This window comes from Equus caballus, chromosome 12, assembly GCF_041296265.1.
Source record: "Equus caballus isolate H_3958 breed thoroughbred chromosome 12, TB-T2T, whole genome shotgun sequence".
Lineage (NCBI taxonomy): Eukaryota > Metazoa > Chordata > Mammalia > Perissodactyla > Equidae > Equus > Equus caballus.
The window spans coordinates 36,521,258-36,586,895 of record NC_091695.1 but is presented as its reverse complement, the minus strand read 5'-3'; the positions used below and the strand labels follow the sequence as shown (position 1 = coordinate 36,586,895).

The 65,638-nt window shown below is 43.5% G+C and overlaps 2 protein-coding genes, 2 long non-coding RNA genes and 7 other non-coding genes across 11 annotated transcripts; 5 read left to right on the top strand and 6 right to left on the bottom strand.

Moving 5' to 3' along the window:
• The first annotated feature begins 5,177 nt into the window (after positions 1-5,177).
• Positions 5,178-37,807, top strand: OSBP (oxysterol binding protein). The gene is made up of 14 exons (XM_070228746.1): positions 5,178-5,794; positions 10,164-10,372; positions 12,440-12,690; positions 17,899-18,097; positions 18,348-18,450; positions 18,778-18,832; positions 19,014-19,145; positions 24,026-24,271; positions 24,539-24,659; positions 32,279-32,382; positions 33,377-33,472; positions 34,179-34,360; positions 35,147-35,367; positions 35,463-37,807. Exons 1-14 carry the CDS (start codon positions 5,439-5,441, stop codon positions 35,603-35,605), a joined length of 2,418 nt encoding a protein of 805 aa, XP_070084847.1. The 5' UTR covers positions 5,178-5,438; the 3' UTR covers positions 35,606-37,807.
• Positions 37,808-40,776: 2,969 nt separating this feature from the next.
• On the bottom strand, positions 40,777-44,179 carry LOC138916419 (uncharacterized). The gene is made up of 2 exons (XR_011423657.1): positions 43,735-44,179; positions 40,777-42,569 (listed from the first exon to the last, which is right to left on the bottom strand). It is a non-coding gene; the product is annotated as an uncharacterized lncRNA (long non-coding RNA).
• On the top strand, positions 41,310-41,382 carry TRNAF-GAA (transfer RNA phenylalanine (anticodon GAA)). The gene has a single exon. It is a non-coding gene; the product is annotated as a tRNA-Phe (tRNA).
• A 617-nt stretch (positions 44,180-44,796) lies between the features above and the next one.
• Positions 44,797-44,869, top strand: TRNAK-UUU (transfer RNA lysine (anticodon UUU)). The gene has a single exon. It is a non-coding gene; the product is annotated as a tRNA-Lys (tRNA).
• A 2,278-nt stretch (positions 44,870-47,147) lies between these two features.
• TRNAF-GAA (transfer RNA phenylalanine (anticodon GAA)) lies at positions 47,148-47,220 on the top strand. Its single transcript has one exon. It is a non-coding gene; the product is annotated as a tRNA-Phe (tRNA).
• Positions 47,221-48,071: 851 nt separating this feature from the next.
• On the bottom strand, positions 48,072-50,549 carry LOC138916420 (uncharacterized). The gene is made up of 2 exons (XR_011423658.1): positions 50,337-50,549; positions 48,072-48,949 (listed from the first exon to the last, which is right to left on the bottom strand). It is a non-coding gene; the product is annotated as an uncharacterized lncRNA (long non-coding RNA).
• Positions 48,185-48,257, bottom strand: TRNAK-UUU (transfer RNA lysine (anticodon UUU)). Its single transcript has one exon. It is a non-coding gene; the product is annotated as a tRNA-Lys (tRNA).
• Positions 50,550-51,286: 737 nt separating the features above from the next.
• TRNAL-UAA (transfer RNA leucine (anticodon UAA)) lies at positions 51,287-51,369 on the bottom strand. Its single transcript has one exon. It is a non-coding gene; the product is annotated as a tRNA-Leu (tRNA).
• Positions 51,370-51,719: 350 nt separating this feature from the next.
• On the bottom strand, positions 51,720-51,805 carry TRNAR-UCU (transfer RNA arginine (anticodon UCU)). The gene is given in 2 exon segments: positions 51,720-51,755; positions 51,769-51,805. It is a non-coding gene; the product is annotated as a tRNA-Arg (tRNA).
• Positions 51,806-52,094: 289 nt separating this feature from the next.
• TRNAV-UAC (transfer RNA valine (anticodon UAC)) lies at positions 52,095-52,167 on the top strand. Its single transcript has one exon. It is a non-coding gene; the product is annotated as a tRNA-Val (tRNA).
• Positions 52,168-59,055: 6,888 nt separating this feature from the next.
• Positions 59,056-59,991, bottom strand: OR4D9K (olfactory receptor family 4 subfamily D member 9K). Its single transcript, NM_001391115.1, is given in 1 exon segment — positions 59,056-59,991. A coding segment is annotated over 1 exon segment (936 nt).
• Positions 59,992-65,638: the final 5,647 nt, after the last annotated feature.

Here is a 65,638-nt window from a genome sequence, read left to right as displayed (position 1 = left end):
CTATGCACGTCAGTATTTGAATGCCGGCTTTGCCTTGCCCAGTTACTTTGTTTGGGTCTCAGTTTCCCCATCTGTAAAAGGAGTAGTAAAACAACTGGGATTGTGACCAAAAAATAATGAAATTACATTTGTGAAAGTGCTTAACACTCAGTAAAAGCTGATATCCTTTCACTATTAATCCATTTCTACCTCAGATTAAGTCCCAGTATTTCTAGGCTTTACCATGGCAGGTCTAATAGCCCCAAGGAAGACATGTGTATCCCACTTGGGTTCGTTATGTTGTGCTTCAAAGATAGTCTTGCATAATTAATAATTACGGTTAGCCTCTATTGATTATTTACTATATGCCAGGCACATTTCATGTGTTTTCATTTAATCCTTCCCCCAAACCTTGAGAGATAGATGCTATTAATATAGTCATAAGGAAACCGGTGAGAGGTTCGGTAAATAGCCCAAGATTGCATTTACTTAGCAAAAGCAGGATTTGGATCTCAATGGTCAGGGTCCTGAGAAATAATAATTAATCATGATACTATGTTGCCTCAACAGCCAATAGTGCCTCCCCCAGGGGGTTAGAGAAGTGAGTCCTCAGTTAGTATGCAGCTCCCCTTTTTGAAATTTATAATTACTTCCTGTATGATTGTCTAGAAAATACACACAGAATGTGGTTCTTGCTCTCCAGGAGTGACCATTCCCCTTGTTACCCAAAAGTAGAGGGTTGAATTACCTCCCCTGAGACTGTCGATGAACCTGTTCTGATATACTGGCAGTTCCCACCTCACTTTTGTGTCTTCCTGGTTTCAGTGAATTTCATCATCCTGCTCCACAAACTCGAACAAAAGAAGACCAGAGGGCTAGAATGCAGCCCTTGCTTCAGGAAAAATAACACAGCAAGCAAGGGACACCGGGCAGACCACTCCTTGATAACCTTAGAGACAGAATCATTCCCCAAGCTCTTTTCCACTGCTCAGAGCAGTACCTGGAACTAGTAGTCATTAAGAATCATTTGGGGAAAGCAGGTAAGAGTGACGCTAACCACAGTGCCTCTGTGGCAAGCACAATAACAGGCTTACCACCAAGTACAGTATCTGTCAGGTGTCCAATTTGCTTTTTCTTTCATGTAGGTTAAGGGAACCACAAAATGTAAGTCCTGACTTATAAGGAAAGATGGTTTAATGTTGTAGTGGATGTTCTGGAATGCTGCCAAGATCTTCTCTTTAAAACCAGGTACTCATACCCACAGCTGCTGAAAGTGCTGGTGGCTGATGGCTCACAGCTGAGCCTATCTCCCTCTGTAAATTGCCTTCTCCCAAAGGGAAATCCTTTAGGTTATGCCCCCTTCTTGCATGCAGCCTGCATGCAAAGACTGATCATTGCTGTGATAGAAGCGCCCGCCATCTTGTCTCAAGGTGGGACATCTGGGATAGGCCAATCCAACTCCAGATTTCCCTATAGCTGAGGCCTCTGTTGCAGGTGCAACCCAGTTCAACTTCTCCCTCTAACCCTGTTTCTTCACCCCCTCACAGGTGTTCTGTTCCCAAATATATCTGAAATTTGTCCATTCTCTCCATCTCTGTTGCCACCACATTCAATCAAGTCGTCAGTACTTCTCTTCTAAAAGGCTGCAGAATCTTCCTAATTGCTGTCTCCTCCACACTCATGTACTGCACACATCTGCCAGTGACCATTTTAAACAAAAATTGGAGTCACTTACCCTAATTCCTCCAACTGCTTCCCACCACACTTAGAATAAAACCCAAACTCCTTATAAGGGCTTGTAGGTCTTTCCAGTCTGTGCTCTCCATCCCTTATCCCTCCACCTTAGTTATTGCCTCTCTTCTCCTCAGGCCTTCACACAAGAATGACTGTCTCCAGCCTTTCCTTTTCCAACTTCTCCCCACCCCCCAGATTACTTAAAGGGAGTTTATCCCTATCTGAAACAGGTTACACTTGTTATTCTCCTTCAAAGCACCTTGGCTGTCCTCCATGTTACTGTACATATGTATATAATTACTGTACATATTTTCTCTATGCAAATACTGTATATATTCACTTGTGTGTCTCTTGTTAAAAATCTATCTATCCCCAAGATCCTTTATGTTCCATGAGAAACGAGAGCCTATCTGTACATTCACTACTCTGTCCCCAACACTTGGCTCAACCCTGGATATTATATAGTAGACGCTTAATAAATATTTGTTAAATGGATGAATATACTAGGCTGTGTGCTAACTGTCATGAGGGAACTGAAGATGAAACAGATACGGATCACGCATAAGAGGAACTTACCCTCTAGTAGGGGTGATATATTAGGAACATAAGTAACTACAAGGCAAGACAACTAACGTCACGGACATTCCACGAGTGCTGAGGAAGGGACATTACTTCTAGGCAGGGAAATCAGAAGAGACTCTGTGGAGGGAGAGTATTGTGCTGGGCGTTAGAAGGAGGGAGAACATACACAAAGGCACCAATCAGGGCAAGTGTAGGGCAAATGTGGATGAAGATGTGTTGATCCATTTAATCAGAGCTTGGATACATCAAGACAAAAGAGTAAGAGACAGGCTGGAAAAGAGAAGTGACACCAGATTGTCAAGGGCCTCATTTGCCAGGCTAGGAAATCTGGCTGTATTCTGGAGGCAGTGGTGGGAACAGCAATAACTCAAGTCAGCCTTTTATTTTCCTTTCATTTTTTTTTAACTCAGCCTTTTAAAACCTTAAAAAAATTTCAGATATACAGTAAAAGTAGAAATAATAGTAAAATAAACACCCATATATTTCTTACTGACATTCAATTAACATTTTGCCATATTTGCTTTATATATAGATACACAGATATACATAGTTATATAGATATAAATATGTGTGTGTGTGCATTTCAATGCATTACTTTTTCTTGGCTGGCTGTCTTTCATTCTTCCTTTCCTTTTCTGAGCCATTTTCAAGGAAATTACAGACATCATGACTCTTCACTCCTAAGCATTTCCCCAAATTTTAAAGATCTTTTCCTTCATATCCATCATCCTAATATTAAATTGAACAAATGTAATAACTGCCTAACAACATCATCTAATACTAGCCCATTTTCAAATTTCTCCATTTTGCCAAAAAATGTCTAGAAAGCTGGTTATTTTCTTTCAGAACCAGACTCCAATCAAGCATTTGGTTGTGTCTTTTAAAGTTTTGAAAAACTTAGATCACCCCCTGGCCCTTTTTTATGACATCAATTTTCCTTAATCTTTATGTCTTACCTGCTATAAGATCAATTGTCTTATAGAATGCCTTACATTCTTGATTTATCTGCTTGTCTCATGGGGATGTCGTTTAACTGGTTCCTCCAGCCCCTGTAAACTGGATGTTAGAGCTAGAGGCTTGATTGGATTCAGGTTCAACATTTTTGGTATGAAAACTTTGTAAACACTGCTGTATACTTGATCCTGCAGCACACCAGAGACCTGGTAAGAATGTTGGCCCAGGGTTAATGACCCTAAGTTGGATAACTGAGTGAAGGTGGGTTCAGCCAGATTGCCCCATTGTAAAAGCGTGTGTTTCTCCTTTGTGACTGGCAAATAATCTGAGGGATGGGTTTGGCAACACAATTTACATTTTTGTAGCTGTTTACAGTTTATCAAACACGTTCAAACGCATTTAATCACAACAGCATTCCTGTAAGGTTTTATTCCTATTTAACAGAAGTGAAAACTTAGGTTTGGAGTACTTAAATGACTTTCCCAAAGTCATAGAGCCCGTAAGTTGCAAAGGTAGGACTGAAGCATAAATGGATTCACTTTAGTTCAGCTTTAAAAAAAAGAAAAATCCCAAATAGCATCCATCTAACTACAGATTTTCAAAGTATATTCTCTCTCCAGAATTTAATAAGTATTTCTCTCCTTTTAAAAACGTTTTCTAAAAAAGGCTATTTTTCTTTATTTTCTTGATACTGGGAAGCACACTGCTAGGGAAAAGCAATTTGTTTTACACCAACAGCTATTTCTGTTGCCCGTCTAAACTGGCAAAATATAACAGGTGCCAGATTCCCCAAAGCTCTATTTGTAACAGCAGTTTACAACATCTAAATGTTAAATGAGTTACTGAATTTGTGATTTTCACAAATGTGTGAATAACGTCATTTACCAAAAATAACTGTTTTCTGCGCAAAGTAAAGCATACACATGTGCGCTTATGATGCTAAAACCAACAAGGGCCGTTAGGTGTGGAAGAGACACCGGTCGGAAGCACACATAAGTCAGGTCCTTGCGAATCTATTTTTTCCTCAAAATCAGGTCAGCAACTCGTGGAACAGAATTAGGAAAAGCATATGACAGTCTCGAATCAAGAGATATGGGATGTGGTGCGATGATCAGCAAACCAGGGAAGGGAATTAGGAGAATCCTAGATCCAGGAGGGAACTGGGGAAGCTATTTCTAGGGTCCCCAGGAATCCGGGCCTCTAGCTCAGAGCCAGCTGCCACAAGGAGGGGACTCAGGCAGGCGCTGACTGCTGAAAGTCACTCTTCCTAACAAGAAACTATGGAGGTCCTAACTCAGAAGAAGCGACTCCAACTCAGCGCCTACATCAAAAAACGTTCTTGAGAAGTCGACCAGCTTTTGCCTACCACCAAGCTCCCCCAAGCAGGAAGCAGGTAGGCATGCCCCCCCAAGCGCTGTTCTCGGATTTTATTGGCTGCCCCGGCCTGCCCCTCTCTCAAAACGTTTCTTTCACTGGTCAGCATTGCCAAGTTCCTTCTTCCACAGACGATGTCTGGAACCAATCATCTCCAAGCACCGCCCTGTCTCTCCGCCGACATGTGAGTGACATGCATGTCAGCCAATAAGAAATAAAAGTGGGGCTGTGCAACAAGACTCCTCCCCTTTTTCCTCAACTCGTTCGGTAAATGGTGGAAAAGGTTGAGCAGCTGATACCAACCACCAATCCGTCAGGGCGGAAGAGGAAGGATGCGAAGGGAGCTGGGAGGGGGTGACGTGGCAGTGACGGGATCATAAACTGAAATGAATGGCGGAAATACTAGCCAATCGGCGACCAAACTGGCCGGGCACTCTGCATTCTCGAGTCTTCCCTGAGCGCGGGGACCTTCGGGAAAGTACCAATGGGCTTGTACGTGAGTCTGATTGGCCTTCATCTGAACCAATCGACGGCATGGCTGGCAGACGCGTCCCACCCCGGACTCTCACTGGGCGGTGTGGAATGACAGGCCCGAGAGAAATGCCAATGTCCTAGGGGTCTCCTGCAAGTGACACTCCACGGCGCCAATTGACTCCTTTCTTCCTGGCCGCCGAGCCCTCCTCCCCGCGGCGGGCCTGGCGGGGCGGGGACGCTGCGCGGCCGCGGCTGATGCGCTAGCCGTGTGGGGCTCTCCAGGCGGCGACGGCGGCCCTCGTAGGCGGTTTCGGTCCTGTATCTCGGGGCGGCGGCGACTCATGGCGGCGACGGAGCTGAGAGGAGTGGTGGGGCCGGGCCCGGCAGCCATTGGAGCTCCGGGCGGCGGCGGCACCGGTCCCCCAGTGGGGGGAGGCGGCGGTGGCGGCCGCGGAGACTCGGGGCCAGGCTCTGGGGGCGCGCCCGGCACGGTGGCCGCGGTGGCTGCGGGCGGCCCGGGCCCCGGGGCCGGAGGAGTGGCGGCTGCGGGCCAGGCCCCTGCGCCGCCGGCGGGGGGCTCGGGCGCCGGGGGTTCGGGCTCGGCTCGAGAGGGCTGGCTCTTCAAATGGACCAATTACATCAAAGGCTACCAGCGGCGGTGGTTCGTGCTGAGCAACGGGCTCCTGAGCTACTACAGGTAACTGCTTCCGGGGCGCCGTCCCCCACCGCAGCCCACAGTCCCCGCGCCGTCACCCTCTGGAGCCGGCAGCGCAGCCAAGGTCGCCCCAGGCCCCTTTTCGTCACCCGCGCGCACTGACAGCCCGCGACACCAGCCCACCATCACGAAAGTGAACGCTCCAGACCTACCCCTCCACCTGCGTTACCCACCCCCGGTGCCATGCCTTCCCCTCGGTCCCTGGCCTTTCCGATTGTTTGGAGAGCATCTACTCTTCCATTGTGTTCCCACCAGCACATCGGTGCAATGATTAGTTCTGCAAGGAAGGCGCTGTCGTAGGTGTTAAGGGGCACATGGAAGAGAGCAAAGCCCAGGCATTGCTCCCAAGGAACTTAGAGGAAAAGTCCCACGGCTTAGCTGTCTTTTGTGCCCGGTCTCCAAAATTCAAGGTTATTAGCAGCCCTTGATATACCCGCCTTTGCTGTCTCCACATTCAGGCACAAGGACACCACGCACACAGTGGCCTCGGTGTCTGTCCCCTGTCTTCCTTATCTCCCCAAGACTTGCTCTGCTTTCGCCTTCTGGACAGCCCAGAATGGAGATGTGCCCTCCAGGGCTGCTTTTATTTTTGCTTGCCCCACCTCCTCCCGTGGGAATGGTGAAGTGTTCTCTCCGATATTTCTGGGGTCTCTCGGGTTAGTTAGGTGTAAGTTTTATTAAAAGAAGAATCCACGTGTTGGGTATGATTACTTCTGTTCCGCACTGTTTGCTTTGGAATGTGTAATATATGTTTATGGTGACTCACAGTCTTGCCATAACATAGCATGCTTTTGGCTACTTATGTTGCGATAGGTAGAGGGGTGAGGATATGGATTTGGGGACGGGACATAAACGTTTTCTGAGGGCTGGAACAGCTTAGATAGATACTTTACATACAGTAAATCAACCCTGTGATTTAGGAGCTAATCCCATCTTACTGATGGGGAAACAGACTTAGCTTGGGCAACTTTCCCAACGTCTTGAGAAGTCAGGATTTAAAACTAGTTCTGTGCACACCAACATAACCTACAACCCAGGTAAGTGTTACATGAATCAGTCAGATGCAGAGATAATTACTTAATCTCTAGCACGTAAGTTTATAGATCATGGTTACTATGTGTATTTTATACACAATGTATAAAAGTCTTGTTTAAGGGAGACTTTGCTTAATATAATGGCATTTCTAATTGAAATCTTTTTATAAAGACCATCCTATTTCGAACTCAAAACAATGTTGTTAAGAGCAGCTCCCTCTGTATTTCTTTTCCTCTGCCAGTAGTCACTCTGCCACTCGGGAGTTAGGGTGAACAAGCCTCTTTTCCATCAACTCCATTGTATTGGCTCTTAGAGAATTTTGAGGGAAGTTGGAGGTTGTTGAAATAGCAACATTCTTATCTGGGTCTCTAACAGTGGCAAATGGCCTTAGATAGTGTGTCCTCACTGCTTGAGTGACATTAATTGCCAACACTTGTGTATATCATTTGCATTATATTCAGAATTAGTTTTAATTTTAACCCTTTCTAATTACTCAGCCAGGGCTATCAGTTTAAGGTTAGATGACAAACCTAAAATTTTAGTTTGCCTCAGATTTTTTCCCCTGCTCAGGTTCATGTTTTCCTGTTACATTGACCATCATTCTAATGTTCGGTTGACTCATATCCTAACTCGACTTGTAAATCACTATTAACACTGATTCCCCATTTTCAAAAGTTGTGTATCAGCCGCAGGCCTTAATGTGTGGTCGTTTTTCCTCATCCAAGTTCTTATCATATCTACTTTCCGGGCCAGTTGATTCTTTGATGAGTACCAGTCTTGATCAATATTGATCTTGGTTGAACATTAATAACTTATATGTCGCTGTGTCTTCAAGTACTTGTAACCACTTTTGACTTCTGTCTTACAAGAGCTAGTGTTACCTGTCCGACTACAGATAAAACTCTTTCCAAAACATACTAAACCACATATTGGGAAATATGCCATAGGCCTGGCCTTGCCAGCTAAGATGGTCCCACCCACAAACCAACCAACAGGATCCAGAGTTATCAATTCTATGCACATCCCTCAAAATTACTTTGAAGTACTGCCTACCAACTGTCTTGGTAGTTTTTCTTGCCAACAGGGTTCTTCAGGTCCCCGTCTCCCTAGAGTTAATTAGCCAAGTTGTTATTCCTCCTGCTTTTCATGCCTCCAAAACCTGTCATCTCCTATATATGACCTTTTTTTACAAAGCACTGTTTTCTTTTTAACTGACATCATGTACTTCCTAGACCCACCCGCTGATGAACTGTCCTAATAGACTTTGGCAAGCTGCTTCTGTCTTTTTACCTATCCTGTTCTTCCTTTCATTCACACTTACACAGATGTCCTGATACTTAAAACCGTATGTAGAATGCCAGCTCTCCCAGACACATCGTGACAGGCCCATAGTATTAGTTTTCCTGGCTAGCTTCTAGAGATTGAGTTACTATTTTGGCTGGCCTTTTTAGGGACGAACTTTCTAGCCAGAAAATACCACCTAATACTGTAGTGCCTCAAGAACTTATCTTGCACCCTGAAAACCAAGTCTTTCCAGCTTCTGCACTAATCATTTATAACCATCGGTGTAGCTGCTCGAACCCAAGAGCTCTGAGGTCAAGCCTGCCTTGCTCCAAAGTTCTTTGGTATTTTTAAAACTGCTATAGACTTTATGTGATTTGAGAAACTTCTGTAGTTCATGAAGATGACGCAGGCAGAAGAGATTCCTAGGAAGTGGTTTGTTAAAAGGACCAACACATTGTGAGGAATGTGGTAGAAGGTCCAAGTGGCACCTTTGGAGTCGAAAGGAGGGGTGAGTCGGCCTGTCAGCTGTGAGTCTGTAATTCTGCCTGCATTATTCATAATGTAAGCTGAAGCTTGGGGGCAGGGGAGGGGAGGTAAGAATAGAAAAAAACAGGGATTCACGTTACAGTGTGGCAGGTGCAGGGGATGGAAAATGGCCCAGTCCACTGAGACCCCCTGGCCATCCCATACTGCTCATTCGTGCATTTGAGGAAGAAAAACTAGTTTCATGTGACAGACTGAACAATAGCAAATCTGTCTTCCTAAGCACAGTAAACAGACTTTCTGAAACATACCAAATCTTAGTTTCTGGAGATGGAGTATGTGTCACTTCTGGCATGCAGGAATTCTGGACGTGCCAGGTGCATTTGGCTGCTTGGCTCCAGCAAAAGGGAAATGGCTCTGCTTTGCACTGTGGCAGTTGGCAAGGGACTTTGACCTCTTTATGTTCCAAGTTGGTCATGGAGAACTGTGGTCTCAACACACAGGTCCCTGGGCATAACCAGCGGGTGGCAGGGAAATTAGCACGACTTGTGCTGCACACTCAGTTGTGCAAGCAGCTTGATATTTTTTGTGAAGTCTCTTGTAGCTTGTTGTCATCAAGAAGTGCTATAAAGTTCAAAAGTTAGTCTATTAATAGAACTGTCAGTCAGTAGAGATGGGGAAAATTTTTACACGCAGTCCTCTGAGAACAGATTTGCTGAATCTTTCCTAGCTATTAATAGGATGGCTTAGGAGTTCCCACCAATAGAGGTCTGTGGACCTTAGGAAAGAACATATTCCAGCAAGATTATACCACCTTTTTCTTTTATGATTATTCTTTCTTTACTCCCACAGAAAGTTAGTTATTCCTATTTCATATCATTTGAGCTGTACTCAATATTTAATGGTCTAAATATCTACGTGTGCCTTAAACTTCTGCAGTATAATTCTATGCATAATGCGACACTTCTCATTTGGGCTGAGTTACAGTTAGGGGGTGGGTTGTGCAGTATATGTAAAATGGAACTATTTTTTCTCTTACAGAATGAGATTGTTTTACGAAATTCTGTTGCATGAATTTATAAAGCACTATTTTACAATTACAACTTGCAAAATACAGAGTAATTCCTGACTGCAAAGGGGCACGAGGGAACTTGTTGGGGCGATGGAAATGTTCTATATCTCGATTGTGGAGGTAGTTCCACAGTTGTATACCTTTATCTCAACTCATTGAATTGTACTCTTAAAATTGCTGAATTAATATTGTATGTAGTTATGCTTCAGTGAAGCCTATTTTGAAAAAGCTGAGAGTGAGAGGAACAGCAGAGCAATAATTCTGACTCGGAAACAACACTTAGATGCTGTGAAAGGAAATCCCTACCGATTGTTTCTTGAATTTTAGGAAACCATTTGAGGGAAATATTAGAACTTGCTGATTCCTAAGACGACTGTATTTTCAAAAGGCTTAGAGTTTTGAAAAGAAATGGAATGTGGTGAAGGAGAAACCACTCATAAGCTTTCTACTTAGCTTGTCTTTGTCTCATTGTTGCAGGTCAAAGGCAGAAATGAGACACACCTGCCGTGGTACCATCAACCTCGCCACAGCTAACATCACCGTGGAGGACTCCTGCAACTTCATCATTTCCAATGGAGGTGCTCAGACCTACCATCTGAAGGCGAGCTCAGAAGTGGAGCGGCAGCGCTGGGTGACGGCCCTGGAGCTGGCCAAGGCCAAGGCTGTGAAGATGCTGGCAGAATCGGGTAGGGAGCAAAGAACACCATGCCTGGGGAACTTTTTCTCTTCCTCTCTTATGCACAAATCTTATTTTATGCCTCATTGTCATTCGATTATCAGGTCTCTCCTGGATGTCTCAGGCTTCTCCTCATCATGCAGTATTTCTCCTAGAGTGGCGGTTCTCAACTGGGGGCATTTCTGCCCCACAGTCCCATTTGGCAATGTCTGGAGACGTTTTTGTTGTCACAGCTGAGGTGTAGTGGTGCTACTGGCATCTAGTGAGTAGAGGCCAGGGATGCTGCTAAACTTCCTACAGTGCACAGGAGAGTCCACAACAAAGAATTATCTGACCCCAATGTCAGTAGTGCTGAGGTTGAGAAACTTTATCCTAGAGGCATAACGATTGTCCTTCTGGCATTTAATGCCAATTGACTACATTAAAAATTTGAGAAGTAGCTATTTTAATGCTAGGTCAGTCTTAGGATTATTACAACTCACAGTTTGGACCTATCCTTTTTTCTTTTCTGCTGGCATCATCTTACTTAAGTATTTGTTAGTTGAGTTGAAACAAAATTCTCATAGACTGCCGAAAACGTTATATGTGATGTTTTCTAATATTTTCATTTTACTATATTTTAAATCTTATTTCACTTTTAGTTTCATTAAAAGAGAAATCAATATTGTTTTGATTTTTCTTCAAGGAAAATGGTAGGGTTTCCCCCGACAGGTGTTGATCGTTGAGTTACACTGAGCTTGTTCACTGAGAGCTGACCGAGGTGGGCACCTGCTGACTTCTTTTCATCTCTGATTTTCTTATCCCCTGTCACTTCTCATGCTGTATTTAGTATGTATTAAGCAATGTAAGGAAAATTCAGTGCTTTATAAGGTTTTTTGGGAACAGATTATAAGGGCATGTCTTTCCTTATTTCTCCTGTAGTAGTGCTGATGTTAGCTCCCCCAAAGGAAGTGACACTGCTAGAAAAACACTCTGCAGTTACAAAGTGTTAAGTACAAAACTGGTGGCAAGAGCTACAAGATAGCTCTCTACTTGACTTGTTATTGGAGAATCTTTTAACAGAAGACCTTGCATGACTTTCACTGCAGTAGTGGCTTTAGTGTTAGATGAGCTCATCATGAAGTCCCTGAGCTCTCCTCCAGAAAAGATGAATGAACGAGTCTTTTGGTGACGTAGACTTTGTTTACAGAGAGCTGGACTATGATTCTCAACCCATTTCATACAGGGCCTGCCAATCTTCCAACAGATGATAATGGATTTGTGGTAATAATCCACTTGAACTGGATTGGAACCCTCAAGCTAGAGTTAAAAGGCTCATTAATTCATTCCCAATCCCAAGAGCCACGAGCTTCTCCATCCTGTCCTCTAGGTCATTGGTTCTTAAATTTCAGCATACATCGGAATTTCCTGGGCAGCTTCTTTGAAATCCAGATTCCTGCACCTTGCCTCACATCAGCCAAATCAAAGTTTCTGAGATGGGGCAGACACTTTGCACCTTTAAGAAGAACCCCAGGGTCAGAGGTGGTCAAAAGGTTCAAAACTTCCAGTTATAAGATAAATACATCCTGAGGATGTAATGTACAACATGATAACTATAGTTAACACCGCTGTATGATATATTTGAAAGTTGCTAAGAGAGTAGATTGTAAAAGTTCTCATTACAAGGGAAGAAAGTGGGGTTTTTTGGTATCTATATGAGATGATGGATGTTAACTAAACTTACTGTGGTAGTCATTTCACAATATGTGTAAGTAAAGTCGCTATCCTATACACCTTAAACTTACACAGTGCTGTATGTCAATTATAGCTCAATAAAACTGGAAGGGAAAAAATCATGAGCAAAAGAAATGCTTATTATTGTATGCCTCAGGAAAAAAAACAGAAGAACCACCACCCCAGGTTGTTATGATACAGGTGGGCCATGGACCACACTGTAGACAGATCCTCTGGTGCTGGCAAGCTCTCGGTCAGAGTGCGCAGCGTGAGGAGTGTTGTTTTGGCTGTGAGCAGAGGCACTTGGGTTCTGATTCTCGGTCCTGGGCCTAGAGGCATATAACTCACCTTTTCACCCCTGTAGATGAGTCAGGAGATGAAGAATCTGTCTCACAAACTGACAAGACTGAGCTGCAGAATACCCTCCGGACCCTTTCCAGCAAAGTGGAGGACCTGAGCACGTGCAACGACCTGATAGCCAAGCACGGCACAGCGCTGCAGCGCTCCCTCAGTGAGCTGGAGTCCCTGAGGTTGCCTGCTGAGAGCAACGAGAAGATCAAACAGGTCAACGAACGGGCCACGCTCTTTCGGATAACATCCAATGCCATGATCAATGTAAGTGCAGATGGTGTCCAAGTTGCTTTTTGGTTCTTTTCCCTCTTCAAAATGTAATTCTCCCCAAATGCTGGAAAACTGTAATTGATAAAGCACAGAACATTAGGTCCTGCTTCACTGCTCAAGAGATTTAAGTTACGTTGTTACATGAAATAGAACAGGCTGCACAGATGGAATGACTTTCATGCCCTGCTCAAGTGGTCAGGAGGACACTGCTCCAGCTTGGGAATGAGTTGGGGGTCCAGAGTTCAGCCCTGCGTCTTCTGCAATCAGCAGGACATCTGTTGGTGATGTTAATTGCGTCCCTTAAACTCTCTGGGTTGTGGTTTTATTTATTTATTTTATATATATATAAATAACTTTATCTGTTGGAACTAGAAGGTCTCCGTGGGTCCTTTCCACTGTCATGATCTTTGAGCTTTAAATCGGAGTCTTACCCCTGCTTTGCTAGTGCATTCTAGCGTACAGTGTGGTAAGTGGGGCTGGATCAAGTACTAGTTAGAACCTTATAATACTAGTTCTTCCTGTCTTTAGTTCTTGATTTCAGAGGTGATTCTGGATGATAAGACAAAATACTCAGTTATGGGCATTTTTCTTTTAAAAAGAAGGGGCCAGTGCTTCTGCCTCCTACCTCAGGTGGCTGTTTTTGGTTTGTGGCATACTTCAGCTGTGTGGGTACAAGGCTGTAGGTAAGCCCAAGGCACCAGTGGTGTTACTGATGTATTTCAGATACTGGGTGATACGTATGAAATGAACACGTGCTTTAAACAATGCTGGTTTTCTTCTACTGGTGACTGATTCTCACCTGGCAGATTGTTTTAATTAGCTTCCACCTAAGAACACTAGAGGATGTTTCACAAGGCAAGTGACAAGAGTGCTCTGAAAAAAGGCTTATGCAGGGTTTTTCTCCTGTCTAATTCAATGGGATGAAATTACTTCTCTGGAGCCAGATTTTCCCTTGTTTAGGGAGTGATAATAAGATGTCTGCTTAGAACCAGTTTCGTTCACTTGGCTGCTTGGGGATCAAAGGTCTTTTCCTGTAACCAAGGGAAATTTGGTTTTTCTCATTCAAAACTTCCTTGTTACTTAATAGAAAGTTGTGATAACCTTCTTTTCACATCATTTTCTGAAGTGTTGTACTCTTTCTTCAGTGCTCTGATTCACACAAGGTTTTGTGTTAGTGCCACGGAGGGGATTCTGACTCCTAGTGACCCTGTGTACAGCAGAGTGGAACTCTGCCTGGTCTTTTTGCGCCATCCTCTCACCTTCTGGTGCTCTATAAGACAGTGCTCTGCTGCTGTTCACATGGTTTTCATGGCCAGTTTTTCCAGAACTGGGTGACCCTACTGATATTTGAAATCAATATCAATATGCTTTCAGTATCAGAGCACCTTGCAGCTACCACAGTATGACAACTGACAGACGGGTGGTGTGGTTCCCTGCGCTGGGAAGCGAACCCGGGCTGCGACAGTGAGAGCGCTGAATCTTAACCACTAGGCCACCAGGGCAGGCTTCACACAAGGTAGAAGAGACAAAGTATTTTGTCCTCTTAAGGACTGCAAGAAGATCAGCTGTCTCCCGGGACCATTCTGCAAGTCAGCACTGATGCTTGTGTTTCTGATATCTAGTCATGTGCTCTTTTTCCAAACTGTCTCACTTCTTAGTGACCATGTGCTTGTTTTTCTGGTTCTCTTGAGATAATGAAAACCTCATAAATCTTACAGGTCGATTAATCAGTAGTATATATGTTTTTTTAATTATTTTTTTCATTTTATAAGATTGGCACCTGAGCTAATATCTGTTGCTAATCTTTTTTTTTCTTCTTCTTCCCCCCAAAGCACTCCAGTACATAGTTGTATATTCTAGTTGTAGGTCCTTCTGGCTCTGCTGTGTGGGCTGCTGCCTCAGCATCGCTTGATGAGTGGTGCTAGGTCCGTGCCCAGGATCCAAACTGGCGAAATCCTGGGCTGGCGAAGTGGAGTGCGTGAATTAACCACTCAGCTACTGGGCTGGCCCTTAAATATACTTTTTATGTAGAACAACTCAGGGCACAGTGGTCTGCTGATAGTGAATGTTCCCTTTTATCCATGTCAGGTGAACACCCTGCTCTATGACAATTTTTTTCCTGCTCTAATGAGAAAAATGTGTTAAATAAAACACCTCTTGATTTAAAACTTCTCATAAAATTGAAACTTGGGTTTAGACTTTTCTCTTGAAAATATGCTCATCTTTGTTCCTCGGGGCAGTTCTTCGTCCCCAAGTTCTAAGTGTCCAGAGTTTGTGTCAGAGGGAGTGATCCCTTGGCACTCGGAGATGAGTTCTGTTTTCTCATTCTCTTCTGCCCTGGTCTACTGCCTGTGCCCCTTTCATAACCTCTTATTGCTTGAAATGTATTTTTTATCCCTGTGTTGTTTCGTTTGTACCATTGAGGTGATGATGGCAAGGTGTGATACGCATCTTGAAAATTAACATGCTAGTGCATCACATCTCTAAACGGGCAAAGATATATCAAAGGAAGGATACATTTCACTCAATTTCTCGGTTGCTTAGGACATAGCCTTTACTACCAAAGTAATCTAAACAGGGGTGTGAATTTGACCTTGTCAGTGGATCCGTTTGCCAGTGCAGCAAACATCTATTGAGACCATCTGTGTTCTAGACACTGTGCTAAGGAATGTAAAACAATTCAAGTGTGGTCCCTGCCCTCAGGGAGATTACTCTCCAGTCAGGGGACAGAGAAGTAACAGATCGCTATGGAGTGTGCTAAGTGCCGTGACAGAATGAGCACAGGCTGTTGTGCCACAGTACACTGCAAGTGTTTAGCTCAGACTGGGAGGCTTAGAGAAGGTGACACTTCAACTAAGTTCTGAAAGACCAGAGAGAGTCTTCCTATGAAAAAGGGCAATATAGAGCTTGGGGCCCTGGGGTCCACCTGCCTCGGTTAACTATCTGTATAACTATGTCTGTATATCTGGGACTACCTGCTTCCTTGGTGACCTCAGTTCCTTTTCCGTAAATGGTGATGATACTAGTAGCTGCTCACAGGATTGTTGAAAGGCTTTTATTAGATAATTGATGCAAAGTGTTTGGCAAAGTGCCTGACATACAATTGTCTCACTGAATTTTAGTTATGATCAATATTATTAAAAGGAAGTGAGGGCGAATTGTTGATCCAGTTAGAGGTATGGTATATGCGGATCTCTCCCTCTCTCCCAAGGTCTGGGCACTGCTGGTAATTAACTATTAGCAAAGAAGGAGCTAGAGATGAGGCTGGAGAGGAATTAAGTGTGGGGGAGGGGTGCAGATCATATTAAATGGGCTTGGTAATAGTGGATTAGAAGAGGATAAGACTGATTGATGCAGGCTTAACGATAATAGCTAACACCTTATTGAGTGCTTACTGTAAGCCCGATAGGGTTCTGAGTGCTTTACATGTAAAGCAACAATTCTTGAGGTTGTTACCATAGTTATTCTTTGTTTACAGATGAGGAAGAGGAAGCACAGAGGGATTAAATAACTTGCTGAAAATTCCATAGCTAGATAGTGAGATGGAGCTGTGATTTGAGCCCCAACAATCCAGCTCCACAGTCTGTACTCCGTACTGCCTCTGAGTATGGACGATGAAAAGATGTGCACAGATTCCAGAACTATTAAGGAAGAATATTCTATATTAATTATATATTATGGATAATAATATATTATGTATTATATTATTAAGGACTTGATAATTGGATGTGGGGAGGGAAGACAAACTAAGAATCGGGAATGTCTCTTATCTTTCTGGTTTGGCCAGGTAGAAGGGCCCTGCGTCTGTTCTTGGGCTGGGGAACACCAAAGGGAGAAGCAGAGTCAGAAAGAGAACGTAGTTCAATTTGGGACCCACTGATTTTGAGATTGCTTTGAGCCATTGAATAGGCAATTGGATATTCTGGCCTGAAGCTCCATGAGTGCAGAGCTAGAATTACTGATTTAGTAATTAGCCTATAGGCAAAGGTGGAGGCCATGGGAGTAGATATTCTGTTTACCTTTTAGTTTCTCTATGGCACGGCATAGACTTTTAAGTTTCATTGCTTTCTTCCTTCATTTATTTATTAAGCAAACTTTATCAGGCTTCTACTATGTATAAAGCAACTAAGTTAGGAACTGGAGATACATACATGAATAAGCTATAAACTGTGTCTTCACATTGCTCATAATCCATCTGGAGAGACAGGAAACCAGTCACGATACTGCTGTGAATGGTGTAAAATAGAAGTATGTGCAATGTGCTATGGAAATGTAGAGAAGAGGCTGGCTGCTTATGAGATTGAGGGGGAAGTGTCACAGAGTAACATTTGCCATAGGTCTTCAAGAATGAAAAGGACTTGGCCCAGTAGACAGAGGGAGGAGGAGAGGGCATTCTAGGTAGAAGGAGCAGCATATGCTGTGGTAGGCAGGCCTGAAAGAAATCTGTGTGTTCATGAAATGGTGAGCAGTTCAGTGTGGCTCCATGGTAGGTGCAGGGGTAGGTCCAGCTGCCCGGAGAGGAGGATGCAAGGCAGGGGGTGGCCATACTGTGGTGGGACCTTTATGTTCATAACCAGTAGTTAGGATTTGGTCCTAATATTGGTGGGGAGCCAGTGAAGGGGCTGATAAGATCAGATTTGTGTTTTGTCTCTAGATCACTTCTTTGATTCCCCAGGTAGGCTTCTAATTTTTAAGGTCAGTTGTTTCTCTTAGTGACCAAAATAAAAACAAATCGTTTCCCCATATTTGGTGTAATTCAGTGCAGATTCTCTGTCCTGTGTCTGCATTCCTCAGTTTTAGGTGACTTGAGTTTACTAAAGAATTTATTACCCTGTGCTCTTCTTTAGCTTTCTTTCAGTCACAGATTTTTTCTTTTGATGCACTCCACATAGCCACCCTTTATGATGTCTCCACAAATACTTTGTCTGGGCCTACTGTTCACTTGGCATTTATCTGGTCCTCATGACCAGGAAAATATAAAAGAACCGTGACAACCACATTCAATTTTTTTTTTCTGGGGTTGACTTTGATTGCATCACAGAGCTGGCTGTCCCTGACACTGTGGAATAACAGGGCAAGTCTTTCCTTGTAATTTACCAGTTAGAGTCCCCAGAATAAGGTTACTTAAGGGGCTTACAGACAGCTGAGGGGAATCTCTGACCAGCTGAGTTGATGTGACACATATTAACTCTCTCTATACAGGCCTGCAGAGATTTCCTCATGTTAGCCCAGACCCATAGTAAAAAGTGGCAGAAGTCTCTACAGTATGAAAGAGACCAGCGCATCCGACTGGAAGAGACCCTTGAGCAGCTGGCGAAGCAGCATAATCACCTGGAGAGAGCCTTCCGAGGGGCCACGGTGCTGCCGGCAAACACTCCTGGCAGTGCTGGTTCTGGTAAAGGTGAGATGCGCGGTTCTTGGGTGGCCACTTCTGATACGGGCAGGTGGTTTTCTGCAATTGATAGAAGAACTCCACGTTCTCCAAAATCAGTGACTCACATCAAATGGAATTGGGGCTGTTTATTTCTTCTGGCTTTTCACTGCTTTCTACCATTTGTTGCTATGTGTGTGGTTAGTATTTCCAAGATCCTGCTGGGCCAGGTTTTGGTAAATAAAGCCAGAGTAAACGAATGAGGCTTTTCTCCTTATAGATCAGTGCTGCTCTGGCAAAGGAGACATGAGTGATGAGGATGATGAGAATGAATTTTTTGATGCTCCTGAGATCATCACCATGCCTGAAAATTTGGGCCATAAGTAAGTTATCCTTGACTCTGGGAAAAAATGAACATATCTGACCATCGAAAGGTTAGAAATGTATCAGTGAGAGCATCGTAGCTGTTTATGTTTACTGAGTTCTGGAATCTTTTCCTTAAGTAAGTAGAAAACTGTCAGCTTTTTTCCGTGAACAAGTTCTCCAGAGATGTTTAAATTCATACATATTCTCTTCTAAAAGTTGTCATTTGATCGCTCATTAATAAATTTGTGCAGTGTGCTTAGCATTCTGCTTTGTAAAGACTTGGCAAGGACCAAATTCAAGTTCCGACCTTTGCTCTAATTCGTATCCACTTCCCATCCGAGTAGACGTACTGGCAGCAACATCAGTGGAGCCAGCAGTGACATCAGCCTTGATGAACAGGTGACTCTTTTTTGAGACTTATCGGGAGTGAGGGACTTGGATGTGATTCCCAGGGATTTGCCTGTACAGCGCTAAGAGAAACAGAAAATACTGATTTTTTTAGCATGGGAGAAGGGAAGTTTATAAATACCGGGTTTTCTGTTCTTTGTGGATGATTGAATGGCTTCGTTTTTGCTCCTAGTACAAGCATCAGCTGGAAGAGACCAAGAAGGAAAAGAGAACTAGAATACCATACAAGCCAAACTATAGCCTCAATTTATGGAGCATCATGAAGAACTGCATTGGAAAAGAACTCTCTAAGATCCCCATGCCGGTGAGGTTCTTGCATGCCCAGGCTGCTGCCAGGGGACCCTCTCAGGCCTCAGTGGGACCAGTGCTGCCATGACAGCCCCACCCACGTGTGTGGCAGTTTGTGGCATGGTCTTTGTTACCCTCAGAGTCATAAATTATCCCTTAAAATTGGCTGCTTTAATTTTGTCTGTGGATCTGGTATGTTTCCAGATCACCTAGAATCAAATGCACTTGTTAATAACAGTTATTTATGAGCAAATTCCTATGCTAGATGTGCTATGGGCATTCAAATACAATATAATTTCTGTTTTCAAAAAGCATGTAGTTTAAAGGAGACGGACATGAGAACAGATAGAAAATGTTTTCTGTGGTAGTGTTATGGGAAGTCCTATAGATACGAAGGTTTGGGGAGCACAGAAGCAAAAGCACTTCTTCCCCACCAGGAAGATGAGGGCCATCTCCACGGAGAAGATGGCATTGGGGCTGACCTCCTGGCCTCCAGTCGCACCCTCTTCCAGTTTGTCCCTACTGTTGTCCAAAGTGATCTTTTTAAAATTGAGAATGTAGACATGTCACTGCCCAGCTTAAAATTCTTTACTCGATCCTTACTGCTTTGAAGGTAGTCCACATCCTTTAGTGGGCTTGATACTTCCTCCCCGTGGAAAAGGCTCCGCCCACGCACATCCGGGTTCTAGTCATTGGGAGTTACCTTCCGGTGCTCAGAGGGATCTTGTTGTCTTTTCCTTCAGGGCGTTTGCACACACTGCTCCTTCTGCCTGAACTTTCATCAACTCCCCACCTACCCTTGCCACTTTTCTTTGTCATGGCTAACACTCTTTTCTTCAGGATTCAGCTATAGTACTATCTCTTTCAGCACACCTTCACCCGTGCGTCCAGTCACGGTGAGATCTCTCTCTCTCCCCTGTGTTCCAGAACATTGTTTATGTCGGGGCAGTGGATGGCACTTGCTCGTTCATTGCACAAGCATTTACTGAGTGCCTACTGTCTCCCTGGTGTGGTAGCAGTGTATCAGGTATAGGTTCAATGTAAAGACACAAATCCAGAATATATTGGTTTAAACCAGAGGTCAGCAAACTGTGGGCCTCAGGCCAAAACTGGGTACTGTCTGTGCCGCCCACACACTAAGAGTAGTTTCTATATTTTTAAATAGTTGAAAAAAATCAAAAGAGGATAATATTTTGTGACATGAAAATTATATGAAATTTAGAGGTAGTGTCTGTAAAGTTTTATTGGAACGCAGTGACACTCATTCATTTATCTGTTGTCTGTGGCTACTTTCATCCTACATCGGCAGTGTTGAGTAGTTGTGACAGAGGCCAGTTGGCCCTCAAAGCCTACATATTTACTATCTAGCCTTTTACAGAAAAAGCTGGCCAACCCTGCCTTAAACAAATGTTAGCTTAACTCATTCTCATGCTAAAGTCCAGAAGTAGGTGGCCCAGGGCTGGTATGGTTCTCCACAGTGTCAGGACCAGGCTACTTTCTAGCCTAAGTCTCTACTGCCTGTGGTCTCAATTCCTAGGTCTAAAGTGGCTGCTCCAGCTTGGCCCATCAGGGTCTCGTTCCAGTCGGCAGGAAGAAGGAAAGAGAAGGGCATACTCTCTATCTTTTAAGAGTACTTCCTGGAAATTGCATAAACCATTTTCACTTCAATCCGTATACCCAGAACTTAGTTATATGTCCACAGCTAGCTGGAGAAGAGGGTGGAAATGAAGACTTCCATTCTGGGTGGCATGGCCTAGTTAAAAATTTGCGGTTCTACTACTTGTAGAAGAAGGAAAAGATGGAAAGTGGGGCATGGCTACAGATTCTGCCCACAGCCAGGTACTTGGCTTGCTTACAGACGTAAAGAAAGCATTCTCTTACCCTCTTGGGGCTTATGGACCATTGTGTGGTTTCGGCCTCACCACAGACTACGTTCCTCATGGGTAGAGACTGTCTTGTTGGTCTTTATATCCTTGATGCTTAGCCAGTGTCTGGCACTTATATACCATTCAGCAAACATTGAAGTCATTAATTAACTGGGTCTTGGCAAACAAAGAAATTTATATGTAAATATGTAGTATTTTTGTTAGAAAAATGTTGACCTCAAGCCAAGACGAGAACATGAATAAGCACACTGGAGAAACAAAATAATTGACGCACTGGGAGGCTAAAAAGAAGCCCCACTTGCCTGGGGCCTTGAAGGAAGTGGTGGGAAGGCGGGCTGGAAAGGCTGGTCATTGCAGCCTCAGAAATGCAGTTCCTGCTTAGAAATAGCTTCTGAGTCAAGGTGACCTCTCCCTCCTCCTTTACCATTAGTTTCTTGTTGACATGGCCGCTAGGAATGTGCAACCCTGTACCTGTTTGCCTGCAGATCTAGTCTTTGCCCTTCCCCTGCTCTGTGTCGTGTCACAGGAGGACTGATCCCTCTAGGCTGTGTTCCTCAGGCTTCCGTGTCTGCTGGCGTCTGGTCGGGCTCCACCAGTGCAACGTACCAGTAGGAGTTTGGAGCAGGGAGGAAGGGAGAGACCCCAGGGTACCTCCTCCCTACCCTGTGTTCTCTCGGGCAGTGCTTTGGCAGCAGCTGTGTGGCTCAAGTTTTCACTGGACAGGCCCCGCTGAGGCTTTAGCTTCTGCCAGAAACCTCTGGCCTCGGGGCTGCATTAATGCCCCTCCTTCCCTTTGTCCCTCCAGCCTACCAGTGGTTATGGCCACCTGCTGTTGCTAATCTCTAGGTTGTCTTTTTTGGCTGCCCAACTCTCTGTCAGCTGTATAACTAATTCCCTGCTTCCTTCCACTTTAAATTCTCAGATTTATTTGTTTCCCTATTAGGTCTCTGAGTGATAAAATAACCAATATGAAAAGCTTGGCACTTTCAGAGAAACTATGGTCCCTGGATCAGTTGTTGTGGCCCAGGGCTCTGTGTGTATGAAAAGTAGTGATAGCTTCAGGATGCACTGGTTCTAGTCCCAGGCAGTGCTGACACATCTTGTAGCCACCCGTGGAGGGCACTGCCTGTTCCCAGTGTTCCTCACAATGTACGGAAGTGTTACTTCACGTTGCCTGAAATTCTGCCAGTGAGAGATGTTATTGGCATAGTTAATAAGCACCCTCTTTAAAAAGACTCTTGAGGGTTCAAGTTTTATCAGCCTGTTGCCCCTCAGTGTGCATTTTTCTTACCATGCTGCTTTTCTCTCAGTGTGGAGAAGATGGTTTTGGAGTGTGGCACACTTTTTCAGTTGAGATGGGGTAGGAGTGTTCTGATGTTGGTCCTGTGGTCTTCGTTCATTGGGAAATTTCCACAGAGAAATGCTTGGTATATTTCTCAGAGAAAAAGCATTCTCTTGTATATTATTTTTAGAAATGTATAAATGCATAGAAACAAACATGAAATAATGGTTATCTTTGGGTGATGGCATTTCAAGTAAATTTTTTCCTTTATACGTTGTTTTCAAGGTTTGTCATAGTGAAAATTATAAGGTATTTCATAATTGGGAGGACAGTAAATATTAGAGTAGTATGTGGCTCAGAGATTGGTGGGTAGGAGGTTGGACAAAATGCAGAAAAAGAGGTGGGACCATAGGAAAGAAAAGTGTTTTTGTTTGTTTTTTTTAACTGAAATTTTGCTTTAGGCTATCTCCATTCAAAAGAAAGGCAGTTTTTTCCTTCCTTCCTCTGTTCTCTGGACTCAGAACTCACACTAGTGATATTCAGGCTTGTTGAGCTATATTGCTGATTAAATAAGCTTTATGGGCTAGCCTGGGAACCTAACCTCTTCTTAGAGTATTTTTTTTTTCATGTTTTTTTCTATTTCATTTTTTATTGAGGTTATGATAGTTTACAACCTTGTGAAATTTCAGTTGTACGTTATTATTTGTCAGTCATATTACAGGTGCACCACTTCACCCCTTGTGCCCATCCTCCCAACCACCCTTTCCCCTGGTAACCACTAATCTGTTCTTAGAGTAATTTTTTAAGTAGTAAAGTCATCTTGAATTCCAAACAGTCAGCTTAGAAGCTAACATTTTCTTTTTCAGAGGGAGGGTGGGGACAGGAGACAGTATCTCTTGTGTTCTCTTCTCTACACCCAGTGGGCAATATAGGGTCTGGGACACATGAGGGCTCCGTAAATGTTTGTGGAATGAATAACTGCATACACAAATGAATGGACAACTTCTCCCCGACAGAATGCACACATGCACACACACATACACACTTCATCCTGCAGTTGAGTACCGTCAGTTGGCTCTAAAACTAGAAAGGTAGAAACACTCACAGCCCCTTCTCAGCCCCATCACCAGCACTCCAGCTCCAGAAACACAACTGTCCAGCCTCAGGAAGACATCAACATCCTGGCCTGACGCAGAACTGTGAACTGATGCTTAGCACTCTTCTGGTCCAGGAGTGGAAGCTAACTTGTGTAATGTGTCTTTTTCACTAGTCCAGATGGGCCTGTACTTATCACTTACTACCCCTTCTTTCCTCCCTCAAGAATGTTAAATAGTTAGCTTCCTCTCTGGGTATACTTGTGCTAAAATACATTTCCTCTTTTATTCATTCATTCCATATCTATTCAATGACAGTCTCCTCTAGGCTGGGCACTGATGGTTCTTAGATATGCAGCGGTGAACAGAAGAGGCACGGTTCCCATCCCAAAGAGCTTACAGTTATTGAAATAAATGAAAATGGTGATTTCTGCTACTCACTTACGTGAACGGTTGACCAGAGAGAAGGAGTTGCTTTCACGTCAGATCTTAGAGCTGCTCTACTGAGCAAAAGGCCTCTTCTCTTCCAGTGATTTGCTTTATCATCTCGATATGGTTCTCCACCTGCAGAAAAATTAAACTGTCTCTTATAGATGTGTGGGCCAAGTTTTTAAATCTGTTCTTTTCCTGACAGGTGAACTTTAATGAGCCCTTATCCATGCTTCAGCGCCTTACTGAAGATCTGGAATACCATGAGCTGTTAGACCGAGCTGCAAAATGTGAGAACTCTCTAGAACAGCTCTGTTATGTTGCAGCTTTCACCGTGTCCTCCTATTCCACTACTGTCTTCCGTACCAGCAAGCCATTCAACCCACTCCTTGGGGAGACCTTTGAGCTGGACCGATTAGAGGAGAATGGGTACCGATCCCTCTGTGAGCAGGTAAGGGAGCTTCGGGACTGTGATGTGTTTCCTTTTGGAAGAAAGGGATGATTTCTTGGTTGATCCTCCTGGGTGTCACATTTGCAGAAATTCCAGTCCCTGTCATCCCAGACTGCCTTCTTTTCCTTCAGGGCTGCAACACTGGAGGCTGTACTGTTGTGGGTGTAAATATGTCCTGTGAATTTTGGGTGTTTATCACCAAGAAATAGGCAGTATCTTTCCCTTCTCCTTTCCTCCTTTTTAATTTGAACCACTGATTTCTTCAAGGTGAGTCATCATCCCCCTGCTGCCGCGCACCATGCTGAGTCCAAAAATGGCTGGACATTGCGTCAGGAAATCAAAATCACCAGCAAGTTTCGAGGCAAATACCTCTCCATTATGCCCCTCGGTAAGGCCACCATCTTTGTAAGAATTAGTGCTCCAGGAGTGAGAGATTTTCTGGCATGATAGAGGAGGTCACTGGTGTAGGAGTCAGGAGATTGGAGGTCTGATTTGGGCTCTGAACATTACTAGTTAGCTTTCTGGAGGTCGTTTAATTCTCAGCTATCGAATGAGTGAGGAGGCACAAGACTCTTTAAGGACCCACCCAGCCATAAATTCTTTGTGTTCTTAGCTATATTTAATGCGTCATTAAGTACTATTTTAGAATATAAATTCTAGCATGCATTTTTTAAACTTTATCTCTTAACTGGTGTTTCCCCTGTTATCCTAGCAATCAGGTTCTCTGTATAAATCAGAACTCTCGTGACTGTAAGATCAGGTTTCTCAGCTAGCCCGTCCCCCTTCTCCTCTCCTTCCTCCCCTCTCTTCCTCTACCCGATGGGTTAGGTATCATTTATGTAATGGCTGAACTCCAGGTAAGATGAAACTTTATTTTAAAAGATCTTACTGGATTACAAGTTAATTTTGCACCATGATCAAAAGATCACCCCTGGGAATAAAATCCTAATATGCAGTGTTGGAAGGTCTATACTTTAGGGAAAATGAGATTATTCAGAAAGTGGATTAGAGATTCTTGATGCTCTTTTGAACAAGAGCAGCCACATTTGACCATGTGTGTACTGAAGAGTGAATGCTGGTCTACAGCAAAAGAAACAAAGCAGAGAGAGAGAAACCAAGTACCTCCCTAGAGACAGGGCAGACGGGAGCTGCCTGAGCTCTTGATGACTTCCATTTCCTGCTTCTAGTCTTTCATGAGGCCTAGCTGCAGTGCTTGGTTATTGCAGTATAGTCTTCTTCTTTAATAAATTCTCCTTGCTCTCAGAAACACAAAATGTAGCAAGTATAGTACAAACTAAAAATTAGCCCCCCAAAAATCAAGAATGTTTGTAATGTATTAAGAGAAACTGGAGTGTTAACGCTATCACTTAAATGAAGAGAAGACTAGGTGATTTTGGTCTTGATCTTTACTGAGGACCTTTAAAAACGTCCTAATTGCTTAACTGTCTTTGAAGCAAATAATTTTAGAAATATTAGGTTGAGTAGTAGTTGCCTGGGATGTCCACACCTCATCTGCAGAACTGGGATGTCAGTGGTCATACTGCCCGACGACTTTCACCCATGGGGAAGAGTTTCAGGGGCCCCCTGGGGATCTCTAAAGGGATGGATTATATTTAATTCTAAGGAGAGTTGTATACATTTAAAAAATAGCGATAAACCTAACTCAACAATGATGTGCTGTACATTTTCTCTATACTTCGACTAGAATGATTGAATTCTGTATCTATGTAGAATTTTATATTTCTATCTATAATTCTTTGAGGGGTGAATAACTATTTGAACATGATATAAGTGGGGGATCTAATTTTTTGGAGTTAAAAAATATCTTTGATAGGATTCCATTCCTGTGATTGTTTAGGAGTCGGGTCACCAGGATGTGCTGTGTTAAGTGCCTCCGTATGTTAGATACTAAGTACCTGCCATGGACTAAGTGTGTTCTGGGTGCTTGGGAAGTGTAAGTGAAGAAAACAGATCCCAGCCTTCACCGGGAGATTGAACAAAGAGTTGACGTAGTGACAGGAAATGGAATATAGAAGTATAAAAATTGGGATTTCCAGACATTGGCCCTGGAGATGGCTGAATTTAATATTTTTGGATCAGTAACTTGGAAGAAGAATCATGCAGTGAAATTTTCACATTTGCAGTGGCACTCAGCTCTCAGAGGGTAACTTGTTAAGCCAATAGATGTTACTGGAAAAAGACACGTGGACAGGGTTGAGAACGAGTAGACAGATAGATGGTTTTTTGAGGTGGTGGCCGGGAGTCTCAGTCTCCCTGTAAAATACACTAAAAAGGTTAGAATTCTTGCAATCTGGAAAGAAGAATGCTTCTAGAAAATATAATTGGAGTTTGAAAAATGATGAAGACTATGGTAAAGGATGAATGTGAATTTACTCCTTGACTCCCAGAGTATTGGAACTAGGTGTTAGCCTTGAAGTTTAAAGAAAGACATTTAAATAAGAGTATTATTTCATAGTTTTGGAGTTCTCTAACTCAAGAAGAATCACAATTTTGGAATATGAATGAAACAACCATTCAGCCTATCGATCTCTTGTCCGTGACACTACTGGGCCCTGTGGACCTTGAATTTGCACTTTTGACTAAACTTTCTGCTTATATATTTTATCCATTCTTCCAGTTTCTATTTTTTGACTAGGATGATTAATCCAGGGGCTGGCCCCGTGGCTGAGTGGTTAAGTTCACGCGCTCCACTTCAGCAGCCCAGGGTTTCACCAGTTCGGATCCTGGGCGCAGACATGGCACCGCTCATCAGGCCACATTGAGGTGGCGTCCCATGTGGCACAACTAGAAGGACCCACAACTAAAATGTACAACTATATATTAGGGGGATTTGGAGAGAAAAAGCAGAAAAAAAAAAAAGAAGATTGGCAATAGTTGTTAGCTCAGGTGCCAATCTTTTAAAAAAAAAAAAGAATGATTAATCCATTTATATTTATTACTGATTAGGTAGGATTTACATTTGCCGTTTTGGTTTTTTTTTTTCTGTATATGTTATGTCTTTTTTTCCCTGTATTCCTCCATTAGTTCCTTCTTTTGTGTTAAATAGGTATTTTTCTAGTTTACCATTTTAATTCCCTTTTACTATATTTTAAAGGCATTTTTGTAGTGGTTACCCTGGGTATTACAATTAACATCTTCTAATAATCTAGATCAGATTAATATCAACTTAATTTTAATACTATACAAAAACTTTGCACTATCAGATCTGTTACCTTTCCTTCCTTTGTGCTTTTATTTTCATACAATTTTTTTTTCTTTGAGGAAGATTAACCTTGAGCTAATATCTGCTGCCAATCCTCTTCTTTGTTGCTGAGGAAGACTAGCCTTGAGCTAACATCCATGCCCATCTTCCTCTGCTTTATATGTGGGACTCCTGCCGCAGCATGGCTTGATGTGCAGTGTGTAGATCAGCACCCAGGATCCGAATCGGCAAACCCTGGGCTGCTGAAGTGGAATGTGCGAACTTAACTGCTGCGCCACTGGGCTGGCCCTGACAAATTGTATTTTTATACATTATAATCCCATCAACATAGTTTTTTAACTGTTGCTTCTTATAGTTGTCTTTTAAATCATATAGGAGAAAAAAACTTGCAAGCAAAAAATACATTTATATTGTCTTTTATGTAGCTTAGTTGCAGTCACCTTTACTGGTCTCCTTATTTCTTACTGTAGATTTAAGTTACTGTCTAGTCTCCTTTCATTTCAGCCTGAAGGACTTCCTTTCGTATTTCTTGAAGGGCAGATCTGCTATCCATGAAGTCTTTCAGTTTTTGTTTATTTAGGAATGTCTTAAGTTCTCCTTTGTTTATAAAGGATAGTTTTACTGGATGTAGAATTCTTGACTTGACAGTCTTTTTCTTTCAGCATTTTGAATATGTCATCCCACTGCCTTCTGTCCTCTGTGGTTTCTGATAAACTTATTGAGGACCATTTATATGATGCACAACTTCTCTTTCACTGCTTTCAGGCTTCTCTCTTTATCTTTGTCTTTCAATTGTTTGATTATGATGGGTTTCCGTGTGGTGGTCTTTGAGTTTATCCTAGTTCATTGAGCTTCTTGGATGTGCAGATTAGTGGTTTTCATCAAGTTTGGAGTATTTTTGGCCATTATTTCTTCAGTTGCTCCAACTGCTATCACTGCATCAGGCAGCTTCTGGGTTAAACAATTGCCACTGATTGTTTTGATGATCACCCCAGGGCAAAGGCTGTTGGAGGTGAGCAGGTGCTGAGTCAGGTCCTGCGAGTGGGAGTTTACAGGGAACACCAGATAGGTCAGATAATGACAATTCTTTGGAGATGAGGCTTTGGGGGAGCTTCATACTGTTCTGCTCCCTCCAGTGTTTGCGAGGTTGCTGGCTGGTTTTCATGGCTACCATCTTGTGAGGCTACTGCTGAGCTAGGGAGAGGGAGATCGGATTCAGCCATTTTTCTTGAATAAATGCTTCTTGGATTATTGTAAGCGTTTGGTTAATTTCCAGAGTTCTGAAAAAGTCGACTCTGATAATTTTTGCTAGTGTGTTCTTGTTGCTTTTATTGAAGAGTAGATATATGGAAGTCCTTACTCCACCATTCTGGAAGTGGCTCTCTTTCCCTGTGTATGTTTTAAATGGCTCAGTTTTTAGACCTTTAGCTTATTGTCAAGTTTTCAAGACATAAACATTATATTAAGAAAGGCAGTCATAGGGTGTTGTTCTCCCAGTATCCCTGTGAGCTGGAAGGGACACTGTGCAGAGCAGCAGGCTCATGATCAGGATGGGATACAGGGGTATGGTGTTGGGCTGTACAGATGGATGTTCTGATGTTATTTTGAGGTGCAGCTCTCGCACTCACTGGCTGTGTAACCTTGGGCAAATTCCTTCACTTCTCCGAGCTCAGAGTCTTCATTGGTAAAATGGGGATGTGGTAGACTGAATAATGCCCCCATTCCCCAAAATACATCCACATCCTATTCCCTGGGACCTGTGAATATGTCACTTTACATAGTGAAAAGAACTTCATAGGTGTGGTTAAGTTAAGGATCTCAAGATGGGGAGATAATCCTGGCTTATTCTGTGGGCCAAATATAATCTCAAGGGTTTCTGTAAGAGGGAGGCTGGAGGATCAGAGTCATTGACAACAGAAGCAAGAAGTTTAAGTGATCCTAGGAAGGGACCATAAGCCAAAGAATGCAGGTGGCCTTTAGTAGCTGGAAAAGGCAAGAAAATGGATTCTGTCCTAAAGCCTTCAGAAGGACATAGCCCTTCTGACACCTTGATTTTAGACTTCTAACTCCAGAACTGTAAGAGAATAAATTGTGTTGTTTTAAGTCACAAAGTTTGTGGCAGTTGGCTCCAGCAGCAATAGGGGATGATAGTGCCTGCATCTGAGCTATCAACAGATATTTGAGTGCCCACTAGATGCCAGAAACAATTCTAGGTGCTATGCGTACAATGGTGAAAAATGCCACTTTGCCCTCATTTAGCTTGCATTCTTTTCTTAAGTAGACAGAAAAGTAAACAAACATATTAATAATTTTATATAGTGGTAATTCTATGAAGAAAATTGAGTAAGTAGAGATCGGGGTTAATGGTGGAGAAATGAGTGTGAGTGGTTTCTTGGATAGAGTAGTCAGGAAATTCTCTCTGAAAAGGTTACATTTGAGTGGAGACCTAAATAACCAAAAGAAACCAACCAAAAGATGATTTGGAGAGAATGTTCCAGTCAGAGAGAACCGCAAAGGTAAAGGCCTTGTAGGGGGAGCAAGCATGGCATGCTTGAGAAAAAACCAGGCTCCAGCAGCTGGTTCAGAGTGAGCAAGGAAGCAAGTAGTGGCTGAGATCAGAGGGGTTGGTGGAGGCCAGCTCTCATAGGCTCTTGCCAACCAGGGAAAGGAGTTGAGTTTAATTCTAATCGCAGTGGGCAATAATTGAGAGATGTGACAGTATGGTAAGTTGATATGATATGTTTTAAACGTCGTTTTGACTAGAGACTTTACAGGGCAAAAGAGGAACCTGGAACACCAAAAAGTAGTTGTTACAGAGGTTCAGGCAAGAGATGCTGGTGGCTTAGACTGCAGTGCTGGTGGAGGAGTTATTGAGCAAGAGATTTAGGATATATTTAGGTAGAGCAAATATTTGAAGATGGTTGTAAAGATTATATGAGATAATACATGAGGAGGATACAGCACAGGGCCTGGTACCTGGGAAGTGCTCTCAGCAGAGTTGCTATATTATTGTTAATGTCATTGTCATCAACATCACTGCTGCTGTGGCTACCAGGGCTGCTTTCATCTTTTGTACAGGAAAGACATACCTAAGCCACATCAGTGTTCTTTACATTAGTGGTTACAAAGGGAGCTTAGAGTTACACTGTTACTGGAGTTGACTACATTATTTAATATATATTTTTAAAATTTTTGATTATTTTGAATCTCCAGTCACATCTGCTCAAACCACTGATTTTCGTTTGGTTTTCATTTGAGATTAACTCACAGGAACAGGAGAAGACTGTATCTACTTAGTACCTCTTATATTTCAAGCATTTTACTGGGCAAATAAACATTTTTACTGTACAAGATGTCGTTACTCCAAGTTTACAGATGAGGCCTAGTTAAAAACATCTCTAGGGTGTAGTACTGTAATGCAATTCTGACACTAACCATCCAGATTCACACAGACCCCAGAAATTAAGAGCATGGTCCCCAGCAAGTCTGCCCTCACTTCAGATGCCAGCCACAGATTTGGAGGTCCCCATGCCACCCGCACATCTGACCAACTGGGTCTAAATTCAGGGGTTCCTACAACTCCTTCGGGTTCAGTAAATCACTAGAATGACTTGGAACTCAGGAAAGTGTTGTATTCGTTATTAAAGTTTTATTATAAAGGGTATGAATCAGGACGTGCCAAATGAAGAGACACATAGGGCAAGGTCTGGGAGGGTCCTGAACTTAGAGCTTCCATGCCCTGTCCCCAGGGAATCAGGGCACATCACCCTCCTGGCACATTAATGTGTTCACTAGCCAGAAAGCCCACCAAACTTCATTGTCCAGGGGTTTTATTGGGGTTTCATTATGTAGGCATGATTGATTGAATCGTTGGCTGCATGACTGAACTCAATATCCAGGCCTCCTTCCGTCCCTGTGGGAAGGGGAATATCATTCCCAGGAGGCCGGGAGTCCAGCTGTTATGAGGTGACTCAAAGCCCCAGCTCTCTAATTACATGGTTGGTCTTTCTGGCCTGCCTTCATCCTGAGTCATCTCATTAGCATAAACTATCTAGGGGCCCATCGTGTCACCTCATTGGGATAAACTGTCAGGGCCCCCATGAATGACAAAGACTCTGCTATCACTTGGGAAATTTCAGGGATTTAAAGGTGTCTCCCCAGGAACCGTGGACAAAGACCAGACAAATTATTATACAACACAGATCACACATCTAATGAGTGGTGGAGCCAGGATCAAATCTGATTCTGTCTGATTCCGAAGCCCCTGCTCTATCCACTACTCCTTTTTACTATTAAGGCTCTAGATAAGTGCTTTGCTTAATGTCACACAGCTAGTTACTAACAATAGGGCCTGGCCCCCAGTGCTGACTACCAGTGTGTGCTCCTTTCCACAGTGCAATTGTATTTTCTCACGCTGGGGCGGATTCGACCTCTCTGTAAATTTTGCAGCTGGAATGGCAGGCACAGTTAGTAAAAACATTGGAGTATTTGCTTTCATTTGTATTTCTACAACTGCAGAATATTGCTTTCCTAGCTAAGCTGTATCAGTTGTCAGCATTTGTCCTCAGTTATATGGTATTCACATTTAAAAATCAAGTGAAAAAATTCAATCATTGCTTCCACTTCCAGCATTTAAGAAGGTTATAAATTCTTTTTGATTTATTGTTTTCTTTTTAAAAGTAATAAATATCCATAGAAGAAAATCAATCCATTGTTATTTCTAGCTGGCATGGTGCTCTTTTTCTAATATTTGGCCCAATTTGTGTATTTCTCTCTGCTTCCAGGTAGCATCCACTGTATTTTTCATGCAACTGGGCACCACTACACTTGGAAGAAAGTTACCACAACAGTGCACAACATTATCGTGGGCAAGTTATGGATAGATCAGGTGAGCGAAGGTGCCCACAGTGTGTCTGAAGTTCAGAGGAACCCCTCCTAGGTCCACCTGTGCAGTATTTAGGGCATGTAAACTGGCCACAGACAGTTGTTACTGGTTCATCAGTTTCTTCTAAGGAATTTTTCTCAGCAGCCCCACCCCCAGCCTCCCTGAATTTCTATACCACAAATTATTACTTACAAATGATCGAGTTATAACATGCATTCAGTGACTACTAGGACTGTGTTAGGCACTGTGAAGGATGCAAAAAAATAATAAACATGGCTCCCATTCTTCATCCCTTCATTATTCATCAAATAGTTATTGCCAGGCAGAGTGCTAGGTCCTGGGGATACAAAGTCAGATGAGATGTTGTCCTTCAAAGAGTTATTTTATAGTTGGAGATATATGACAAACATGCATAAGTTGAAAAATATTTAAGAAAATTTACCAGTGTAAGAGATGTACCAAGATAATATCTACTTAATTGTCAATTTGCTCTTAAGACAGTGGTTGTAGTAAATTCAGAATGCTGTCTGAACAGCAGGGAGAGGCTGTAGATGTGGGAATTAAGCTGGTTTGGGATTCGGGAGATAGAAAAGAGGAGAAAATGAAATTAATAAAGTGTAGAAAGGCCCACTGGATGTAACCTTGAAATTTTGAGAACACAGAGTTAAGCACAGAGTTCATGAAGGGCACGAGTAGGGGATTGGTTTGGAAAGGTGAATTATTATATGAATATCAATAAGTGTGCTGCAGGTTGATTCATGCCACCTAACACGTGACACATAATTCAAAAAAACAGTCATTTGGTCTTGATCCCACCCTGGAATACCACAGTTACAAAGGGAGTCCACAGCATCTCCGGATTGGCTAAGACCTGAATCTTAAGCAAGGAAGTGCTAGAATTAAGATTGAAAAGCAAAGAATTATGAGGCATGGGTTTGGCATATATTCAAGTCATCCAGTCTTAAGAAAACTAATCCCTGATTCTTTTCATTGATAGTCTGGTGAAATTGACATTGTGAATCACAAGACAGGAGACAAGTGCAATCTTAAATTTGTTCCTTATAGCTACTTCTCTCGGGATGTAGCAAGAAAGGTAAGAGAAGTTGGATTTTAAATTGTTTTCATTCAGTGTGTATCCCTTAGAAAGGCTACTTCTTTGGGGCTGGTGTAGATAGAGAGAGAGATCTATATCTCCTAAACATGGCGATTCAAAATAGGAAAGGTAAAAGAGAAAGTGAACAATATGGCATTACGAAACCAAATTCTTTTCTTTTCTGGAAAAGACAACAAGTATGAAAGTAAAAGTCAGGAGCAATGAAAGATTAAAAATGGGAAACACACAGGAAGGACTAACAAAAGGATTATAGGAAGACGGCATGGGCAGTGTCACCCCTGTGAAGTTTGAGCAGGAGTTATGTGTTACCACCACAGTGGAATTGTGCCACGGATTTCGACAAAAGAGTGAAGAGTAGTTGGGGTTTAAATTTGTTCGTGGCTCTCTCTGATTTCTAGAGAGAAGAAAATACCTTAATTCTGAGTACCAGTCAATTCCTTTTCCTACATGTTATCGTTGCAACAAAAATCCCTATACAACAAAATGGTGATGAAACCCCCAACTCACGGTTCAGTTATTTTAAGCAGCTCAGGAAAATATAACAAAATAATTTGGATGACTCCATGGTGTTTGTCATAGGAGGATTTAACCAATATTTACCCTAGGACTTTGGTTTCCAAAACAGTGAGGTAAGCTAACCCCCAGTGCATGCTGAACTCCACAGCCCTGCTCTCCATCCTTGTAGGTGACAGGGGAAGTGACAGATCCATCAGGAAGAGTTCACTTTGCCCTTCTGGGGACGTGGGATGAGAAAATGGATTGTTTCAAAGTACATCCAGTCATTGGGGAGAATGGGGGTGATGCTCGACAGAGAGGCCATGAAGCAGAGGAAAGCAGGGTCATGCTGTGGAAAAGGAATCCTTTACCGTGAGTATCAGTGTGCATGCTGCCCAGATACTGCTGTGACCTCAGCCTCTGCAGGATTGCCAGCATTGCTGCCTGCCTTCCTGCTTAGTTAAGTGAGAGATTGAGCAAGGGGAATGAGAATCTTTGGAGAGATTACCGGCAGGTTGTCACTGTATGAGTGGAGTTGTAGCATGCCCTGTCCCAAGAAAGTTCAAACTAATCAAAACACATCTGCCAAAAAATATTTGATGCTTTCTAAATGTCCTTTGGATCATGATTAAGACAGATATTTTTCTATAATTTAGAGCAAAACTATTCAGAAGCAGCTAGAGGAGAAAAATGCCTACCACCTGTTAATATTTAGCCTAAAAGTCCAGGGGCAATATAAAGGTCCCTGAGATAACATACAGGACTTTGGAAATAAAGACAGAGGCCATTTGTCTCCTATCTTCATCTCATATGTTCAGTTTGTAATAATAGTCAAGATTATCCTGGGAAGAGGTTAAAAAGAAAGCAAAAGAAACAGGAATAAGGCCTTTTCATTTAGTAGAAAGTTTGATTCTTCCTAATTCCAGCTGAACGCAACACAAGCCCAGAAAACTATGGAATTGAGAGATGCTGGGGAGGGGCCGGGGAATGGTCAAGTTTTGGTCTCGTAATTAGGGGAAGCTGACAAGGTCCTAAGTCTTTGCCTTCGTACAGCCTTGGTGAAGTAGTCTTTTGGCAGTGTACTTAGCTGTTGCTCTTTAACTAACTAGGGTCTGGCCTCTGGAATTACCCTCTCTTTTTCTCATCCTTTACTTTTAGTAAGAATGCAGAAAACATGTACTACTTTTCAGAGCTTGCTCTAACTCTCAATGCCTGGGAAGCTGGCACTGCCCCTACAGACAGCCGATTACGGCCCGACCAGAGACTGATGGAAAACGGGCGCTGGGATGAAGCAAATGCTGAGAAGCAGCGCCTGGAGGAAAAACAAAGACTTTCCAGAAAGAAGAGAGAAGCAGAAGCTATGAAAGCCACAGAGGATGGTAACGAACCGGTCACCCCTATTTCTTAATGTGTGGAGAATGCCAGTGTATTTTTGCCTCTAATTCCATTTTTCTTTCCCTTCTTTCCCTTTTAGGCACACCCTATGATCCCTACAAGGCACTGTGGTTTGAGCGGAAGAAGGACCCTGTTACCAAGGAGTTAACCCATATTTATCGGGGAGGATATTGGGAGTGTAAAGAAAAACAGGACTGGAGCACATGCCCGGACATTTTCTGAAGCAACAGTAACAAAAAAGAGGAGGATCCACAGGAGAAGAGGACAGAGGATGTGTGGAAAGCTGGCAGTTGTGGCTCTCTCACCGAGTGCTTTCCTCAGATTTGTCTGTCTTAACCAATCATTTTTCCCCAATCAATCACCAGAAGCAGACACCAGTGGTGGTGATTGGCTGGTTGCCTTAGCTGATTGAAACTGAAGTCGACATACTAGATACCTGTGTCTGTAAGGGAGAAGTTTAGTGGCTGAACGTTAGTGTTATTCCACTTTCGCAAAGTCCAGTATTCTTGACTCTTCCTTCTCCCTCTGCCCCCATTTAAGATGGTGTCATTCACCCTCCCCTTGTAGTATCCTGCTCAGCCAAGATCTACATTGAGATTATGATTCAGGGGCATTTTGGTGCTGTTCAGAGCAAGAGCTGATTTTAGAAATTCCTTTAAAAAGAAACATATAAGACTTACCAACGGAGGCATCGTGAATGATTGTGGTGACATGGCATGGCATTATGAAATGTGTTCACCAATGGGGTCAGTTTACAGGGCGTCCATGCGTAGATAATTGTGGTATTGGGACACTTGCGAGAGGAATTGTTCTGTAAGGTTGGAATTTTCAGCATTACATTCTTGGAAGGTTCTGTCTTCACTTGCATAACACACCCTTCTGCTCTTCTCCATCCTCTTTGATAGCAAGTGGAGGCCACTTCTGTCGTTGGTAGGAGGGTTGAATTAATCCTCACAAAGGGGTTTTACGGACTTCCTCAGGTGGAGAACTTCTGAGAACACGAGGCAGGATGGAAAAAGAGTGCTAGCCACTTTCGCTTTCCCAGTTCCTCCTCCCCGCATCCTTCATTCCCTTTCTAGCTTCTCTTCTCTCTCGGCACAATACCAGTTTGCGTCTGTGCCCCAGTATGGAGCAAAACATTACCTATCCCATTCTGATTCAGAATTTGAGAGAAGAAGTTAGTCTGGAATAAAAGTTTTCACCATCTCTCAAGCCCCATGGACTGGAGCCACCTCTGGAATAATGTGTTACATATCTGTATATTATATATATGTAGAGAAAAATCTAATTTTTTTGTTTAATTTTCCTTCTTCCCATTAAGAATCTTGTTTTTTGATATCACTTGTCTCCCTGGAACTCTCTTGGACACATTGATGTGGATTGGAGCCTGCTCTGCTTTCCATCTGTGAGGGGCAGACAGACTCAAAACCTGAGCAGGATCGTGTCTGGCACTCACCGAACAGGGCCTGTATCCATGGTTTGTATCATGGGGTGCCCACTGCCGTCTCAACTCTGCTCTCCTAATTACCTGACTCTTGAAAATGGAATCTTAACCTCTTTCCTGCCTTTTTTCCTTCTTTTGTTAGGAAGAATATGGGTAGAAAGTCAGGAGGGTAATTTCCAGTTTAATTCTGCCTCTGTCCCGGTCACAGCACACACAGCCGATTCCCAAAAGAACCTTCTTCCCAGGAGATGGGGCTCCAAGCACCATCATGTGGGCAGGGAAAGAGGATGGCTCTGGCGGGGCCCTGGCTTCCTTCCTTCTGTGTGTTGTACTCGTTTTAGCTGTCTTGTTCAGAACTCTGACCCCCTGTGCAACCCACCCTTGGTTGAGGATCACAAATTGAGGTGCCTTCCTTGTATGCTTTCTGTTAGCGTTTTCTGTTTCTGTTCCTTAACTGCTGAGCCTCAGCCAGTGTGGGTCGTGAGGGGAAATAGCATTCCAGAGGAAGCCAGCCCTCCGGGACAGCTGGGTTATCCTGGGTAAATTAGTACTCTCATTCCTTCCCCGCCATCCCTCCCTTCCTGGCTGGGATGAACTTGAGAGAGAGGGAACTGCTGGGGAACTTCCTCCTAAGGACCCGATTCCCTACATAAGCAAGGGTGACATAAGCAAGGCTTACGCTGGGGCGGCTTTCAAGGAGGTCGGTAAAAGCACTGACCTAGTCAGGGGCTCCAGACAGAGTGGGGATTCCCAAACTAAGCTGAACTGCCTTGCTTTATCCCCCTTTTCTTCCTCTACCATCTGCACTACATTTCCGGCCTGATCCCCAGTCAGATTCCTGCAAATGGAAGAAGCTTTGAGTCCTTCAGGTGAAATAAAGTCACATGAAAACAAAACAAAACTATATATATTTTCGGTTTTTTTGCCTTATTGTTTTTTTTCCAAGAAAACTACTAAATTAAATAATTTTTAAAAAGTCATATTGTTTGTCTGATTCACTTCTACTCCTACCAGGTGAGGAGAGGGTGGATAACTGGTCCAAGGGTGATTTGCGCTTCTTAGGAGTCTGGGAGCCCGATTTTCACGAGAAATTAAAAGACAAACAGCATGGATTTCCAGATGTTTGAACTGTTCAACATTCTGGAGGGCCCATGAGCAGAAGAGTGATTTTAATAGCCCCTGCCACTTCAACGTCATGTAATCATCAATGTCCCACTTTGGTATAGGGGAATAGTTTCTAGTGTTTTTGATACTGGGTCTGTTTCAACTCAAAAAGTAAAAGTATTCTTGATTTAATTTCTCGTGTCCATTTAGATTCTCAGATTCTTAGCTGCTTCATGTAGGTATTCAAATTCTGTATTCTGAAACGTGAACAATTGAGCATTGATTTGAAGCCCTTGGAGAGAAGTAATGACAGTGAAAATGCTTGTTGAGGTTTTCTCTGTGAAGTTCAGGGATGGGAAGATGGGAAAAGTAATGTAAGGGGCCTGGAGAGGCTTCAGATCAGAGCAAGCACAATTCCTGCCCTGTGGGAGGGCCCGCACACTAACTGAGCATCTGCTCCAGGGTCGAGGGAGCCGAGGTAGGAACCCTGAACATTGTCTGGCTTACACTTAATTTTAAGAGGAAAATGTTGCAGTCGCCCTTTTAAAGATGAACAAAGGCTCTCAGAAATAATTTAAGTAAATTCACTTGAAGTCACATAGCTGATTGGTTAGTCACACTGTTGGAATTCAAAGCTGGGTTTGTTTAACCCGGAGTTTGTGACCTACAACCTTGTACTCTGGGACAAACTGGTTTGGAAGGCAGCCGATAATTAGATCATTTCCACCTGGATTTTATCGCATGCTTAGATACACATGTCTGTTTCCACAGGCTTATTAATGTGGAGAGTACTATTTTGGGGGTTCACCTGAAGGAAGGAGCATCCTTGAAGTTCAGCCTCCAGGCTCTTTGGTTTCTCAAGGCTTTCATGTCCACAAAATTAGCTATGTTGTCGGGATTCTTTTTCTAGCGTGGTTCTTGGGAAGGCCACTGAGGTGTTCAAGTCATTTGCCTCATTCCCAGTGCTGGACTTCATGTTACGTTTCAGCAAAGATTTTTTTCTGTCAAGCTAAAAGCCATTGCAGTCGACCCTTGACATCTGTGATCACTGCATCCTACAATCTTGGGTACCACTGTGATATATAAGTTCCTCCATTAGAGACAGTCAAATGTCCCTGAAACATTTTAATTCCTCCTTTAGTCCTTTAATGGGCTACTGTGACATGATAGCTTGGGATGTGGATCCTGAGGGGTCCACCACACTCACTCATGATTCAAAATTATGAGTCAGCGAAATGATAAATTATCACACTTGTCAGGGACCTCTGAAGTCCCGCAAAAATGTTAAACCTGTGCATTTCAAGGATGTCTGCTTTCAGCAAGATAAGTGAAAACCAACCTGCAGTACAGTCCTAAAGGAGGCATAGAAAAACCTTTGGAATTTATTCACTATAAGGCTATACATACCTTCTGAAACTCTTAAGACTGTTATCAAAATGTGATAAAGCTTTTGCCCAGTACTCTGACCTGCCCTGTGGGAAGCTTTCCTGTCTTTTCATGGTCTTCCCTTCCAAGGCTCATAAAATAATCTGTGGTTATACTCTTCGCAGGCTTTCCTTTCTACTATCTATTCAGGTAAAGTGCTCCTCTTTCGGTTCACATTGATCCCTCCAGGGAAGGAGGCGGGATGGTCAGATGAGGCATAATTTAAAGGCAAGAACGAAAGAGCTCAGAATCTTCTATAAATAGCCTTGCAGAGGTCACATCTTCTGAATTTGACCAGGTGATTTTAGAAGTTAGTAAAGAACCAGTTGGCCCTGAGACATGGCTAGGCGCATCTTCCTTTATTCATTCAACATTTACTGCAGCCTGTTATGTAACATACATTAGGGATACAGATGGCAAGAAAGAGCTCAAACAGGCAGTACATTACGATCTGGTTTGATAAATGGTGTGAAAGCACTGTACAGGGGCAGGGAGCCTGTAGGAATGGGGAGGGAGGGGATAGAGACATGTCAGATAAGGCTTCTGGAACTAGGAGAATGTGTCTGAGCTGAGAATTGCAGGTTAAACAGGGGTTAGAATGAGGGCAATGTGAAAAATGGTGCATGGGCAAAGGTGAAGAGCAAAGTCAAGGAAAGCATCCTGAGTTTGGATGGCTGCATGAATGGCTAGAGTTCAGGGTCAAGGAGAGAGCAATGACATGGTGCTGGAGAGAGGTAAGACCTCCAAGTGACAGAAGTCTTCACATACCATATAAGGAAGCTTGGTTTTTGTTTTCAACTAGGAAGCTGGTGACGGATTTTTAAGCAGGATGATGGGTTCCAGTGTGGAAAATGATTTATAGGTAAGAAGGCCAATGAAGAGATTGGAGAAGATGTGAGAGTGAAGGGAAGTGAACACCGAAGTGGAAAAACAGCTCTTGGGTATGGTTATGGGTTGGGAGTAGAGGGAGGGAGGAAGGAATGTGTATTTTTCTGGCTTGGGGAACTCAGTGGAAGGTGGTGGTAAGATAAACAAGTCTAGAGGGAAAGATAGGTTCATTCTTGGACGTTCTGAGTTGGAGCTGCCAGTGAAGAGGTTGAGTAAGCAAATTAGAAAATGGGTCTATATGTGATAGCTACATTTTTGTGAGAACTGAGGACTGGGATGCTGAGAGAGGCTGCACATTAAAATTGCCTGGTCAACTTAAAAAAGTATGTAATCCTAAGCCCTACTTGCAGCGATGCTGATTCAGTTACAACCACGGCTAGTGCAATGATAGATACGTGAATGCAAGGGATGCAAAATCATGAAGCAGGAGGGGGAGGTGGAATAAAATGAGCGTAGTAGAGGATATTAATAAACCACAACTTGCTTCCCAGAGTTTGAGAGAAGTCTGAGCCAATTCTACTTTTTGACAATGTCCAAAAACATTTAAAATTTTAATTGCATACATTCTTGCATACATTTCTTTGAGTCCAATTTGACGATATCAGAAAAAATTCAAAATGTTCATATCTTTTGACCTTGCAAAATCTGCCTTCTCACAAGAAAAACAAATACAAAAGGATAGTCATTGCAGTATTGTTTTCAATAATGAAAACTAGAAAAAAAATTTAAACATCCATCATTAGGAATTTGATTAAATGGATTGTGTTATATCCATACAATCCAATACCTCACATGGATCAAGAAGAATGAAATAGGTCTATACACCTGACTTGAAAAAAGTCCTTGATTTATTTTTAAATGAAAAAAGCGAATTCCAGGGCAGTTAAAAAACAACTGAGAAAAGTGAAATTACTTACCACTTTAGCTTAAACAGAGGCCTTGCCTCTTCTCTTTTGCAGTGTTTATTAAATGCCTGCTTCCAGCTAAACCATACAATAACCTTTTTGTTACTACGGAGCAAATATTATTTCATTATGGTTATGCGGAAATCGCTTTCCAGAAACAGCCGAAATAGCTCAGTTGGGAGAGCGTTAGACTGAAGATCTAAAGGTCCCTGGTTCGATCCCGGGTTTCGGCAAAGGTTTTAGGCCTCATCGCCAAGGGCCGTTCCGGGGCGCTCTACCCTACTTACCTGGCAGGCTGGGCCTCTTTATGAGAGAATCCAGTCTGCTACCCTGTGGGCACGTGGTTGGTAACCTGCTTGGGTGGACCCTGAAGGACTGATCTTCCTCCTTTTTCCTCTGGAAGGGAGACAGGAAACTGGAAACCAAGAAAGGATTTATGTCGTTGCTTTTAAACTGCTAGTTGTAAAGTCAGTCTCTCTTCCTTGATCTTGGGTCTCGGTGAGACCACGCTTTCCGCACGCACTGCGCGCCGCTCACTTCCTTCCTGATCCTCTCAGTCCTTTTTCTTTCCTGTTTCTGACCGCGTTCCAGGAGCTGCGGGCGTCGGAACCTTCCTCCGCGGGTCGAAGGGACGGGCGCGCCCGGGCTCGCAGGGGAATTCGGCGGCCGCGGCGCTGCACCGCCTCCACTGCCCGCTCAGTCCCGGGGCGGGCAGGGGACCGTCGGGGATGGCGACAGCCCCTGCCCCCCTCGGCCAAAGAAACCCTTGACTTCGGCTTGGTGCAGCTGGTTTAACAATAACAAAGACCTAGGACAGCTCTTGGGGCCGGGTGGGGGTGGTGATGGGGTTATCAGGTCAAATACAGGACTCCTAATTAAATTTGAATTTCAGAGATACAATGAATATTTTTTAGAATACTCATGTCCCAAATATTGCGTAGAACATGCAAAGTACACATTCATTGTTTCTCTGAAATGTTTAACTATTTGTCATCTGTTTCTCTGAAATGTTAACTATTTGTTTCTCTGAAATGTTTAACTCTGAAACTTAACTATTTTTATTTGCTAAATCGCAAACCACTATTGTACATCATATTCTCGCATAGCTCTGAACTCGATGAGCCCCCACCCCCACCCCCAACGCGCCCCCGGCAAAGACACTCAGAAACTAGAGTCAGGACGAACGGGATTTCAGAAGAGACCGGTAGTTTCTTATTCTCGACATCTAGCAGTTTACAAAAGGCATTTCCGTCCGTCAGCTGATCTGTTCTCACCACCACCGGACAACACTGCGGCGGGAATCACCAGGAAACACTCCGGGAATCAGCCATCCCACCTGTCCCCTGGCTTCCAGAGTTGTCCACACTGGTCTGGGATGGTGATTAGAGGACAGGGGAATTTGTAGGCTCTGGACTGGATCCTAAGGGGAAAAAAAAAAAACTTTGTTAGGATGATGAGCCACTCCGCTCAAGGTAGTGCAATGAAACACAGCTTAGGGAATGGATTACTTTTGGCTAGGTGCTATGCCGAGCTGTGGGGAGAGAGGAATGAGATTCAGTGCTCACACTGTAAAAACTCTCCATGAGATGAAAGGCAAAATGGGGAAATACTGCTTTTGGACCCATTATATGCCCTCTTCTTTCCTTTAAATCTGTGTGGAGATGCCAGCAGACATGGGCTTAATCCCCCAAATATTTGGGTGGAAGGATGCATTTTAATAAGGGACTCTTGAAAAACCCAATAATGGCCCAAAGGAAGGCCAACACAATTGTAGACTCATAGATTGGGCAGTTCAAACTTTGCATGGCATATTTCAGCATATGTGATGGTGAATTTTATGTGTCAATTTGGCTAGCTATGGTGCCCAGCTGTTCAGTCAAACAGCAGTCTGGATGGTGCCGGGAAGGTGTTCTTTCGATGTGACTGACATTTAAATCAATAGACTCTGAGTAAAGCAGAATACTCTCCATACCCGGGGTATGCCTCATCCAATCATCTGAAGATTTAAGAACAAAGGCTGGGGTTTCTTGGTGAAGAAGGAATTCTCAAGACTGCAACATAGAAAACCTGCCTGACTCTCCAGCTCGCTGCCCTGATCAAGTCGGACTAAAGACAGCAACATGAATTCTTACCTGAAAGTCCTGCTTGTTGGCTAAACCCGGAGATTTTAGATTTGCCAGTCCCCACAATCCCCTGAGCCAATTTCTTAAAACAAATCTCTATCTATCTATCATCTATCTATCTCTCTATCTCTCCATCTATCTATCTATCTTTCTATTCAATCCCGACAGCATGCTGTAAAGTGTTTCACACAGCTATGAGGAAAGGGTGAGATTGTTACTATTGCTCACCAGTTAAAGTGCTCTGCGCAAACGTCAACCACCTTGGGACCATGGAAGTGGTCGCCATACTCCTAGGAAATGTTAGGCTTTTGCCTTGAAAGGCAAACCCTTCCCCGTTTCTAGCCTGAAGAGGAATGGGGGAGTCCCTGTGGGAAGTACTTGAGATACAAGCGAGAGGCTCCGAGGAGAAGACAGGATGTCTCTGCCTGAGTCACCATTCTTGCCTGGCATACTCCTACTCACCTTTGAAGGCACCGTCTCAATGCCTTTTGTTCCCTGCCAGGGTCAGGTTCTACCCTGCCCGCCTTCTAGTCTGTCCTCTGTGTTACCAAGGCACTTGCATATTCCTCTGTTAAAGCATCGATTACACGGCTCTCAAAGGTTTGCTCCCTGCACGCTTGCCAGCTCAGCCTGTAGAAGATCCACCGTACAGGGAAGGCGAAGACCAGGGATGGTGCTGGTCACCAGGAGCTTCCCGGGAAGGATGGCGGTCAAGCTCATTCTCAAAGCAGCTTGGGGGCGCGCGAAAGGGAAGGAATGAAAGGGAGGTGGCATTCCAGTGAGAGGGCGTAGCACGTGCAGAGGCCCAGAAGATTGAAAGGGCATGGTGGGATGTGTAACACGAAAACAGTAGCGTGTAAGGGTGAGAAGAGGAGAAGGGTGAGCTCAGCCCGGGAAAGGCGGCGTGAGCGCGCGTGCGCAGAGGCCTGGCAGTGGGGGCGGGGCGGGGCGGGCGAGGGAGGCGGGGGCAGGGGGGCGCGCTCCGAGCCCGGGCGAGTGGTGGCTGCCACCGCTTCTGGCCGGGGCCCAGATAGTCTCTTTCAGCTAATCCGCATCGCGCTTCTTGTTGAGGTGGGCATCGAGGATGGGGACAAGGAACTGCGAAGTGGTGCCTTCTCGGAAGAAGGGGGAGTCTGATACTTTTAATAGTGAACTGTGGTCTCCAATCCTGTGCGCCTTGCGTTTAAGGCAAAGAAACACGTAGCACCCAGGCGGGGACAGGGAATAAGCAGCTTCTCCTCCCTCCGCGAGATTCACATTTGCTAAGGGGTCTCTAAATGAAAGGGGGGGTGTTTTATTTTATTTGATTTAAGAAATCTATATTCAGCTGCCAAAGAAGCACCTAATCGCTCTCCTTCCATACTCCCCACTTCGCCTGCCCGCCCCCGCGGGATGCGCGGATTGGAATTGGATTGAATCACATACAAAAGAGGAATCCGGGAGCTCATCCAACGCCGTGCCCATTAGCTCCCGGCGCACACGATGACATGGTCTTCATTCACCAGAGGCGACTTTCTTCTATGAGCCCGGATAGCTCAGTCGGTAGAGCATCAGACTTTTAATCTGAGGGTCCAGGGTTCAAGTCCCTGTTCGGGCGGAGTTTCTCTTTTTTCATAATAATTTAAAAATGAGAACCAGCTTTAGGATGCTGCTTTGGTTAGCCGGTTGTTCTTAGAGAAGGGAGTAAAATCCTAGAGCGCGTACCCTGTGAGTCCAACCGCTTCCCGGGGAAAAGCCAGGCCTCCAGGAGGGCCCACACTGCAGGCCTTTGTGCAAAAAGGCATCTGGCAGACTTGCGGTGCATCACGTTCGGGGACTAAACAGGCTGATTTATGCTGCAACCACCGGCTCGGCTGCTGGGTCTCAACTGCTGCTGTAATTAAAGGAAGGGGGAACAGACGCCTTCGGGAAGTACCCGAGACTCCTCCAGTGGCCACCTCCTTGCGCTCTTCTGTGGGTGGTCCCTACTGACCCTCTCTCTTGGGTTCCCTCCGCTAGGCGCCTGCGTTATATGGCACGGATCCTGCCCCTTTCCCCTCTCCCTTACCCTGCTAGAGAATACTTCTGCACTCTGAGAAGGAAGAGATGACCGTCTAGAAACTGATGCACCAAACAGAGCAGCTCTCCCTTTCCAAACGAGGTCAGATCTCTTCCCTCACCCCAAAGCGTGATCCTGAATACAGGGAGAAGTTGAAGTTGAGAAGGCAACTTCTGCTGGTGGGAGGAAGAAGGTGCGTTTTGGGAAAGAAAGCATTCAAGGGGCTGGAATGGGACGAGTACTGGTGTCTGAAAAACAAAAAAAGTTAGCTCCCACCGACTACAAATTAATAAGGGAAGCATTCGGCTTCTGAGAGCTTCTGAGGAGGTTGGGTTATGGACACAAGAGAAGCTCAGACATGGGTTCACCAAGACTAAACTAACGTTCCCTGTGAGGTGAAGGGACCAGGTGCATCCTTGCTTAGCTAGCTAGCGGTTGAGCCTTCCTTGCTTCTGCCAGGCAACAGAAGAAAGTCCATCTTGATCTCATTAACAGGATGGGGATCCAGGCTGACTGAGTTGGCCGCCCTCTTAGCTGACGGAGTATGGCACCCAAGGAGTCCTGAATAGTGGGGCAAGGCCAAGATGGACTCAGCCTTCAAGTGTGAGGCAGAGCCTTCACTCTTCATTCAGGAATGCCTTACCCCGGGCCAACACAGACTCACAATTACCTCCCTCTTTCCAAAGGGCAGCTTCCTCAACAACAAAAAGAGAATAATAATAACGGCATCCATTTCGTAAACTTGTGGTGATTAAATGAAGTAACAATGCATGCACAGTACTTAATAGAGTCTTTGCCTAAAAGAAAGCCTTCAATACATTGTAGTTATTATTATTATTATTGATGAGCTTTCAATCTGGGGAGGAAACAGAAGATATATACTGAGACAGGTAAGGAACCATTTCAAAGAAATATATTCCCAATATGCCCAAGATCATAAGCCCATATTCACGTGACTTGTGTGGGTTGCTGTGTGCTGAAAGGACAGCAGTTATTACTGATCCAGGGCAGAAGGCAGCTTGTTGGGGAAGGCGGGCTTCTTTCTTGAAGACTGTGAATCATGGGGCTCAGATGGCATTCCAGGGAGAGAACCGAGGTAAGGAGCTGTGGCAGACACTCCAATTTTACTTCTTCTTCCTGAGGGAGTCCCTTGGAAAGTGATCAAGTTCATTTTTTGGCAACCTTGAAAAGTGGAGTCTCTTTGCTCCAGTCGTTTCCTGACAACAAGAACAGACCAGGCTGGGGCAAGGAGAGGACAGGGGGTGGAGAGCATTGAGGCCTCTTAGTTCTTTCTTTGCTCCCCTCCTCAAGTTGGCTCCCTCTCCCTTTCATCAAAGCATGAGAAGTTAGAAAGAAAAAAAAAGCTAAAGTCTGTCTCGACCAAGACCTTTCTGGCTTTGGAGCTGGGTGGCTCCAGTTCAGCTTTGGATGATTTGGGGCAAATTAGTTATTTCATTTAAAAATTATCATATCATCATATCAACCTCATGAGAGTGGTGAGGGGGTGGGGATTGAATGAGACCATGTAGATCATGCGCTGGGCACACCGTAGGCACTTAGCTGGTGGCTGTCTTTCCTCTTGTCAGAGGCCTGGGGAGAGGTAGAGAAAGCAATAGGAAGACAATAAAAGGCAGCTTGGGACAAGGCAGAACACGAAATTTTCCTTACATCACTGGAATTAGTTTTCTAATTCACTACTCTCAAAACCTCAGAGCAAAAAATAGTACAATTTGGAAGGTGACATTAAGAACTGAAAAAGTGGAGATGAAAGAAAGAGGAATCTTTCTTTTTTTTTCTTTTAAATTTCCTTAACGGGGTAGAAAAGGCTCTTGTCCTCGCCGAAATAGCTCAGTTGGGAGAGCGTTAGACTGAAGATCTAAAGGTCCCTGGTTCGATCCCGGGTTTCGGCAGGGTTTTTGCTGCTGCATCTTTGGACGGGACTGGAGTCCCTTTCTCTCCTTACACGTAATATCTCCTCTGGATGCTCGCCTCTGTCCCCAATCCCATTGCACCCATATGCAGCTCTTAGCGGGCATACGACAATGAGATGACATTACTTAGTACAGAGCTATAAGGAAGTGAAGAGCTTAAACCTCTAAAAGAAATCACAAATCATGGAATGATCTGTACTCAGTCTCATAATCACTGCATTTATACTACTGGATATTAGGGAGCAGTATGTGGCATGGAATTTCATAGTGTGGTGGCTATCACGTCTGGTCTACAAGCTGAGGGTCTCAGGTTTGATTCCCAGCGTAGTCAACTCGCTGCTCTTGCAAGTTTTTCTCAATGACGACAGACATGAAGACAGTCTTCAAAGACGTTTGTCTGCACAGCAAGACTCGCAAGTCAGGGTCCCATCAGCGCGTTAGAAATCTGGTGAAGGATGACTCTCAGTTGGAAATGTGATTAATAAGCACGTGTCTCCATCTGAAATATTTCTTGGAACCCCAGTTTTCTCACCGCGCTTTTATTAAAAAGTGCCTGATCTGTTGTTGCTCAGTGCCAAAGCGGCGCAGTTACTGCCAGGAGCATTACCATCATGACTCGGACGACAGGGGTGCAATTTTCTTGGTTATGTGTTTATTGAGGTTTTGAGTGTAAAAGTATTACACGTTAGTTTTAAGGAAACAATACCCCAAGTCAAATGATACAAAAGTTGGAAGAGAAAGGATGGAAGTTGGGGGAGAAAGTTGGAGGGCATCTTCCTCGTCTTTCACCTTTTCTGCAAAACCCAGAGTTGATCTGGGCTGGCCCCTGGTTTTTACACTCCTTGAGGGCAGAATCCAGGTTTCTTTTGCATGACCTGACACCTGCTCGGGAAGAATGGTGGTGAAACATACTCAAATTTATTTTGGAGTTTAAAACAACCCACGCCCGAACAGGGACTTGAACCCTGGACCCTCAGATTAAAAGTCTGATGCTCTACCGACTGAGCTATCCGGGCTCTGAATGACAGATTCTCATGTACCCTATTCGCAGTCAAATAGCCCACGTGGCAGCTTTCTTCTTATTGGATTAAAATCCTGAGTCTTTTTGCTGCTTCCCTGAGAGGCGAAACTGTAAAATCAAGATGGAGCAGGCATTTGGCGAAATAAAATCTTTATTTCTCCTTTACTCCCATCACAGATAGACTTTAAAGAAAACGACTGCCGGCCTGATCTGCCCCGCACCCGGGCAGCGCCCCAAACTCTGGGCGCTAAAGGGACCTTAAGGGACCATCCCACGAGGAATTCTCCAGATTCAGGACCTCTGGGAGGGGAGGCCTGTGGGTGAGCAGCGGGATTTCTAATTCCAATTCTGGTCTTTGAAGAGCCTTGGAGCATCTTGCGAGTGTAGTAGTATGAATAATTGATTAGGTTTCCAGTCATTATTCGACAGACATTAATGGAGTGCATGTCGCGCTCCAGGATCTTAGTAAGCTTGTGGGGCTGCAAAGACCCAGTGTGGGTTCTCTGTGTGGCAGGAAGACACGCAAAACAGAAACACCAGTCAAACGCTCTCATGGTGGGAAACCGGCCTTGGCAGCGCGGGAGCACCCGGGCGACACCAGAAGGGTCCGCTGGTCTTCCAGGGCGTGGTGGTGCGTGCCTGAGCTGTGGATGGTGACTGGGCCCCTGAAGGCTTGTGAAGAGAATTCTGAGCAGAGGGAACAGCAAAAGAGGAAGGACGTTCGCTAGGGAATCTGAACATTTTCCTGATCTTCCATTGAAAGGTTTTGACCAGGCTGGATTTTATATTTTTAGGAAGTTGTTACCCTGGCAGCTAAGTCGCGGACATAACTAATTAGTTTTTTCATTCGTCTTGCTCCTTCGTTGCCTTGTTATTATTCCTTGAGGCATTGGATAAGATCCCTTGAAAGGAAGGGAATCCTACTAGATGGAGCCTCACCATCCTTTCAGCCCTCCTTGAAGTTCAGAGACACTCCACTATGCGGGGGAACGGTGAGGGTTACGTTCTCTTATGGATCGAGAACTATAAGCAAAGTTTAAAAAGTAATCCATTACGGAAAGATATCCATGTTATGGTAAGCAAAAACAACGCAAGGCGTTAAACAACATGTATGGTATAATGTTTGTGAAAAAATTAAAGGATATGTATATCAATATATATCCCTTAATTATACATGTATGTGTGTATTTGTTGTTTGCATATACATAAGAAATGTTTAAGGATACAAAACAATCAGATAAAAATGACCACTTTTTGAGGAATGGCAGTGGAGTGTGAGAGGAAGCACTCACTATTTCCTTTAGGTACATTGGTATTATGGGATTTTAAAAAATAAGCATAATAAAATAAATGAAGAACAAAAAGAGACGTAGTCTGTTAAATTATTCCACCCTGCTGGGGTCACACGGGCAGCCCTTCAGATCAAAGCGTCCCTGATCCTGTGTTTTCTACGGATCCCCGCAGAGAAAGGTTAAAGGCACATAGTTCCTTCCCAGTAGGGGGGTCCCTCGATACCTCCTGGTTTTGGAGGGGAGTTGCTGGTGTTGAAAAATCACAAATGAATCAGGCACAGTTTTCACAAATGAAGATGCAGATTCCCTAAGAATCAGGAGACAAATTGGGGCTGAACCAAGAAAACTAAAATTGGGTCCCCCTGGGAAAGAGGCTGCTGTGCCCTGAGGCCAATCCTGGGGGGGCAGTTAGTGAGTCTTTCGCCTAACCTCCGATTCTTACAAAGTTCCCCGTTCACAATGGCTGCTGAATACAGCTTTGGATAGAGAAGCACATGAAGATCTGTTTCCTGTTCTCCTAGGACCGCCTAGATTGACAGGCATCAACCACTGAGAACAAAAGTCTCAAACTGTTTATAATCCAGTGTTAATAGTGTGGGACAGACCTGCTCAGCATAGAGGGAGTTAACTGCAGCTGTCTGTATTTCATGTAACATCCCATAGTGCCTTTTTTCCCTATGTCCTCCCACTACCCGTCTTGAAATACCACTCTCTTCCCACGTTCTAAGTTCTTTGGTTTGGGAAGTTCCAGCTGATCCTTAAAGATCGGGATCAGAACTTACCCCAGAGATCTCTGCTTGATCCTCTCCAGACCGGGTGAGGTATGGGGAGCTCTGAACCTGTCCGTATTGCCGCGCCCACCACAACCTCTTTCCTCCTAGAATGTTTCTGCTGTGATGACAGGAACTCCCTGCCTATCCCCAATGCCTGCGTCAGGGGCTGGCACAAGGCAAGCTCTCAAAAACTACTGTTGAATGAATGAATGGATCACTGAAGGAGGGTCAGAGAAGGCTTTGTGGGGGAGGAGGGGCAGAATTGGTCCTTGGAAGTTTTGTGTGGTGGAGAGAGGAGGAGAACATACCTGTCAAGGTGAATGATTTCCATAATCAAATAGAATAAGTGTGTCCGGAAAAAGTTCTATGCTACTCTGTTGTGCCACCAGGTTTTATTTTCTTCCTAGCGCTCATTGCCATCTGAAATTCTATTTATTTGCTTGTTTATAAATCATCTTGTCATTCTGTCACATAACTGCCACCGGGCAGTAACCATGTTGGTAAGGACCTCGTCTTCTCTTTTGTTGCTATTTTTTCTTTAGTTTGCTTTTTTTAAAAAAAATTTCTCAATGCCACAACCTCAGCGTTTAGAACAGTGCTTGGCACATAGCAGGCTCTTAAGAAATAACCGTCGACTATTTACAAGGAGTGAACGTTTTTACCGCACAGTGTGCCTCCGGCTCCCTGGCCCACAATGTAGTATAGATTCACGCAGGCGTTTTCCTTCTACTTTCAAACCATCAATTCTGAAGTTTTTGCTACACTTTATATGCCTGACAAAAAGACATTAACTTTCAGATTAAAATGTTACCACTTAACCATTTAGGCTGTTCTGGCTACTCTCCTCTGGATGACTAAGATTGCAAAACAGACAGAGACTCAACTCAGACAGTTCACCACCTTCAAATTCTCAGAAACTTGCAAACAATGGATTCTGACTGGAAAAGCAGTCACATTTTTACCAGAAGTGGGGTTCGAACCCACGAGGATATAAATCCATTGGATCTTAAGTCCAACGCCTTAACCACTCGGCCATTCTGGTACCTGACATGCCCGTGTCTGTTTTTAGACAACCTGGACAATACTGCGCTACTGAAAAATTTCAGAACAATTTAAAATTTTTATTTCTAACGTAAAAGAACAACATGAAGGGAAAAAAAAAACACCTCAATAACTTTTATCACAGCCTTCTAACTTCATCTCCAGTCGCCAGAAAATCGGGAGCCACGTGAAAGTGATTGAGAAGACAGAAGTAGCAGGATTCCTAACATCTTCACGCGTGAGGACATTTCGGAGAAATGAAGTGAGTTTCTTTCCTTTCCATACTTGGGCGAGTCAGACTGGGAATTTTAAATGGGCAAAGTGATGTTTTTCCCTTTTTAATCAAAAAAGCGACTCTGGTGGGACTCGAACCCACAACCTTTGAATGCCTCCATTTGTCTAGAAGTCCAATGCGCTATCCATTGCGCCACAGAGCCCGATGTCAGCGACCCCTCTGCGCTGCTTACATCAAGGCAGGAGCGGAGTCCGCCCGGGGACACTCGCCGGCGGGTCAGGCTGCACTTTCTTTCTCTAAGAAACGGTGGAGCCGGTCTCGCCACGGAGAGGCGGGGATGGGAGTTAGGCTTGAAAGTCTCAAATCCTTCGGAAAGTTTCTCTCCGTGAGCGATCGCCGGGCATCAACTCTCAACCTCATTCCACATCCGAAAGAAGAAAAAAGCGTCTTTGTGTGGAGTTATTGCAGCCTAGCGACCCACTGGAACACGCGGTTCCATAGTGTAGCGGTTAGCACATCTGCTTTACACGCAGAAGGTCCTGGGTTCGAGCCCCAGTGGAACCACGAGGCGGGATTTAAGTTCCCTAAGGGTACTGGTAACCTTTTAGGGTCAGGTTTCATTTTGCCAGACGAATCTCGTGCTTTGCTCTAGCACGCTGGAGACGCTGCGGCGTTGCTCGGGACTCCGCAGCTCGCCACGCCCTGCTGCGCATGTCCGACTTCTCTGAGCCCCCGGCAGGTCGGCCGCCGAGGCTGCCCCCGCGTGGCGCCTCTCTGGAGGTGCAGGCGGCCCCGCCCGACTCAGGGCCCTCGCTCCGCTGCGCCTGCGCAGTCCGGACTGCCGCGCTGGTCCGCCTCCCGGGGCCTGGGCGGGGCTCCTGGGCTCACCTGCTCCCTCCTGAACCCTGCCTGAGCTGTCTTTAAGCGTTGCTGCCGCCGCTCAGTGGAGGGGTATCCCGAACGCCACCTCCCTCCTTTGTTGATTAAGTCCAGGTCCACTGACCTCATACTTTATTTACTTAAATGCTTTTTGAAAAGTTGTTTGCGCATGGTAAAGAATTCAAACAGACCCACAGGTTTTACAGTGATGTCTCCTTCTGAGTCAGATTTTCTTGACCAAACTCAAGCCGGGCTCCTCTGAGCCCTCCTCTCAAATAGACCTGTTAACCTCGGCCTATAAAGACTTGAACAAACAATAACACTAATCTAGTTTCTAGCGTCTCAAGGCAGCATCCCTAAAATGATCCCAGCCCCGCTTACAGTGCCGCCCTGAGAAAACTGAAGGCTGCCGAAAAAATTTACTGTTGGGTCCAGCCAACACCTGAAGGCAGGGCGCCATCTCCCAGACTCTATGGGAAGGTAAGAGCCTAACTTCCATAAACGTTAAGAGCCAGTGAGCAAACCCAGATGGGTTTCACACGGACCAACGCCCCCTTTCTTGATTTTTGGAATTTTTCACTTCCCTGACTCAACTGAGCCCCCGTCACTCCTGTCCCTGCTCTCTGTCTCCCTTTAAAATGTCCGGTCACTCTGTACAAATCGGAGTTAAGTTCAGTTCACGCTGGACTCTTCCCTATTGAATAGTATATTACTGATCGAATCTGTGCTTACCACTTCAGCTGGTGTCCAGGTTTGTTTATCTTTGATGCCTCCTGTCTTTCAACCCCTAAAGTTTTTTTTGTGACCCTCCAGAGATATTCTATGCATTCACCAGTGTAGATGTACATTTCCTTTATAAACCATTTATGATGTTTGTACAAAGGGTAGCATATGCCATAGGTACTGCTTCCCTCACCCCAACAATATTCTGGAAATATTTCTTTCATTCATGGGCCTGCAAATTGTATACCCACTTAGGAAAAGAGTTTAGAAGTTTTTTATAAAAGTAAACACACTTGACCCAGCAATCATATTTCTAGGTATTTACCGAGGAGAAATGAAAGCACACATTTACACAAATACCTGTGTATAAATGTTCATCGCAACTCTAGTCATAATCTCCAAAAATTGGACACAAACCAAATGTCCTCAATTGGTGAAAAAATATGCAAATGCTGGGACAGCCATACAACTGAATACTATTCATCAAGAAAAGGGGGTGAATTTCTGATATATGTAACATCACAACATGGATTAGTTTCAAAAGCACTACGCTGAGTGAAATAAGCCATATACAAAAGGCCACTTACATATGATCGCATTTTTATGACTTTCTGGAAAAGGGAAACTACAGAGACAGAAGACAGATCAGCAACTCCATTCTGGAAGCCTGAGTAGGATTGGATGCGATGCTGCAAGATCTCACATGGCTGAGCCCACTTTCCTTGCAGATGAAGAGGGCAGGGTGGGAGAAAAGTGTTTACTACAAAGCGGCATGAAGAAACTTTTTGAGGTGATGGAAACATTCTATATCTTGATTATAGTGGTGGTTACATGACTTTATATATTTGTCAAATCTCATAAAACTATGCACCTTAAAAGGATGAATCTCACCGTGTATAAACTTTACCACAATAAAGAAGCAAACAAAAAAGGTAGGATTTATAGCATGTTGCAGGCTCTCAATAGTGAAAAACATAAGAAGAATAGGTAAATATACAAATAAGTACTTGTTGATGGAATTTTGGAATGAAGTGGGAACTGGTTTCAGATTGAAATCAAAAACAGTTGTACATGAACATAATTTTGTGGATAATTTTGTTGGGTTTTTCCCCCCATTTCTTGGGGATATTTGCACAGTATAAACTGGGCGCTATATCAAGCTAAGTCACAGAAAAATCAAACCTCAAGAGGCTTTCTTCTTAGAGAGGAGGTTTCTATCCCGTTGTGTTTAAAGATGCAGAAAAACTATGTCTTTTGTAATTTTTAAGAAGAAAAACAACATTTCTGGGGATAAGGAGAAGACATACATTCAAGGCATCAGAAACTTTGCGTCATTCTCTGAAATATCCACGGGAAGTTAGAACTAAAAAGAGACTATTAAGTTGGAATTGTAAGGCAACTTAGTGGCTGCTCAGTCTAAGTGTAGACCCCAGAGTTTGGAGACAACTCTAGCCCCATCTTCATCTTGAGAATCAGTGTGAGCAGGAGGACATCAGGCGGGGTAGAAAGTGGAGGAAAGATAAAACACAGAGAAAAGACAAGGATGGAGGGAAGAGAGAGAGAAAGAGCCAGAGTTAGAGACAGAAGCAAAAGAAGAAGAAGAGAAGGAGCAGGAGAAGAAGAAAAGAGACGTCATCATGAAGGGAGATGTCGTGTGTCCTCTGCAATTTCTTCAAGTGTCACTCATTGGTACCAGTGTAATAACTTGCCCTGCTTCACCAACCTACCTCTGAGTTTTGCTCTTAGGGATGCCCTCCTTTTTGACAAGTTGTACATTTAAAAGTATATTGAAAAATCACCTCTTTAAACTGGCCTAGTGCATTTTTCCATGTCTTTAGCAAAAGTTGCATGTTGCCTTTGACTTCAGTTCTTCCTCAAAGACGCATGGTTTTACAATGTGATTTCTCGAGGCCAAGGGATTGGTTCCACCCATGGTGCTGATGAAGACGTGAAGGCCTTCGGTTCTTGGGAGCCTCACCTTCATCTATTTTTTTAGACTTTCAGACTTGCTGGAACCTCCTGGTTTATTCAGAGAAGTCCACTGACCTTCAGGATCTTTTTAGTGGCTATTATATGTTCCCTGAGGGTTGACCTTGGACAGATCCAGTAAAGGGGAGAGCTTGAGGTACGATGCTTCATATTAGTGGGACTAAGGGTATGATAACTGGAAGTGATGGCCTGGGGGCTTCATGCAGTCCAAGCAGAGAGTACATCCTAGCCCAGTGGCTCTCAAACTGTTTTCACTGAGTCACATGCAAATAAATACAAGTTATTTACATCAAGATCACAATACCCATGTATATATCTGAAATAAAGCTTTCACGAAACAATACTTTTTTATTATTTGGAGAATTCTGTGATTTTTTTCTGTTCTATCCTAGACTATTCTATTGGACTAAAAAAAATTGCGTGTCCTGACCTACTAATGACATCACAGCCCTTAGAGTTTCAGGATCTGCAGTTTGAAAAATACTGACCTAGAGGAGTGTTTTTCGAAGCGTAGTGATACACAGACCACCTATTTCAGAATCATGGGTGGGGGGCGTGGCGTGCTGGTTTAAAAGGTAGATTCCTGGTATCCATGAGAGAACTATTGAATCTCTTGGAGATGGTGCCTGTAATTTTGCATTTTAATGAAACCAGTAGGTGATCCTTATGTGCCCTGAGGTTTGGGAACTACCGACCCAATAGCCTACGGGGTGCCCTAGCAGAGGTTTCCAGCTCTCATCTGTGGAGCCCAAGAGGACTACACTAGGAGGACCTCAGAGAAACATCTCCAGAGCGCTCCTCTTGACCTGTGTCAGAGTTCATGTGGAAAGTTGCTTCCACTCCTAAGAAAACGATCTGACATTTTTGGGAGAAAAAATGAATGTGATATGGTTTTTAAGGCTTCCTCTCTGGAAATAAAATTTAAATTCTTGAAAGGCTGCTGAAGGGAGAAACACGGAAAAGGAATGGCTCCCTCTAGTGTTAAGGAAACGTTACAAAACATTTTGCTCAGCAGACGCTGCTCTTAATTCAAGAGGAGGTTCTTTAGAAATACAGCTTCTCAGTGTGAGAGATGTTGAACAATTTTGCAAAAACTTGAATATCCTGTATTAGAATTCATATGTTAAAAGATTGTTGTTCTCATCTCAAGATGTCCTCATCACCTTGAAGGAGAAGGAACACATTTTCATGGGAAATGAATTTTAATGTGTGTGTACTGCTTATCTTCAAAATACTGTAATCTTTCAGGAACCCCATAACCAATTAATTGTCTCAAAAGTAAGTGTGTGTGTGTGTGTGTGTGTGTGCATGTGCGTGCGTGTATCCTAGAATAGTCTCACAGTAAAAAGCATAGTATATATGTGTGTTTTAAAATTATCTATATGCTATATATTTTTTCTCTTACTAAGCAGTCTATATGCAAACACACATATGTATAGTCACAAAAAACACATTTAGATATATATATATATTTCTGAAAATAGTCTCTTCTGAGTCACAATTCATCATTGGCTTCTAGAAAGTAGAAACTAAATGCTAAAAAAAGGTATAAGGAAGGGAAGTTTAATTTTTAAGAAAAGTGTGACTTTTTTTTGTAATAAAAAAGTGACTTACAAGGAGGAAAATATCTGCTACTGTTGACAGATAAAGGAACATACTAGTTATGGCAGAATGTGATTCCGTGCTCTTTGGTTCAAAGGGAAGTTTGAATTGTTCTTGACATTTTTGTTCCATGGGTAATTAGATACAAAATTCAAGGCTGAAGTCAGAAGTGTGGTGAAGGATTTTAATTCTAGCCAGGAAGTAACAACCACCCAAAAGAAGCAAATGTAGATTTTTAAAAGATCTTCCAACTTTAGTAAGGCATCCACGTGTCCAGGATCAGACATAAGCAAATGTGAGCTTTGTTAATAGTGTCTGCCTTGCTTTGCCTCAGCCACCCTGCAGGATCGTGCCATCCTTCTGTACCTGGGTCTCTCTGGCTACCTTTGACACCCTGGGCCTGGACTTACACCCTCACGTCCACCCACCACAGCTTTCCTGTTTTACATCTCCTCCACTCCAGCTGACACCTGGTGCCTTCGACTAGTCATCTGGACCATCTGAAATTAATCCCTAGAGAGGTATTTCTGAGAAAGGACTAGAGATATCCCCATCAGTTCCACCACCAAAATGCTACGGCCTTCAGAAATGTATTGTGTATTGCAGTACTTCACAATGTGTTGTGAAGTGATGACATTGTATCCAGCTTGTGCCCCAGGAACTGTGTGGAAGTTGTGAAATATCCCAAGAACAAGAATTTCAGGCCAGCACCAAGGGAGAAACAGCACACAGTGATAGATCTGGTTGGGATGTGCTATATTTTGGAGGAGATTTTCCTTGTTTATATTTCTCTCCTGAGTCACACTATGCATATGGCTCTTTACTTCTCTTCCATCAGTCCAGCCACTTGTACCTTGGAGATTGCATGGGAGATAAGACTGGGATGTTCCAGGCCAATCAGTGTATCCAGTCGAAATTTCAGTTGACTTCTAATTTCGTTCATTTGTTTCACAAATTAATAGGTTGCCAGGAGATCAACTGGAATTTAATATTGTTTTCTGTTCTCTTAAAGAAGGGGTGCTAAAGAACATGCTAGAAAGAAAAATGAGGATGAATTTGGAATGGGCCAATTTGTGATTTTTTAGATAATCAGTTCCCGAAAATAATGGAAAGTCAGTTTATTCTTAAGCCTTTGCTTCTTGTGGTCTTGTGAGTCAGGCACATTCTAGCGATGCAGGCAGGATAGGATTCCTTTCTCTCTGGAGGGATGGTCAGGAACAAATGACTATAAATGATGTTGAAATTCTCAGAGGGACTCAAAGACCTAAAGTTCTCCTTGGTTAGGTGAAGACAACCAAGTGCCTTTTATAACACTTCAGTGGAAGAGAAATTTTTATGGACTGGCTTGTTTCCGATGTGATCAATTCCTATAGGAGGCATCAGGAATAGTAAAATGTACACTTAGCTGAAGGTCAGATATCTCAGATCTAGCCTTGCTTCTGCTGTTAATTAGCTAGGAAACCTTTGATAAAACATGAAACTTATCACAGCTTCTGCAAGGGAAACCCAGAAGCTTCCTTAGAAAAATGGAAGCCAGTTACTCCAAGGTTGGCGATGGAAAATGATTTCCACATAGGTAAGGGTGGCTGGAATTTTTAGCCCTGACTCCTGGTCCCTGGAGGTCATTATACTAATTATTGCTTGGGCTACACGTGGTACAGCCACAACTCAAGAACTGAGAGGTAGTTTCCTGTTAGACTTCATTTCTTCAACTGCAAAATGAAGTGTTGGGTGATATAAGCTTTAAAGTAACCCCCCTCCCCTTTTTTCCCCCAGGAAGACCAGCCCTGAGCTAACCTCCACCACCAATCCTCCTCTTTTTGCTGAGGAAGATTGGCCCTGAGCTAACATCTGTGCCCATCTTCCTCTGTTTTATGTGTGGGATGCCTGCCACAGCATGGCTTGATGTGCAGTGTGTAGGTGGGCAACCAGGATCTGAACCAGCAAGCCCTGGACCACACCCTCCCCCCCCGACCCCAACAAAGCAGAACGTGTGAACCTTACCACTAAGCCACCAAGAGGGCCCCTTTAAAGTTCCTTTAAGAGCTGACAATTTATGGATCTGAGACCCTAAGTTGCTGGCAACCTCACCATGAGAAAAATTACAGAGACAATTGTTTCAGGCCATCCTTATTAGAGGACTCTGCTGTAGGACAAGGGAAAACTTTGGCCTCTGGATGGTCCATTGGTTGGGATCTTCTATTGTGCTGTGAGAAAATATTTTTCAACTCTGACTTTCCAATCTGGCCTTCACAGCATCTATTCCTTTTCATAAGGTCCAAGTCTTCTCTTCAGTTTCCTCATGGCTGACTTCATCTCCTGGTTCCTTAGGGTGTAAATCATGGGGTTCAGGACAGGGATGATGACAGTGAAGGTGATGGAGACAGCTCTGTCCATGGGGAGGGCAGTGAAGGGCCGGGCATAGACATAGATGCAGGGCACAAAGTGCAGGGTCACCACCGTGATGTGTGAGGTGCACGTGGAGATGGCTTTCCTCCTGCCCTCGCCAGCATGAGATCTCAGCATCATTAGAATGACTGTGTAGGACACAAGGAGGAAGATGAACCACAGTGTAGAGATCAAGCCATTATTGGAAATCATTAAGACTTCAAGAACAAAGGTGTCTGTACAGGCGAGTTTGAGGACCTGGGGGACATCACAATAGAAGCCATCAACAACATTAGGTCCACAGAAGGGGAGGGGTAGCAAAAGGGAGATCTGCACAATGGAGTGGACAAAGCCCCCAACCCAGGAGGCCACAATGAGGGCAGTGCATCTCCCTCTACTCATGATGGTCACGTAGTGCAGGGGCTTGGAGATGGCCATGTAGCGATCAAAGGCCATCACAGAGAGAGAAAAAATGTCTGCTCCACCGAGGAGGTGGAAGAAAAACATCTGTGTGATGCAACCGCTGAAGGAGATGGTCTTTCTCCTTGAAAGAAGGTCAGCTAGGACCTTCGGAGCAGTGATGGAGGAGAAGCAGATGTCCAAGACAGAGAGATTGCGGAGCAGGAAGTACATGGGGGTGTGAAGGCGAGGCTCACAGGTCACAGTGACCATGATGAGGAGGTTTCCCATCACTGTTGCTGTGTACACCAAAAATAAGAAGAGAAATAAGACCAAGCTCAGCTCTCGGGACTGGGTCAGTCCTTGAAAAAGAAATTCTTTCACTCTGGTGTAATTTCCCTGCTCCATTGGATCATGTTTCTTCTTTAACTACCTGGGGGAAAAAGGAAAATAGAAAACAGAAAGTACATCATTAAATACAAAAGAATGTTGAGTTATATGACTGGATTCCCTTGAGGGTTACTTTTTTTATGGTTATTTTCCTTTTGGGCAAGGAGGCCCACAATTCAGTAAGCTATCTCTGGTAGATGGTGTTTTCGGAGTTCTCTCAGACCAAACTAAAGAGTTGGTTTCCAACAGGTGTAATTGATCGAAGCACTGAAATTAGTACGTTACTAAATTTCTACTAAATTTTTTTAAAATCGTACAGTTATATATATTCTATTTCTCTCTTGAAAAGTCACTGGATGCTCTGAGACATGAAGAGACTAGTTATATTTTTGTTTTTCAGTGAATACTCACGTATCTAAACGTTAGGAAGTGGGAAACACACAGGGGAATAGTCTAAAACACAGTCTTTAGCTCTAATGGAAGCTTATGGTTTCTTCTCTCATTATCTTCCACAGTAGACAATCTGCTTGGCATTGTCTGGCCAAATTTTCATGATACCTGATCATTAGCACTAAGTTAAGGCAAGAAAATCCGCTCATGGTTTACTTCCCCCCGAGACGAACAGCTTTGCAGCAGCTAAGACAATTTGAGCTCATGACTGTTTCTTTCTTTTCTGTCTTCCTTCTTTTGGTGTCTTGTTCTCTTCTTTTTTCCATGGCTCAAGACTGAGACTTGACAACTGGTAGCTGTAGTCCTTGCTCCTCCTAATGCTCTTGGCCAAGACTTTATCACCCAGGCCACTGGACCAATGGTTTTCTTTTTTTGGGCTTCCTCCCTTCTCATCACCTCCATTTGGATATTACTTCCTGTCACCTCATTATTGGTAAAGGCTTCAGTTTTGTGCAAAGTGCAAAGATTTTAGAATCAGTAGACCTGAATTTGAATACAGAGTTTGTCATTTAATTGTTAGGTGACTCTGAGCCTCACTTTATCATTGGTAAAAATGTGTATAATCGAGTTTGTTTCATAGGGTTGTGAAGCTTGAAGAGACTTGCTTAATTTATTTAAACTGAGTTTACCAAAGACCACTTTTCCCTCTCATATAGCACCAATTAACATTTTAGGACAATTAACAATATAGCATATTAACGCAAGATGTTAATAATAGGGGAAACTTTGGTGGTGGTGACGGGAAGAGGGAGTGTGTGGGAGCTCTCTGTACATTCTGTTTAACTTTTCTGTAAACCTAAAACTGCTCTAAGAAGTAAAATCTATTAATATTTAAGAAAGCAGATATACCAAAGGATAAAACAAATTAAAACATTTACACTTTGTAAAGGAACATTTCTTTTTCAATTTTATTACCAAATTTCACTTCCCATATATCTTAATTCAACATTTTTTCCTGCTTCCTACCATGTCTTAGGGAGAACGTTTATAGTCTGTACTGCTTTGGGCATTGACAGGCATCTAGTTCTTGTCATTTTGCCAACTGCTTAAAATGAAATTGCTCTTTGCAGCTGTTTTTCTTTTTTAAATTAGCGTTGTTGAGGTGTAACTTTCAGATAATAAACTGTGCATGTTTAAAGGGCATAATTCGATGAGTTTTGATGTATATATTCACCTGTGAAGCTGTCATCAGAATTAGGATAAGAAACATCTCTGTCTACCCTCAAAAGCTTCCCTTTGCTCCTGAGAACTGCAGAATTCTTGGCACAAAACGCCTTCAGGCAAACCTCTGCAGCCAGAGATGTGCAAACTCCAGCAGGGCCTCTGGCAGCATAAAGCCATGTACTTGGGATGACCTCAGCCCCCTTAAAATGCCTCCCTGAGAAAGGGCAAAGCTGCCAGGAGAATTTACTTCCTGTTCCTTGTAGCCAACATCTGGGATAGGCCTCTGACCTCTCTTTCTGAGAGCATTTACTAAAAAGGGCTTGCAGTTGTGAATATGTGTCTCTTGCAACTCATAAGCATCTTTCTCAAGGACCTGAGAGTTGTTCCTTTGAATGTAATCATCAGGAAAGATAGAGCCTCTGTCTCCTGGTCTCTGCCGAAGGATAGATTCTTAACTTCCCTCACTACCAGCTAGTGGACACAACAGGCCTAATCACGTTGACATTGACCAAATCTTTGCAATTTTTCACTTCTCTGGCTGTACTGAGCCCCAGCTTGTCCTCTTTCTTCATTCCTCCTTTAGACTGCCCAGTCACTTCTGTGCATACTAGAATGGAACTCAGCTCTTTCCCAACTATCAATAGTTACTGAAAACAGTCATTTTCATGTCTTTAACTCATGTCCAGCTGTGTTTATCTTTGACACGCCTTTGTACTCCTTCCGTCCACATCCTGTCCATGTTGAAGGCACTTCTGTTCCTGCTGTGAACTATTGTGTTCTCTGGATCCCTCTGCACTTTGTTTCTCATTTCCTCCTCATAACAGAACTTCTGCCTCACTAGCTTTTCTCCTTTTCTCATTCCTTTGAAGCTCAAGCAAGACAAAGCTAATTTTCTAGGCTTACTCTCAACGATCTATGGATCCATCAATAACTCTCAGAGGATTTCATTGCCTTCAAACATTTTTAATTTTTAAAAGGGCCAGATATTTTCTTCAGAGTAAATCTTTAGAAATACTCTTAAATAAAAGTATCAGAACACATGTAGTTTTTTAGATAACGTGCAGAGGATTTTGCTTTGTTTTTACTTTGAACTATGGTAGGAAGTAATGTGGCACAGAGAAAAGCTCCCTGACAGCTTGGGAGATATAAGCTTTGATGCCTTCATGGAACAACAGTGGAATCTTCAAAGGCGTCAAACTCCAGGAGGTTCAGTCTTTTCATTAGTGAAATGGGAGCATTGACTGCCTCAAGTCCTGTGGAAGGTGGGCAATGTCTGCACTGCACGTAAACAATATTAAATAGATCCATCAATCTGGATGATTTCTAGGTCTTTGGGGCTTTAATTGCCAATTGTTTTAAATAATATTGCCCAATTACTTTGTGACTAGTCTAAGATTGTGTTCTGTTCATTGTCCACCAACAGTTAAATCTCGGTTAACTACAAGCCTCAATTGTTTCTTGATATTTTACTGCAAGCTGATTAATGGTGGCAAGGAAAACTGTAAGAATTTCCAGGGGCAGTTTGTTGTAGTGGTTAAAGAATGGGCTTTGAAACCCAAATGCAGTGAGGTTCTGTGCACACATTCATTGTAGAAGTGATCAAATCGCCAATTCAACTGAAAAATGCCCAAAATGGTGCTCTTCCGTGCACAAATTATACACACAACCGAGAAAATAAAAGATGGAGAGTGGGAGGATAAATGGAATCTCTGTGTATGAGTGTCTGTTTGGAACAAAAAAGAAGAAAACAGAGAGGTTTGTTTAGAAGTTTGTTTTCGTTTGTTTTTGGCTAGAGCAAACTCCAGCACTTCTTCAGAAATGTACCCAGGTAAACCCATTCTAATAAAACAAGCTGCATGAATTTCGTAGAGTCCTCAGCCTCAGGGATTCCCGCAACCCAACTGTCCACCAAGCATGTGTTGCCCCATCTCTCTTAACAAGTTGACCCTCTTTCTATGCTTTTCAACTCAACTTCCTAATATTGAAAAGCTAATTATTCTGCTGTGCATCACTGAAGTTTTTAACTCAATATATATCATCCTTCACCTCTTAGGAACATTGTTAACATTCAAAAGATTTCTGAAATCCCAGTAATATTTTTAAATTGCTCATTCATGGGCACACATGCACAGACACACAACTAGACACCAAAAAGTTCTAATGTAACAAAATAACCTCACCTAAGCTTCCAACTCCTAATTCCTATCCAAGAAGTAGGCTGGCCATTCGGTTGCATACACTGACCTTAGGAGTCATTAATTGTCAAGGACTATCCACTTTAAGGCAGACATGCATTTGAGGGTTGGTTGCTTCAGTATCTTCACTCCTACTGTCAGAGGCAAACGGCAGGCTCCAGGAATTGCCTCTGTGTGGTGCCATGAGTCCCAGCCTCTCAGCTCCAGACCTGATAGAAGAATCACCAAAGGGAATTTTTTGGAAGTGATTATTGAACTTGAGTAGCCAGACTTTCCTATTGGGATGAAGCTCCCTTGAGTATTATTAAGAAGTCAAGCATGCACTGAAAGATGTGTGCACATGCACGTTTTGGTTTTGAAATTATCCTAATGTAGAGAAGAAGATGGATCCTCATGGATCTTGTGCTTAGACCCCAGATATCTTTGCTTGAAGAGCTCATAGGGGACAAAAAAATTTGTCTCCTTAGGAGGTGGGAACTGAAGGAAAATGAATAGAGCTCCCACTGTTTCGGCCCACTCCATTTTTTTTTTCTAGGCAGATGGCTTGTTTGTGGTCCTATTAAGATACCTAATCAGAAGCATCATAAAGACAGAAATGCATTTTCTACTGTTTTCCATCAAACTTCTCACATGAAGAGGGTATATAACCAGACAAAGGACGTGTTGGTGCCATTCACTCATCAAGTATTTAATTGTGACGTAGTTATGGAGCACCTCCATGTTCCAGGCCCGATGGTTCCAGAGATCCTAAAAGCAAAGAATTCCATTTCCCCACTTGTCTCATTCCCAGTGTCATCTTTGACATTGTCTCACCATGGATCTATGGATAGTGCCACTTGGATATATTGTACACTTGTAACTTAAAGTGTCTAAAATCAATCTGATCACTGTTATCATGAGCTAAATACTTCCCTTTCTGTAGCTGGCACTGTCATTCTCCTTGTCACAAGGGCTCAGTATCTCTGAATCATTTCTGACACTCAGCCTCACCCACCTTCACCCTTTTTTGGTCTTCTATACCCTTCTTGAATGAATTACTTTTAGATTTCTTGCATAATTTTTCACAGTTTTTTCATAATTTTCATAGATTTTTCGTAGTTTACTTGTTTACTTAGTTTACATAGTTTACTTCTAGAGATTGTTAGTCCCTGCCCTGATATCCACATTCTTGTGCAATTCCCTCCTCTCATGTGTAGACTGGACTTAGTGACTTGCTTCTAATGAAGACAATACAACAAAATGGATAAGATGTTATGTCCAAGATGAGATTATAAGACTATGAATTCTATCCTGCTGACACACTCTCTTTTGCTTTGATGGCTCCCTCTGATGTAGTAAGCTGCCATGTGGGAAAGACTCATAAGACTAGAGCCTGAGGAGGGCCTCCAGCCAACGACCAGTAAGAAACTGAACCCTCAGTCCAGTAGCTCATGGTTCTAGCCAACAATCACTTGAGTGAGGTTGGAAGTGAGTCCTTCCCTGGTTGAACCTTCATATGACACTGCAGCTCCCAGCTGACACGTTGACATAGCCTTGTGAGAGACCCTGAAGCAGAAGACTTGGCTAAGCCTTGCCTGATTCCCAACCTACACAAACTGTGACTTAAGAAATATGTGTTGTTTTAAGCCACTAAGTTTTGGGCTAATATGTTATGCAGCAATAGATCACTAATACAGTACTAAACTAATAGTTTGCTTTCTTGAATAAGAGCTATGTGGACAACATTCTCTTTCAGACTTGAAAGACAAGTCATGCAAAGAATAATAACAACAACAAAACTCTGCATATTCTTCTATGGTAGTGTTTTCTGACTGAAATTTCATGGATCCTTAAACATAGTTCCAGGAGTGCTGACC

Excerpts from the sequence above, each read along its gene's own strand:
- OSBP (XM_070228746.1), top strand. The coding sequence starts at position 5,439 with ATGGCGGCGACGGAGCTGAGAGGAGTGGTGGGGCCGGGCCCGGCAGCC. Across the intron at positions 18,451-18,777 it reads CCTGAAAATTTGGGCCATAA|ACGTACTGGCAGCAACATCA; the intron begins GTAAGTTATCCT and ends CCATCCGAGTAG. Across the intron at positions 18,833-19,013 it reads ACATCAGCCTTGATGAACAG|TACAAGCATCAGCTGGAAGA; the intron begins GTGACTCTTTTT and ends TTTTGCTCCTAG.